Source organism: Athene cunicularia (genome assembly GCF_003259725.1).
Source record: "Athene cunicularia isolate RWA chromosome 1 unlocalized genomic scaffold, athCun1 chr1_part1, whole genome shotgun sequence".
Lineage (NCBI taxonomy): Eukaryota > Metazoa > Chordata > Aves > Strigiformes > Strigidae > Athene > Athene cunicularia.
The window spans coordinates 32574796-32646884 of NW_020799091.1; the positions used below are offsets into that span (position 1 = coordinate 32574796).

At 41.0% G+C, this 72089-nt stretch overlaps 1 protein-coding gene across 1 annotated transcript; it reads left to right on the forward strand.

Annotated features, from left to right (window-relative positions):
• The first annotated feature begins 14067 nt into the window (after positions 1–14067).
• OLFM4 (olfactomedin 4) lies at positions 14068–36388 on the forward strand. The gene is made up of 6 exons (XM_026852150.1): positions 14068–14148; positions 16351–16428; positions 20223–20375; positions 26372–26584; positions 27516–27669; positions 35404–36388. Exons 1-6 carry the CDS (start codon positions 14068–14070, stop codon positions 36195–36197), a joined length of 1473 nt encoding a protein of 490 aa, XP_026707951.1. The 3' UTR covers positions 36198–36388.
• Positions 36389–72089: the final 35701 nt, after the last annotated feature.

The window sequence follows — 72089 nt, forward strand, 5'->3', positions numbered from 1 at the left end:
GAAAGGATTTAGTAGCTGCATCATTTATAGTTACCAGAGCCTGAGCCTCAGCTTTGCCATCTGTGTTGACCAGACTAAAAAGATGTACTGCCCAACATTGAAACACTCCACAAAGATTCAAGTGTCACTGTTGAAGAGGGACTCAGAGGTGGTTTGCTGCCATTCTCATGTCAGAGAGTGGTAGCACAGATGGAATTTAATCTGAGAACATTTTTTCTTAAATGTAATCCAGGCATGCACATTTAAAGTGCTTTCCAGATTCTGGCCTCGTTGCTGTCTTCAAGGGAAATTTTTACACTACAATTGTTTTCTCCCTAGACACAAAAGGAATGGGTTCTCTGTAACATATGATGACACATTTTGCTAGAGGGACAAAAAATGAGTGTTTTACTGAAAAAAGACCCTGTTAAACAACATCCATTTCCTCTTTGCAAAATGGTCAGTTATTAAGTTGTTTCCATGAATGTGCCTGCTATAACATATTTTCTTTTGCATTTAAACTTGATCAGTAGCTCTTCATTAGTGCTGTTAAATCCTCAGGAAGAGCAATCCTTTGTACTAACTGGCCAGGATGCCAGATACAGAAGCTGGCAAAGAATGAAACTCAGATGGTCACTTATCTGCTTACTACACAGCCTGCCAGGAGTCAGATTTACCAGGAATATGAGAGTTGTTTTACACATCTTTAAAAAGGAGCACTTCTTTTCTCAGTATTCATACCTGTTCCCCTCTATTCAAATGAACACTTGCTTTTCACTTTGTCAAGAGTGTGACTCTGCTTCATTTGCAAAATTTTGTTGGCCCTTTAAAAGTATCTGCTAAAATACCTTATTCTTAGTCACGAGAGGTTGCATATTTTTATACAAAGCCATGGAATTTTTGTGTGCTGTATATTCCTAGATTTCAGCATCTATCAATGTTGGAATTTTTGAGTGCCTCAATCCAAAAGAAATATGGAAGCACAACCTTGATGTAGGCACCAGGAAAAGGATTTATTTCACCTCCAAAAGTCAGATGTCCAGTTGAAACTAGTTGCCTTTTTTCCTCTCTAATTAATAGAAAGAGTCATATCACAAATCTTCTAAGACACTTACCATATGTCATGTAAATCACTCTTCGGAATTACCTTTCTCTTTACTGATTTTAGAGATGAATCCCACCCTTGCTCCCCATTGTTTTCCCCTTGATGTCAGTGGAAAGTTGGATGTTGGCATAGAAATTATGCATTTAAATTGATTTATTGATCTAGGTCTAAACTGGAAAATTTTGTTTTATGATGTTTCTATCTGTTTCTGAGTTCACAAGTATCATTGTACTTTTTATTTTCACAGAGCAGAGGAAAAAAATCTCTGAATAAATCCTTTCTTCAGAAAAATACTACAATCAACCGAACACCAGTAATAGTGTTCTAAATCTTTATAGCCTCAGTTCTAGTCTTTAAAGTATATTTAGAGTAGCATATTTAGCTGTATTTCTTCTCTTGCCTTTAGAATGCCAGGCACACCAATAGAACTATATGAATAATAAATTATAATACTGTTTATCATCTAAATTGTTATCGTTTAGAATTTTTCTCTCAAGTGTTTCTTCTAGAAATCTATTCAACCCTCCCTGATGACACATTTGGATGAACATTTTTCAACTGTGAATGCCTAAAGTTAGTCATCTAGATCTATATTTAGACACAAAAATGAATGACCTGATTTTCAGAGTTGCTGATTACTTATTTTGACGCATTAATGTGAATTTAATAGCTTAGCTGTAGGTGCCAAAGTCTTAAGAATGTTATTTTTTTTTTTCCTGTGCACAACTTGTCTATCAAGCATACAGAATTAAATTACTAATGACTGATGAAAATATGCCATATAAAAACAATGTTACATTGATTCTTTTATTTGTTTACATGGTTGGGCAGGCTAATTTTATGCACAAAGACCACGATGAAAGTTGATTTATAGTGATTTGAACAGAAAACCATATACTTCTCCCATTTCATATCAAGACAATGGTGAATTCTCTGTGAAGAAAGCACATCCTCTGGATGTTCTTTGTCGTATGCCAAAGAGAAATATAATCTGAAGACATTTTGCTCATTCTATTAGTAAAGCAAGCTTAGTTTTTTCCTGATGACTTTCATTATGTTAAAAATTGAGAAAAACTGGATACTGCACAATAAATTGACGCATATTGTAAAACAAAAGCCTTTTAGAAAACATTGAGCCATATGTTCAGTTTAGAGATATGTGGTGCCACTTTGAAATATGGCTTCCTTGTTGTTTAAAGACCCAATTCATCAGAGCATTTGGCTATTTACATTAACGGGTCATAAGTTTTTTCTTAAGGGCACTGCTGAATTGGGGCCTGATTTGCTAAACCTTGTCTAGCTGAGTTTGAGAAGGTCCCTAAACTACTTTGAGGATGCCCGGGATTACTTAGAAAATAAGGACTGCTGAACTGTAGTGTGAATCTAGACTTTAAAGACAATGGTAATAAGTACCGTTTGTTTAGCATGTTGTCCTATTCTCTTTTTTTTACATTGAATTATTCTTTTGGGGCTTTTTTCAAAGAAATGAGGGTCAGCTGCTAAGTTTCCTCATCTTTAAGAGTTGGTCTCTGGGCCCTGATCCAACAGTGGGGAGATTCCTATGAGCCACAAGGGGCAGTGGGTGCAGGATCCCACCTACTGCATTTAATTTGCTTGCAAAAATCTTAAGGAGAATGTCTTGAATAGAAGTAGCTGAGTGACAACTGCACAGCTCCACCTGACATTATATTGACAGCAGGTGGTAAATGTGTATGGCAGTGCCTGACTATTGCTGAATAAAGCACAGTCCCTTCAGCATCTGCAGCTGTGTGATCGCTTGGTTACATGAGGTTTTTTCACATCTGTCATTTTAACTAAATTGGTGGTCTAAATGAATAGTGTCATGCGCAGGAACATTACATGGATTTATGACAGCTGCAATGTATAGCACCTAGAGGATTTGGGGTCCGTGAAGCAATGAATGGATTTCAGAAAGGCATGATTTTCATCTGTGGTAGATATAAGCTTGATCCATTATTCATCATGGTATGCAAAAGAGAATTGCACATTGGGTTCACAGGGCAGTCTTCTGGCATTTCAGAAAGAAGAAAAAGGAACTTAAGAGAAAGATTTATATGTTTGTTGCCTCTGTTTATGATGTGAGCAAAAGAAGTCCAGTTTCCTCCTAATTAGATTATAACAGGTGCAAGCAAATCCAACAGAAGGGAAGCTGTTTTTATAATATCTATACAGCATTTGGTGTGAGTGTAACAGGAAAATGGGAAGCATCTCTCAGCCGTGCTTTTTCCCTCTTATGGTCTGACACCTGCCACGTTCTCTGGCATCCGATATCAGTGTTACTGGGCTTGGTGAGGTGGTTTTGTCCTGGCTGAACCAACTGGGGAAGTGAGTCCCCTTTTGAGACTCATTTCAGGCTGCACCTTGTTCTGAGAGCTGTGTGGCCTCAGGTGCCCCCATTCCCTCTTGCACACCCTGTTTCATACAGGCTTGGGTCCATTGCTGTCACCCATGTGGGGGGCATTGCAGTCCTTGTCATTTCTTCACTGCTGGTCCTGCCGTGTGTTCTCCTTTGCCCCACACCAACCAAAAAGAGGCAGCAAGCAAAGGGTAGCACATCCTGCATGCAGAGCCACCTCCTCCGGCCATTTAAGCTGAGATGCTGAGATGTGAGCAGAGAAAGCTTGGGGATTGTCACACATCCTGCTGTGTTACCACCTGGTACAAACATCAGAGTGATGCGATGGACAGTTGGAGGCAGAAGCCTCTGAAAGTGTCACGGCAAGAACTGCCAGAACTTGCCTATCAGATATTTCAGGTTATCTTGGTATGTATGGATGGTGAGGGTTATTCTCCTTTCTCTTCAGATTTGCACTGGTGAAGCTTTATTCACATCCCTCTGATACACTTCTGATAAGGAAAACAGAGCCCACACAGGCAGATACTGAACAAGGGATGTAAGATGGATGCCCTGTTTTTAAGCAATCCAGGGAGCAATGTTACTTCAATGACAACAAAACTAATGAGTTGATGAACCTGAATTGCATTTTAAAGGAGGGGCAGACTTTCTACTTTCATTTTGAGTTTATAACCTAATATGTAAGGAAGGTGAAGAGCTACTTTTTAATTAAACAGCTGAAGAGATCAGAACAGAAATCCTGTTTGATTAGGATGTTAATGCTGTTCTTTAAAAACTGCTACTGAAACAGAAAAACTAAAGGATTCATTTATGATTATTATAGAGAATCACTCATGATGGTGGCCCTAATAATTTTCTTGTGGACAAAACAAACTATTCTGATATTATATAGTGTATTTGTAAGGAAACAAGGTCTATTTCTGTGTAAATTCATTTTACCATTGCTTCAGACTCCTAGGGAGATCATAATGATAAAGCAGCACAAATACTGTCACAAACTGGCAGAAACCAGCCTGGCAGGAAATTTCAAACCCAATGGCAAAATTTCACAGGCTATTGGAAATTAGCTGCTGTTCTGCTGAAACAGTGATTGGGAGTATGTCTTATGGAAAGAGGACTGAGCTTTTAATATGTAGACGTGCAGATGGGTCCTTGTCAAGTTTATGGCATGACACTCATTTACCTTCCGGGAGAAGCTGAAATCCAAACTCTAAAGAAAAAATGGGTTCCACAGGCAGGATCTGTGAAAAAACATTTGGGTTTTTTTTTGCAGATACTACTCTTGACTATTCGGAAAGTCATGTGAAGAAGAGCATTTACAGCAAGTAATAGCTAGATAAGCAAGCATTTTAAACCTAGGGTTTTTTACAACCTGGATTTTGTTTCTGCTCCTCTTTCCTTTTTACCACCATTTCCTTTGGTGCTACATTCTCACCTGTTTTTGATATGTTATGCTCCAGACTTGTCTACATAGAGAGCTATTAATAGCTATTCATTCTCTAGGCAGGTGCTCTAATTCCATCGATAGGGTGTCTTTTTTTGAAATAGTTTAGCTTAAGTCAGAGTGGGCTTAAACTAATTCAGACTAGGTCACTCCTATTTTGAAATAAAAGAGCCTATCAAAAAATTGATTGAAGAAAGGCTTATTTTTCTTTGAAGTTGACACTATCTCAGCCTAAATACACTTTGTCATGTAAACAAGCCCTCAGGAGCATGCCATGTGCTCTGAATTACATTTGCAAGCTTTTGTGAGTACTCCAACTCATGTTCCCGTGCAATTCAACCTACAGCAATTCAAGATGTTATCACTTCCCCACTTTCTCTGCTATTTATCACAGCCGTTCTGTCAGAAGTTCCTGCCAAGGTGGCAGATAGCAGACTGGAGCACCGGCTCATTCAGGTTTTACAGCTCCAGTTCAAAGGGACACCGGTTTGTCTTAGCACAAACCCAGTTTAACTCGTGAGTTGCACTGGATTGTGAACTGGAACTGTGAACTGGAATGTGGTTGAGGATGCACACTTCTGTTCCTTTGACCCTGTTTTGGGGTGCTAAACTCTTGTAAGGGGGCATCTTCCACTGCTGTAGTAAGATCAACCAGGCACAGAGATTTGTCAGAAGATGCCTGAGAGGTAATGTGGCTCAGTAGCTCACCCTGGGGTCTGGGCACTACAGACTTGTGTTCTTTTCCCCATCATTCTATGAGTGACCTTGCGTAGTTTCTTTGGTATGTTTGTATAAAAGGTGAATTTATATCTTGGTCAAACTGGATTGAATTTTTCTTGAGATCAAGGGAGCTCTTTCAGCCCCTGCACTAGGTTCATTTGAATGTCAGGTTCCTCTGAAAGCCAGTGAGGCTGTTCAGAATTCTGTCAAAAAATAACATTCAGGAGAATGGTCTGTTTTCCTTTAACCTTGTTCTCGAAGCAACAGCAACAAAAAATTGTTCTGGTTCTCCTGAGTCTTAAAAAAAACATTAAGGGAAGCACTGAGCTCAGACACTTCAAATCTGACTGTATTACAAAGGACTGAAAATGAGGCATTTGCCCTGGTAAATGCCTTAATAGAGGGGTCATTACCTCTTTCTCTCTCTAGGACAGAATTAAGCCCACTGCAGCTGAGGATGGATTGGACTAATAAACTCCGGAGCCTGTAGAAAGCCTGCAGTAGTCAAAGCAGTGGGGAAAGCAATCAACATGCATGTTATAGTGTGAGGATTATTGTAGGAAAGCTTTCCTTGCTCATGGGTCCCCAGGGCAGGGAGAGGGTGGGCTGCTTGGGTGACTCTGTTTTCTTCAGACTCTCTTGCTTCAGCTGTCTCAAAAGTTCAAAGTGGGTATGTTAATTTGTTTTGAGAAGCAGGCTGATTTGCATTATAGCAACTGCAGGTGATGCAGAGCCTGTCCGATCCTGAGATTTGCAGAAATCTGGTTTGCCACTATAGTTACGGTTCAGGTCAGTCAGCTGCAGAGAACATCTCTGAGCATGACGGTCTTTCAAGTTGCACGTTCTCCTGTGGTCCATCTATTTATTTCTAGGAGAGCAGGGCTACTTTGGCATTGCTTGCAGTTACCATTATGCAAAGTGTATATCTGGTCAGAATGGATTATTGTGTCCATTGCAAAGCCCATAGCACACGTGTCCATGTCTACAGGTACAGCAAAATAGAACATTTGAATAGTTTATAAAACCAAATGATGACTTTTTTTTCTAGGGTCAAGTGTTATATGTGTGTGAGCATTCTTTTTGCTGAACCCTGAGTGATGGATGTAGCCGAAGAGAAGGGACTACTCATGTGAATAACTGCTCATCTAGTCTGCTTGACTGTAGTCATCGCTATCCTTTCTCATGAACGCAGCATATCTACACCACACAATGTTGGGCTGTTTGAATATACAATGGCCACACCTTGATCCTAGATATATTAATGCTCTGATGCGGTGCTCCAAGGAAGCTGAGTAAGTGTCGGGTGGGTTTAACTGTGTACATGCCACAGGAAAGGCATGAGAATATTCTCCTTGCCTGGGGGTAATGAAGCCTTTGAAATACATGTTATGGGTCTTGTTAGGGATATCTAATATTAATGTGAAAATATTCACAATAATAATGACTAAATAAAACTGCAGCTGTATCCAGCTGATAGTCTATACATTTCCTCATCTTTTATTCCATCTCAGACATTTTCCATATCCTCTTCATTGTGATATCTGTCTGAACATGCAGTCCTGAAGGAGGACCTTTCTGATATTGTGCTAAGTCCAAAAGATTCTGTTTTTTGAAGAGCAAGTGGTCATTAATGTTTTTGGTGAGACTGAGGTTTAGATTGGATATTAGGAAAAAATTATTCACTGAAAGAGTTGTCAAGCATTGGAACAGGCTGCCCAGGGAAGTGGTTGAGTCACCATCTGTGGAGGTATTTAAAAGACTTGTAGATGTGGCACTTAGGGATATGGTTTAGTGTGGACTTGACAGTGCTAAGTTAACAGTTGGCCTGAACCATCTTAAAGGTCTTTTCCAAACTAAATGATTCTATGAACATATTACGCTTTACATTGCTTGGCTCATACAGGGGGAAGAGATCCTCTTTGTATCTGTGAGAAGGAAAGAATTAGTAGAACTGCCATGAAAACCCATTTCCCTCATCACCTCCTTAGGGTGGTCAAGGCAACCGTGGGCTGAGATGCAAAATAGGTAGAAAGAATAAGAAGCAGAGGACCACATCACTCAGATGTGGGTTTATTGTGGAGCAGAGGATTTTTTCTTTCTGTCCCTTAAATCCGCACAGCACACTTAGCCAAGTGGTCAGTAAAAGCTTGGTGTCCCCTGCCTGGGCTAGCCACATTTCTTGCTCATGGAGCAGCTGGGGTCATCGGTGCATGAAGCTGGTACTGCTCTGTGAGTTGACAGAGGCAGCAGTTTGCCTGGAACGTGCAGAGCCATAAAAGCAGCTGGGAGCTTTTTCCCTCTGGCCAAGTGGCTGTATTTATATCCACCAACCAGAAACATGTGCAGGGATTAGAGAAATGGTGCTTTTTTTTTTTTTTTTAATAAAGGTCTTATTGTTGTTGGGACCTGTGATATGGTGGTATGTGGTGCAGATGTTTTAAGGACCCTTCTGTATTGTCTTTATTATACAGGTGCCTGTACGTGTTGGGATTGGTATTAATGACTCTGACCATGTCCAGACCATGTTCCTCTGTTCCCTGGGACTGAAGACATCTATATGGACAAGTCTTTCTGAAGAAGTAGGTATTCTCATCATTGTATATGCTTTTAGGGGAAGGGACAGGAACTAAATGCAAGAGTCTGAGAGTTTCAGCTGCAGTGTACTGAAGTGCAGCTGCTCAGATGGGAAGACAACCCTTGTTAGGCTGGGGTCTTTCCTAATTGTGTGTCAACTTTTACTTTTGAAAATCAATCTATCTGCAACATAATACCAAAGTAAATATATCCTTTCAATGTCATGCTGTCTCTGTCTCCGAGATGCCATTTGAAGGAGCAGTATCTGTTGTTGGCAATAACATGCCCCCTGCCTTGTCATTGCTCCAGGTTATTCTTGGGCAATTATTCTTTCTTATTTAAAAGCATTTGCATGCAGGTTTCTCCTGCTCTTATACATGTGGCTAGCCGTCCACGCAAATCTATCATAATCCCAACACAACAGTACACCTTTTTCCTAGCCCAACTGTCCTCTGACCCTCCTACTCTGGGATCTTTTATTCTGCCTTTATTTGCAATGCTGTATGAATATACCCTACTCTCTGGTTTTGTTCTTGTTTCTTTTAATGAAGTAGTTATTGCTTTTCCTTAAGTGTCCTTACAATGGGATTTCATTCTTACTCACCACCCCAGCATACATACACACTCACACCTCTTCTATATTTTGCTTTTCATGCATTTTGATGTTCTCTAACAAAATGCCAGTTTTCATCTATGCTCTCTCCTTTTTGCTGTCCTCTCTTACTTCTGCCTGTTGTCTTCCCCTTCTTGCAGACTAGGGCTATATTTTCTTGATTTCTTTTGGTTTTGAACTCATGGGCAGATTATAGCTACACGTAATTAATATATTCAAGAGTCTCTAGGTTGCTTTGTTTCAGGGTAACAAGCTCTTCTGCCAAGCCACAGAATCTGTGGCCAATCATTTCTCATCTTTCTGCCTGCCATGTACCTCACCTTCTGTCTTCCTCTTATGTCTTTATTAGTAAAAATCTTTCTTTTCTGACATTATGGATAGGTTTTTTTTTCTTTCAGTTTTGGCAGCTCAATCAGCTCAGTTTGTGTCAGTGGTATTTTTAAAAGTGTAAAGGAAATTTCGTCCTCTGTAAATAGTACTCAGTTTCTCATTCTGCTGCAGGATGATGCCCCTTTCCTAGTCTCAGAAAACTATGGCTCACCCTTACTAACACAGTTTTTTAAGCTAGGTGTTAATATTTCTCATACATGTTCTTGTTTTGGACATGGCTCAGAGGGATGGTTTTTAAAACACTTACGTGACATTCTACTGATAAAGGGATTAAATGAAGTATTTGCATAATGTCTTCCAAAAAGATGGGCTTTATGATAGATGAGACCAAAATATATTGCATAAGGATGTGAATCACTTGGAGAGGGAAAAGGGCAAGCAATTTGTAAAGAGATTAGCAGAGTAGAACAGGCTTATGTTGAATGTTGATATTGTGAAATATTAGGATTTCATTATGTCAGTTGTTACACGGCATTTTACCGAAGAGAGCTGTCCACCCTCACTTCCTTATTTTACTACAGGATGATGCTTTAACCAAGGCAGCACAGACTAGTTAGCTTCAGAAAGAACAATTTTGCAACCACCTTTTGAAAAAAAGGAACGTTAACTGTTAAGTTCTTGTACCACAGGATGAATTTGAATTAATATTTTCTCCATCTTTTTGGCTTTACTTCAGAAATAACAGAGTTTGGTGGGAGGGGGGATTTAACAAGCTTTAGGCGAGCTTTGCTAAATCCACAGTATATGGGGTACTGGACGACATGCACTGGAATGCTGATTCCATGAGCCTTGGAGTCTTCTTATCACGTCTGCAGGCAAAGAGTAGAAACGCTTTTATATTAGACTTGCAAAATGTAATGTGCAGTGCAGTACTTTCTGTCAGAACCATTCTGTCAAGTTAGCACGATTAGATACTACACCCCATTTTGAATCCTCTTTTTATGGTTTGTTTTTGTTTTAAGATAGCGTAAGTCATAATCCTGTCCTTGGAATATCCTGAACAGTTCAGAGATAATTTGAATTTGTTAAATCAGCTAGAATAAATATATTAGCTGATGATTATTTCATAGATAGAACCAAGATACATTACCTACATTCAATTCTTCATCCTGTCATTAGCCAACCAAGCTAAGACAAGTTATATCCTTTCTTTTGCTGTTATTTTTGCATGTTTAATGTGTTCCCTATTCCTGTACTAATTGAGTGTTTATTCTTCTTAATGCCTCTAATCTCAAGATATGACTCTTGACACAGGGAAATACTGTATTTTCCAAATGTAGATGGGAAACTGAGTTGTAGAAGGTTATGTTCATACCACCAAACATGGTCAAGTAATATTTGAGGCCAATGATTTTGGACTGAGCATGTAGCTTTAGAGAGCAGATGATCTGAATCACATGTCTCTCTGTTGAATAATAATTACAATAATCTCTGCTGTAATAAACACAATGCCTGTTAGGTTGTGTTTGAGAAGGCCTCCACTGAACAGGCCCTCTGAGAGACAAAGGGCTTTTTTTGCAAAGACATTTTGATGTATAACTTCCACTGAAATCAAAGAGAAGGTCTGGGCCCCAGGGACTTTGCCTTGGATTTCCCACTAGGTCCGTTGCACAACAAGGAAGTACTGGTGGGTGCAGCTCTACAAAGAGAAAATCCTTGTATTTTGCTGTTTTTCTAAGTGGAAATTCCTAAATAAGTGTAACCTTCCTGTATGACATGTTAAGTTTCACTCCTCTAAAATGCAGACAATGAGTCTGACTTATTTTTCAGATGAAGGGCTCTACATAGATCCAAAAAAGATATTTTTATTTAGTAATAATTATGCTTTGACTAGGAATAAAATTGTAGGTCCCCATCATCTCTGTGAGGTCATGTGCAAACAGAAATGTGGGAGAAATTGCCAAAGCAACTGATTAACTATCATTACTTAGCTAATATTTGCTTCCTGTCTTGGAACTGGCTTTTAAGCATAAAAGGAAAACTGGTGAGAAACTATTGTGCTTTGTGGGTGATTTGCAGTACCAGCCTCTGGAAGGAACAGAGACTCACTGTTATGCTCAGAAAACAGGTTTTTCTCCTGATTAGAGATCCAGGTGCCAGACTCACAGGTTGCCTATGCTGACTGCACAAAGCTGCCTTCAAAACTGCACTTGCTTGCTATGCACTGCAGCTGGTGAGTGTGGCCATGTGTGCTGCAAGGTTGCCCTCTCCGTAGCCAGCAATACTCCAGGTGTCCTAGCAAGGCCAGTGGGCTTGTACATGCCATAGCAAGCTGCCTTCAGGCAGTTTGCAGTCTGTCAAGGCATTGCTGCATGGATGGGGCATGCTTATCTGGGGTTGACATACATACAGATGCACCTGTACTGTCAGTTGGTTTCCCTTTTTCTCTGTGTTAGGCTTTCCTTTGAGGCTAATGCATCCACACCTGGAATGATGCCTGGTCCACAGGAAAAGTGGCTCGTCTGCACCCTGCTCAGAGCTGGTTCCTTTACAGCAGCCTGGTGGTTTCCCTTGTATACACATGGTGAAGCATTTGTCCTTTTGGGTCTCTTCTGGGCTCTTTGGCTCTAAGATGGGATCATTGCTTTTCTGGTGGTTTTGTTTTTGTTTGGTTTCTTTGTTTTGGTTGAAGCATCAGAATTAATCTAAGGTATGGGTTGCAGCCCATCAGAGTGGTATTTCCATAACAAGGGAGGGCTGTTAGGAGGGCTAATGGCAGGAATTTGTCAGTAGAAGACCTGGTGGGATATTGTTGGAAGGTTGGTTAGGACCATCCAGAGTTGATAAGGAACAAATCCTCATCAATGCCACTTTTTGGGAATCATATGTTTCCAGGACTTCCCTCAGTTTTGTATGGAGAGGATCAGATAGTTCACTCCAAAAAAGAGTCAGGGAAGGAAGTAGCAATTAGGCAGTATCAGGATGCCACAACCTGAGAGAAAACTGGGAGTTAACTTGGTGGGCAGCATAGGCTTACTGGTTATCTGCAATACATATATGCTGGTTGGCATCTGAACTCTGCTCTGGAGTGGGCCAGTCTGCTCTTCCTGGACTGGAGCTCAGGGCTTGAGCCCTTACAAAGACACTCTAATTACATCTTCAGTCTCTCCACTCCCTTGAAAATACTGTGATTTTCCCCAGGAAAGCAGACTATTATAACCTGGGAAGAAGAGACCTAGACTGGTTTTCTCGCTCTACCACCATTGCTCTGGTTCTTTTTGTTTAGACATTATCACATGCCTTCCAGATCTTGTCTGTTTTACAATGAGTTATTAGCCATGAAATCCTCCAGTGGAGATTTAGCTTCTGCTGTGAAAAAGTGTTTTTGCAAGAACATATTATATCCATTCCTTACAAAATGAGCTACTCCTCAAAAAAGATGCTGCTGCCAGCCTTGTGAATCTGTCAGGAGGCTTATGCTGATGTGAAGCTGTAGTGAAAATATGTCACCCCAATGGACTTGACTTCTCTGAGGAGTGTTCTAGTATGAATCTGTGCTAAGCCTCAGCTTTTCCATTTGCCACCTGAGGCTGATAGTGCTATGGTAACACAAGAAAGTCTTCTGAGTTCCTCACCTGGGAGATGAGTTTCATATGAGGCAATACTGCTGCTCAGAAGTGCTGCTTCTCCTGCCCTTACCTCTGACCTCCAATGTTGGATAGGAATAAGGGTCTCCTAACCACTTTCTCTACTCACACACAAATGCAGCCTTTTGTTGCTGACCCAGTAGAACAACTAAGTCTGACAAAATGAAGAAGGAAAGAGCAAATGCTGCATTGATGATACAGGCACAGGAAATGACAAGAGATGACATGTTTTGGTTTAGGGACTTCTTTTACAAGTGCACAGACATGGCCATCCCCTTAGCCTCAACTGGAACCTTCCTCCCGAACATCAAGATCATTTTCCCAGTGATTCACAGAACTCTGAAGAGACATTTTAATTTCTCTTGTGCCAGGTGGAGGCTTGCAACTGACTCCACCAAGGTGGTAGCTTGTTAAAGTGGGGAGTTCCCACAGTGGGCTGGATGCCTTGGGAACTGCAGATAGCTCACTGCCTGTCTTATGGTAGTGTGGTACAGCTGGGAAGTGTGGGGGCCACACTAGACATTGCCTGTGGCCTTTTTTGATCTCTGCATCAGTACTCTAGAGACAGGACAGTGAATCATTGCAGTCAGGTGGTATGCAACTCTACGAAAAGAGAGCAAGTGAGTAAGCATTGACGGATACACAATATTAAAGCACAAGCAAGGATTAATGGGTACATAGTGTTAATGTAGGAGACATAAAACTACTGGGGAGAAAATGAGAGGACACTTTGTGTCCCACCTGTGCTATGTGAGAATTGAGGGGACTGAAAAGCTTTAGAGACCCCTTCACATTTCACTTATTGCCAAAAGTCCGTTGGCCTTTGAAAAAAGGGGGGGATGTTTCATGTGTGCATGTCTAACACAACCTGCTCTTCTCTGTACCTATAAGAAGCAATAAATACCACCCAGACCTGTATTGTCTGCATAACTTAAAAGAACTTTTGCAATTGAGTCACAGTAAGAGGAAATGTCTATTTACCGTCCTAGTAAATAAGCACGTGATGTTCTGCATAACCAAGATTAAGATTAGATACTGCACCATATGGGAAAGCTTTCCTGTTAGGAAATTGGATGTAGTTAATTTCTGATGGTAACTCATATGTTCTTTGCACGTTAGTAATTTGGCACCTATTATTATATGACTTCATGACATCACTTATCTGAAAATTTCAAAAAATATCATGCAAGTTCCTTCAGGTTTGGTTGGGGAAATCCCCAGTCTCTACTATAAGAGACCTCTTTTGTCCCTTTGCCATCACATCTTCTGGCTGAGAAGATGAAGCACACACAGGTGGCTGTGCTGCTCCTCATGAAAGGCATGATTACTCTGGCTGGAACAATGGCAGCAACAGAAGTGGTAAGATGGGGGTCTCATAACCTGAGCTTTGGTGCCTTCTTGCTTCTCACATAATTTAGATTGCTGAAAATTCTTTTAAGATTACTGGAAAATTATTAAGCAGATGTTGAGATCTCTGCATGGGAAGAGTTTAAAGTATTCCTCCATCCTCCTCCCAACTAATGTATAGGGACTGGGTAATAAATGTAAAAGTGAGGCACAGGTTTAAAATCAGAGTCAAATTCTGCCTTTGGTTAGATGAGTGCAACTCCCAGTGAGGATCTGAGTGGATAATAAATGCTCTGTGTAGCTTCTAATTAATTAGCAAGGGCTTATAGAAGGAAAGGATCCACATCTTTGATGTGGAAGGAGTTGGGAGGTGGGGGATGATTGCTGTCATACTCTGTGACCAAGGAACATGGAAATCATTCTGATCCACCCAGAATGGTAGGGTGCTCTCCCTCTTGCCTTAAAACTCTATATGGTTGGGCAAGAGAGAAGTTCAAATCAAAGCCATCAATCAGAAGAAAACCTCCCAAAACCGACAACAAATCCAAATTTTTTTAAAAAAAAAGTAAAAAATTACTTTAATGAAAGATCTGTTTTGATTTTGTACTGCCTCTTTTTTTAAAAAAAAAAAATATTTAAAACTGGGCTTAAATTATCAGTATCATTACTTTTTTTTTTTTTATTTTAAAAGTTTGCAAATAGCTTAAAAGCTCTTCCAAATGAGTGAAACATTTTGGTTTGACTCAAAGTGACTGCCTTTTGGTATTTTTTAGTTAAAATTTGGAAAAAAAAAATAATTTAGCTCCCAATGTCTCTTTCTGATTTGTCTGGTTTAGTCACCAGCCAGAAAAATTCTGTGTGCCTCTAGTTATATTTTTTGAGGTTTGGGAGTGCTGTGGATGGAGGCAGTGAAGTCAGCATCTCCTGGGAAGGTGCTTTTATCTGCTCAAGGAATGGAAAGTTGCAAAAGTCAAGATGGAGGTGTAAATGTATGTTGATAAGCTCAGGGTAGAAAGCTTAATATGGGAGACATTTCTCCTCAGTCTTCTTAGCTTTAAGCTAGTCCCCAGTTCATGTAATTTACACACTTTGTGATGCTCTCTGCCCTACCACTGTTAATTGCTACTAGCTGCTCCCCACCTCCATGTTCAGTGTAATATGAGCACACAAATGCTTGTTCAAATGGGTTTATTTGACAAACCGTCCCACAAAAGCTTGTTTACGCTCTGCCCTTTGCTGGCCATTTGGATTTCCCCACCATTCCCTGGCTCAGGAATGAGGGTCTAGCTGGAATTTGGGAAATGCAGAAAGACCCAGGGGTGAGTGTCCTGTTGTGGGGGAAGCCCATTTTATGCTCTGTCTGTCACACCATTTGACATTGAGGGTGTTTTGCTGGAGTTCCCAGTTTGCCACAGATTTTGGTGAGACCTCGCTATGGGTGACAGTGTGCAGACCATGGTGATGCACTGTGCTCTTCACACTGTGTGGGCATGCAATAGACCTTTAGGGACACACAATTCCGTGCCAGGTTGGCAGCCACTCTCCTTGCTGTGGCAGGAAAGCAGGTGCAGCCACAGATCAAAGTTAAAGGGGGTGTATATAGCCTTACTACATAAAAGACTCCCAAGGTAGACCTGGCTATATCCATGGTAGTGTGGTGCCTTCCTGCAGTGCTTCGTCCCCAAGGTGGGATGCTGTCCCCTCTGTTGTGATAGTAGCACAGTGGGACACATGCTGCAGCCATCACAGCTCATAGTATGACAGCTTGGCATGAAAGGGGCAGTGAGTCCTGTGCTGAGAGGCTGAGCATGAGCTGGGCATCAAGGAGTGGACATTCCTGCTGGGAGGACAGTAGTCTCCAGATTTAGGACAGGGGGGCATGGTACTGTCATTTTAGACAGCCATGCAATCTGCCAGGGCTGCCTGTCAGAGCCTCAGATCACATCTCCCAGGCAGGCTGTGTCCCCTGCCTTGCATGGGTCACACAGAGCCTTTCTTCAGGAAGAGGTGTCTATGAAGTGACACTGTGTCCAGGGAAACCTTAGTCATCTCAGCAGCAGATCAGAAAAGCCAATTAATTCCACTGTTGCTGAGCACGGCTCCCATAATAAAATCAAAGTGCTTTAGAGCTGCGGGATGGGGGCTAGCTGGTGGGGAAGGGACAATGCTATATGCAGGAATTCACACTGAAAAAGGCTTTCTTTTGCTTTTTAGATCCCTCATCTCAATACAACGCTTCCATATCTGACTCAGCCTAGCAAGATGACTGGCAACCTGCACACTCCCCCAAAGGTATAATCATTACTGTTCTTCAGTGAAGTCCAGAAAAGAGCAAAATTAGGAACTTGTGTCCCATTTTTTAAATGCTACATAGTCACTCAGAGACTTAAACCTGATACAGGTATGTCAGTTAGGCTGCCCAGGAAAACCGCTGAGGTGTTGTGTATCCAGTATTTTAGACTAATAAATTCCCCCAAATCATCAGCGCTGGTGCCATGTCATTGGCCTTAAGTCACATCCAAAGCTCCAGCATTACCCTTGTGACTGGACGCCAGACATGAAACAGCTGGGGCCATGGGGGTTTGGTGGTAATGTACCAAACAGTTTCATGGTTATAACCTCCCTGGAGGAAGGGAAAGACTTCTTTTTACCTCTGTTTTTTCATGTAAACCAGAACAGAGCTTTGAAACTATCTTCTTTGTGAGAAGTGTCCACTTGTGGTTGCTGGGGGTGAGAAAATCTCGATTATCCCTGTTCCACTTAGTTCAAATTTTATTCAACTATTTGATGATAGAGGGACTTGAATCTGATTTCCATGCCTTCTGGCGCAGTGCTTAAGTACATGGTGTGTGGATTTCAGGGTTTGAATTCCTTCCCTCTCTTTGTCAGTGACTTCTTAATAACATGTTTGCTTTGGAGCAGATTCAATGGGACACACTTGCACTGAATGGTTCTGCAGCCTAGTATCGAGCAAAGCACAGCTCCAGATCAGGTCAGAGATGGTAGACAGCTTGGTAGCAGGTCCCTGTTGTCCAGGCTATCCCAGTGTGACATCTAGGATGTGTAATGGACCTCTTCTGAGAGAGATTTAAGTCTCTTGGCTCCAGTAGAGGGTTTAGAAAGTTAAATGGTGTCAGGGGTCTCTCAGTCTCAGTAGCAGGACCCAAACTTCATCCATCTCTTTGTCCAGCTGAGGTGGCCTCTGTTCCTGCTGTGGCCTCTGTCCCTGCCATGTGGTTTCTGTGGATCCCATTCTTTGTTTTAGGTTGAGTAGCTAGTACAGAGCTGTGAATGCCACTTGGTTGCAGTGTAGCTGGAAATTAAGCACTGAAATGGCTAGGCTGTTTTGAAGATGTAATCCTAAATCCACATTTAGGCAGCTGAATAAATTTCCTGGTTTTCAGAAAATTGGGTAGCTGCTGGCTCCTACTCTCTTTCATAAATTGAAGGGATGTGGAAAAGGAACACTTCTCATAGCTTCAAATATGTATATGTAACAGCTTAATTTTACAGAGTGAAATGTTGCTGTCAAGTCCTTGCTGTGGGCTAGGACAGTTTGCTCTCTTTTAAGTATTCAGTGTAAATTATTAAACTTTAAAAAACATACAACTCCATCAGAAGTAACAGCCTATCTTGTGCACTTTTATACAAGACGAAGGAAGACTTTTTTGTTGTATGGTTGTTATTTGGCTGGTATTATATTTTGAATGAAGCACTTACCCAAGGGGCTTTTAACTACAATACTTCAATACAAACAATACTTCTCAGTCTCATCAACATCATGGTCCCAATGTTTGTAATGTCAATGGAAGAATGGAAGCAGTTCTCTTGGCTTACGCTGTCTGCTCCTTTGGGAAAACTGTCTCTTGGCTTAGATATAAACTTCACTTACTGCAGTGAAGCTCTGCCTTCAACTCAAGGCTCTCCTCTAACACAAATGTTAAAATATAATGATTGTTTTTCACAGGGAGTTTAAACGCACAAGTTGGTGTTTTTTTGGAGATCATCTGAATGTTTATAAATGGTTTATTTAGCATATGGAGTTAGAATGGTACTTCTTAGATAAACTGATAGCTATATATAGTCAGGACTGTAGTTTATAGCAGAGTATACAATGTATAGTTTTCACTATACTAAATATGGAAACATACACATATAGTACATACTATGTATACTATGTATAGTATACTCTCTTTTAGTATACATATACACATAATATTTGTGTTATACACAGAAGGGATAGAATGCAATACCTTCTACGCAAAAATTATCATGCCAGTGTGCAACTGTCTTATAGAAAGTCCCATGTACTCACCAAGCCACATTTATTTATTTTGGTTTTTTTTTCCCCGCTTCCCCCATATGTTTCTTTTGTTACTGTTGTGGAAATTTGTAGCCCAGTCATGCCCATACACAGAGGACTCAGAGGTGCAGAATCATCTAAGTGACTTAGGAACCTATTTTTCATAGTAGTTTAGGGGCTGATAGCTGTATCTTCGAAAGTACTTGGAGACTTAGAAGTAGTTTGCAGTATGTTCTCTGTAGAATATTTAGAAGTGCTTTGATAACCTATCTGGCAGGGAAATCAATGGAAGTTATGTTCTGGAACATTCTGGAATGCAGTGAGATACTTCTCTACTTCCTTTCATATTAAGTGTCTTCAGCAGTCTGGCTATGAGTGAAATTTTAAGGCCCATCACACTTGAATGACACAGATAAAATGTCTTCTCGTGCCTTTTTTTTTTTTTTTCTTTTTCAAAATGAGGTGCATGATGTTTGTTATGGCTGGGGTAAAGAGGTTGCCAGAAGTATGAAGAGGAATCTTTGTTGCTCTCTGCTGTTTTGTTTTTGGGTTCACAGATAAAGACAGCTTTTCCACTGACCATCAATGCATGTTCTGGACTGGCTTGGTGGTGAGGAAGTTAGTTGAAATCACTGTGAAAAAGTGAGGGAAGAAGTGCTGAAATGTCAGCTTTCAGTAGATAGTTTTGTTGTTTGCTTGTTTATTTTTAAGAGGGAGCAAGAGACAAAGAGAAAACACATGAATAACACTGAGATTTCTGCAGTGCAGGAGGAGAGATTATGGAAAGAAGTGTATTTAAAGAGCAAGCCTGTAGCTTTAAAATATGCAGCTGAATTGAAGTGTGTGCCAGAATATTTTAAAGTAACATCAAATATCTTTATTAATAAATTTGTGATAGGTTTATGAACTGGGAAACATTTTTGTGTACAAACAAAAAAGAACTGCTCCAAGCACATTCTGCATTCAGCCCAATGTTTAGAGGAAATTTATGTCCTTTGGCCGTAAATTATGGCAAGATCATGAATTGCCAGCCCTGACCTTTCCATACACCATACACATTGCTCCAGTGGTGATGGTTTGAGCATGCAGGCAGCCAGGACAAGCTGATTGATTCTAATGGCATGGGCAATAGCTTTGCAAACTATCCACAAAAGTGAATGAGCGGGCTGTGATATGTGGGCGTTATGTGCAATATTTTGTAGCAAAACAAGTATCTCTACCTTAGGCTGAGCCTGCATATTTAATTTGTCACCTTTCAGTGTTGTATAATCAAATGCATATGTCTGTATGCTGAGGCTGCCTGAGAAACTTCAAATGAAGCATTTTTCTTTTCAAAACTTTCCCTGTTACTAGTTCTATTTAGGTGTTTTAATCTCTATGGATGGAAATGACGGGATGATTGGATCAATTCGGATTCATGGAACAACAACTATAAGACTGAATTTGCTAAGTTATTATTTTCCTGCTGTTGTGTGTTTTTCTATCTGCTGGAAAAGTTATTTCATTATCTTATGAACATTGTCCACAAGTTTGGGAAAGTAAGAACTATTCTATGTCTCTGTTTTTCCAATGGTAAAATATTTACAGCAATATTTAACCATTTTCAGAAAGATTTATAGGGCTGTCATAAATATTTGAATTCCTGGGAAGAAAAAGGTGAAAGATGTCTAGTAATTGAGTTGTTGATCTCATGATTGTCACAGCTGATATTATTGTCAGACATTACCTACTGCTTCCAGAGATGAATATTAACCCTTTTTTCCTTACTGATTTGTTTTTGCAGCTTTTTGCTAATGTGTCCGGCTCTGTGGATGACGAGGGAATTTGTCAGTGCTCTGTGTACTTGCCTGATACCACCTTTCCAGTGCAGAAGGTTGAGCAATTGGAAATTATAGCCGCAACGCTCTCAGAGAAATTTGAGATAGAGCTTTCTCAAGTAAGGTGTCCTTTTCTCATAAATATAACATTTGTATCTTCATGGAAAAATGGTTGCCTGTGAAAAAGTACAGCAGTCAGCACTTTCCTGTGACATGTCTTTCAAACAGCGGGAAAGAGGGCTCTGTAAGAACAAGGAGAAGGGTGATTAAATCTCAAATCTTTGGCACTGTAACATGTCATACATTTGAATATCCTTAGGTCTCTTTTCTAGGCCTTTGCAGCTAGAGGCATATGGTATTTTTGGAAGAATGGTTATGTTTTTCCTCTTTTGGCTCAGTTTTATTGGTTTGTGATTGCTACGGAGAGCTATAGGAAGAGAAGCCTCCTGCTCTTTCATGTGTTATTATTTGTTATCAAGCCAGCCAGATTGTAAGAGGGAAATGAAGGGAAAGAGGAGAAAGGTCACTGCAGCCCAGAGTGAAGAAGTATGTGAATATTTGCCCCTTCACTTCTTCTGCTCTCACAGATTAAAAAAAAAATTTAAAAATCAAATATCTTTCTTGTCAACATCTGAAGCTGTGGCAGTGAGACTACTGAATTATGCATTGCTGTTGAAGACAAACACACCTTACACTACTTTGGCTGCTTGTTGCATGAATTCAGATCCATTTTTTGAGGAACTTTGGCAAATCTACACATGCTGCAGCGGACTGGGTGAAGCTGCATGTGAAGACAGAAATCTGTCTTTGACTTTTGATAGTGGATAAATATTCAGGATTCAGATTGGTGTCCAGCAGAAAGTGTTTTCTTCAGGAACCAAGCATTATAAGAAATGAAGTGTCCTTGAATTAATCAGCAGAAAAGGCACAGCATTAAATTATAAATTCTAACCATAAATATTCATAACCCTCCTCTGGTATAATCAAGAAGAGATAAGAAGTTGTGCATAAAAAGCACAACAACAGGCAGAGAATCCCGTGGTAAGATCTTTCAGTTCAAATCATTTGTTTTGAAAGAACTGGAGCTAACAATGAAACACATTCAGTTGTCAGCAGGGATATGAAGGGCAGGCTGACAGAAGTCCCACTGTCTCTAAGCACAGGAGTTACCCGATCCATTGCAGCATGGTGGCGTAGCTCAGAGTTAATGATCCATGAAAATCACCGAGATTTCAGGTCCCCATACTATTCTCACTGTAGTCAGTGCCAGCATTTTAAGCTAATTGCACTGGGACAGAATCAGGGGCATGATTCCCAGCCAGAAAGTTGGTGTGACTCTTCAAGGTTTGTGTACCACCTTTCCTAGTCACTTGCCCTGGTGTAACCAGTCTCTTACCAGCACTATCCTCAGAATGGTGCGTGTTTCCTTTAGGACCTGTGACTAATCTGCTAGTGCCATGCAGATCTGCAGGGCATTTCAAGTGCTTCTTGACCTCTCTGTTTGGACAACCTCACATCTCCATTGAGTTCAGACATCTTGCTCATATAAAGACACAGATTACTATAGATACCTAAAATTAGATGTCCAGATTGGTGTCTGAAACTCACCTTTAAATTCAGGGCAAGCTGAATCCCTACCACAGACTTTAATGTCTATGTTGCCAGCTGGTGTCAACTGGTGTAACTCTGTTGTCATTCTTAGGTGCCCAGCAGTGTACCGCAGTGTAGACAATGACCTTGACTTTCAATTCTCACTGCAGACAGTGAAATTTCTTGACCTAACTCGGGCTTCACTGAATTTCATCCTGTCGAAACCAATCAGCAAAGCAGTGTTACAATGCATCTAGTTAGATAAAGTGTGACATATACCTTGGTGTTATATAGGCAGGGAGACACTTTGGGTCAGAAATGAAACTGAACAGATTGCATTTTGGTGTAACTCTGTGTGTGTAATATTTCTCAGTTATGATGTTATTTTTCTGTAGAAAGAGGAAAGCTGTTGAGCATTGCCCTGTTGATATCTGAACATAAGTAATCTGAGATCTTGTAATGCGTGAGTCTCCATGCTTAAAAATTCTTTAACTTTCCAGTTGTGGAAAAAAATCCTCCTTATACAATCCTGTATATTACTTTAGTCATGATAATACTCATAGAAGGAAGGAAATAATGAAATGGAGGAAAGCCGAGCTCTCATTATTGATCATTATTAGAAACGATCCTGAGAAAATTCCTAGTCAAACATAACCTAGTCTCACCACAGGGGTGGGAATTTCTACCGAGTGCTTCCTTTTTTGACTCTGAGAATCCATGCTTTAGTTGTTCTTCTAAAACACCCTTTGAAGCTCATGGGAGCTTTTCCTAGGTGAGAGCTGCAAGATTGGACCCTCTTAAGGATGCTTTCCATGTGCTAGAAGTCCCAGATAAACAGCCTGATTGAATCGTTAACCTTTTGCCTGATTGTAGGCTAATTCAAAAAGCAAGGGGGTCCTTTTATAGAATCAGCAGGCAAGGAAGCTCACAGATAAAGAGATGCTCTCATGTGCCAAATGAGTACAAACCGTAGGCTGAAAATACCAGACTAATTTTTCCTCTGTCACATCAACCTTTGCCAGCATAATTATGATTACAGAAGAAAATTAACCTTTCAAAGCAGAGCGGGAATTGGCTGCTCCTCTCAATAGGAAAGGGGAGAGGACACCTCCGTAACAGAAATGGATCAGCACGTGGTCCCAAGGAGAGAAAGTGCCTTTCAGAACTTGGCTCACATCGGCCACAGCATCCTCATGTAACAAAAGCAGGAGAAAAAAAGCATGCCTGCCCTCTGCCAGGAACAGCTGTTTTCAAAATAGGTTAACCTACAGTGGAATTCTTCTCGGTGTTAGCTTGCAGGCTGCTTGCCAACCTTGCTCCTTATGGATCTGCAGAGGTCAGTCCTGCCTGAAGACAGTGTCCTGGGCTGAATGACTTTATAGAGCTGTGGTTTTGTCACTTCTTTCTTATCTTCCCTCAGTCCTCCCACTTTTTTTCTTTTACATCTTCATCTTAGACGTTTGTTCCCCCCTTCTGTACTCTCCAAATACGTGCTGGAGAAGTGTCTGTTTGCATGCTGCAAAACCGGTTTTGATAAATACCAATTGCAAGTAAACGACAGAGTAAATGAGCATTGCAGATTTTTCCTGCCCTTTTCATTCCATGAGGGTGACAATGCTTGGAAAGGAGGAAAAACTGAAACTGAGGAATTTGTCTCCTACATGTGCCTCACATGGTTCCATTCTCTTCCTATAAAGGGCTAATACAGGTGCTATGCACTTATCATACCGTACTTTAGGTTTTCCAACAAATGTGACAGCAATCAATATTAGTTATTGGTTTGTATCCCTAAATATGGGATGTGCACAGAATTTCTGTGCCAGCCTGTCGAGAGACAAAAGCCAGTCCCTAGCAGGTAGATGGAGTAGAAGAGCAGGGATTACAGGATGCTTAAATCTATCTGCCAAGCAACAGAGCAACATCATGTTTCTTTTTCAGCTGATATTTCTAAACTACAGAAATGCCTAAGCTAGATCTGAGCAGGCGAGAATGTCCACACAGGGCATTGTAATGCTTGACATATGTGCTGGATTTGTCTGCAGAAGCAGTATAGACTTGTTAGAGCAGCACTGCTGAAAAAAAATTATATTTGTCCAGTGGCTGTACAGAGAGCACTGCAGAGTGCTGGGACTAGTTCAGGCTCAGCTTGTATAGATATTTCTCAGTTGTACTCCACTGGATGGTGTTGACATGTCCTTAAATGACCTAGATTGTTGACTGGGTGAAAACCCTCTGATGTGGGAGAAGAACTTCAGGCCTATGTCCTGCAGCACTCTTCAATCAGGGCTGAAATAACTGTGTATGCCTTGTTCCAGCCCTTAGCATTTTGTCCAGTCTCTCAGGACCTTTGGAGAAAACTCCACATTCACAGGTTTCTCACTAATGAATAGCCATTAGTAATTCCAGCAGTCTGTTTATTTCAGTGGGTTGTAGAAGATTTGGTCTGTTTCTACTTCTATTATTATTATTATTACTATCAGTATTACTATAAGAAAGGTTATTAATACCTAGATAGATTTCCAAATACCTCTATAATATATATAGCTTCACACAGCAACACAATTTTGTTCAGACATGGGTTTGCTTTACATGTCTCAGGCTGTAATCTTTTTTTTTTTTTTTCCTTTTTTTTTTTTTGTGCAAACTCTAGACATACAGTTTAAACATTAAACTTTGAAGATTTTTTTCAGAAGAATTTTTCTGAGGACATCTTTCCAACTCCAAACTGATTTTGGTGATCAGTGAAAGTGTGAGGTCCAACTACATCTGCCTTTTCCAAGAACTTTGTCCAGTTCTTCCTACTATTCCCTCCTGAACAGATGATGGTAACAGCTAGGACAAGGGATACCAGCTGTCTCTGTTGCCAGCCAGTTACTAGGAACTAGGTCTAAGTCTTTATATGCTATTATTTTTTGATTCTTAATCGTAATGAATAGCTTAGCTTGATGTTACCCTAGCTTGACCTGGGAGGTCTAGGCATCCAGTGTTATGAGTCAGGGTGCTTCTGCCGTAGCTTATGGAAACTTGCCAGTTTATATCAGAGCAGTTCAAATTCCGGCTGCACACATTTATAACAGAAGATCTGTTTCAAACTCTGATTTAAATGCATGGGATTGAGCAGCCTGGTTGTGGTGTACATTATGCAGGTGTATGCAGAGGTCTGGTAGTGGGTTCTTTCAGATTTATAGTGTAGTTGTGCCACTGTGGACATTATTCTTCTGAAAAGAGGGTCTTTCTTATGGTTCTCCTTAAGTCATATCACTGAGTATGTTATGGTCTTAAAGGATCCTTTCTCTCTTTATGAATTTCCATGCCATGAGCTCCCATACCTCCTCTTTGGTACAGAAGGGATTCAATCAAAATTGAAAGGAATTGTTTGATAAGTGTGATTTTTGGGGTCCCTGTCTCAGGGGCTGCTGCCAGAACAGGAAAACAGGGGTTCTCTGGTCTTCACACAGAGACAATAGGGAAGAATACCGAGTTTCATTTCACATTAAGATAATGCAAGAATGGTTGAGAGTATGTGGGCTAAAAATCAGTCAAAGAAGTAATAGTTATGCAAATCATAGTACTGGAGATAGAGGGGCTTGTAATACAAATACCATCTGAGAGTATAAATATGGAGTTACTGGTACAACAAACTAATTATATTTATTCCTACTTATCTTTTGTGATATAATTATATTGATTTAAGGGAAAAGAGATATGGCTTTTATGAAGCATATGGGAGAGGAATTATCTATCTTTCCCAAAGTGTTAAATTTGAAAGAACTAACATTTTCCAAGAAATGTCCCAAATCTATATAATATTCTTAACAGTCTGCATCACAATGCTTGCGCTGTGACCTTTACCTCAGCAGATACATGTGTGAAAATATATTTATCTGGACAACTGTTTAATGGTTCAAAGGCTGAAAAGGCTGCTATGTAAATTACTTTAGCTGAAGCCTGCAGTATATTTTACACTTTCATTTAAACCAGATTTGATTTTTAACACTGTGTTCAAGCATTTTCCCCCTGCCCAAAGACAAACCCCAAACCAGTTCTGCCTACTTTTGACACAATTCAAATGTATGCACAGGGTAAAATACTATTTGGATTCAGAGTTAATAGGAAATGAAGTTGAAAAACTTGGGAATCCTTTATTGCATTTTTCAGCCTCCTTGGGTTGCTTTTGTGAGATAATACACTGCACATTTCCAGTAAAATTTTCGCCAATGTGAGTTCTTGGCATACCGAGGATAAAATTAGCTCACAGAGACAATACTGGCAAAAAATTAAAAAAAAATGGAAGACTGTGAGTAAAATTCTGCCGTCAGTTATCCCCAGGCATTCCTGAGGGGAGTTTGTGGAACTGCCAACAATAAATGAGTGTTGAATTTTGCATTTTTTATGTATGTGAATATATATATCACGTATTTGGAACTTATGCATGGGGTACTCAGAAATGTAATAAAGATGTCACATGGTCTTCTCTTATTTGCTAACCTGGACTTGAATATGTACTTTTTTTCCTTTCTTTAAGGTTAGAGAGTACTCAAAAATGATTGAACTGTATCAGCAGCAAATCCTTAATCTAACCGTCAGAGTGGAGCATATGGAGAAGAGCAGTGTATCTTACACAGAACTGGACTTCCAGTTACTGAAAGTGGAAATCAGTGACCTAGAGAGACTGGTCACACAGCTGAAATCCAGCCTTGTTGGAAGCAATGTCATCGTTGAACAAATATATTCAGAGGTATTGCCAGAGTCTTAATTAGCCACAGAGAGTTCAAATATACAGATAGACTATTATCTCTTTAGTGTTTAGGCTGAGGAAATGTAGCCTGTCTCTACTGCAGCCAGTGGAATTATTTTTGCATTTCATCAGCATACATTAAAGGAAAGCTTGACCTTAAATGTATTAACATCTTTTTCCTTGGTATAGAGTACAAAAAAGCAAAGAAACCCCAAAACAAATGGAGACCACTTTATTATTTTTGCCAAACATCTGCGTGAAAGTTAGCAGTCTTGCATAGTGTTAAGCACATTAAATTTGATTAAATTATTACAATAAATATTAATTTATAGACCCCCATACTTGAAAGCCTCTGTGCTTTAACTTAGATAATTAAAAAATTAGCTTCTGTTTGCTAGGGCAGTGGCCCAATCAATATGAAATCAAGAAGTGGGAAAGACTAGCACCTTCCCAGCAGACTATAAATCACATTTTCAAAATTGTAGTTAATCACTCAGAGAGAATAATTACTTCAGATGGAAAGTGAAAGATCATTTTCTCCATTGTCCCCTACATCATCAAGTAGGTGATTGAGAACATTATTTATTTTTGCAAATAAAATTTCCAGATACTTTTGTAAGGCTGGAATAAGTACCTTTTATGTATAATAGCTAGTACTTGCCCAAGATTTACTGGATAGTTTTATACTACATATAAAATAATACTATATTTTTGTATTACGCTATACAACTGAGCGTTAAAGCATTTCCTTGTGGTCACATACCTCTGCTGGAAGTGTTAAATTCAAGCTAGCAGGATAAGGCCTATTCTCAGGGATATTTCTTAAAGCCTGTTCTGTATCACCTTCTGTGGTACAATAAACACTGCCTGCAAATATCTGTAAAATAAAGTCGACAGAAATTTAAACTTGCTCTATTTTTTTTTTCTTTAGATCACAAATCTGACTATACTGGTAAATGAACTAGAATCACTGGACAAAACCAATATCCTTGCAATTCGCCGACAAATTGTGTCTCTGCAGAATAGATTGAAAGAATGTGAAGAGGACAGAAACAAAACTACAGTACCCCCTTTTTTCCCACCAGGTAAGCATTTCTGTTGTATATCAGATAAGAAACAGCCTAATACGTGGGTAGAATAGTAGATTAAGAGATTTCCCTTTGTTAATATTCAATACAATTGTAATAACACTACTTAGCTCTTAAAAAATTGAGCAGTCAGCTCCTAATGTTTCATCAATGGGTTCAAAAGGAAAATGAGGGCAGGAAACAATCTCTTCTAGACACAGTAGCTGTTTTCAACTGGAGAAAGTTGTAATCTTCCTCTCACCTGCCGTATGAAAAGTGAGTCTCTGCCCCTCTTCTCTTTTTCAAAACAATTACCTTTTATTGTGGGAAACTATGCTTTTTTTCTGACCAGCTTGATTTTTAATAGTTCCTGGGAAAGTGGCCTGTGTCATGGCAATTTTGCTCTAACATTGCTTGGGAAATGCATGAGCAACAGTTGATATACTAAAGCTGTTGGTATGCAAGCTCCAGAAGGTAGCTTTGCATGAAGATTACTTTTGCTTCACAGGCAAAAGGTTCTTCTAAATCAGAAGGTCAAGAACCTTGGGGGAAAATTCCCATCTCAGCAAAATAAGTGGGAGCTTTATTACTGATTTCAGTGGAACTAGGATTTTTATAATTTTCTCAACTAGGAAGGGTTGCCTTTTGGGGCTTAGATCAGTGGTTCCTAGAGTGCAGTTCAGATAAAACTATCAACAGCCACGGGGCATGTAGTAAATAGTTTACAAATGGAATAATTGTTGTCTTGATATTGTGTTCAGTTTGAAAAATCACATTGTGAGTGAATCATAGTCTGAGGAATTTTGAGAGTCAGATATGCTGCACTGGAGCAAGCTGTTTAGGAAACACTATTTTAGGTAAGTCAGGTCAAGCATTCCACTTGCGAACAGACAGGAGGATTTATTAAACTGTGTTGATCCCCTGAGTGTTTCATACACAGGGGGTTCCTTTTGACAGAGTACTGTAAGAGAGAAAGTGCTCTGTTGTATGCAACACCCAGGGGAAGGATCCTACTTTTTCACATAAGCTGGTTAGCAATTGGTTAGAGGAGCCAATAAAAAAGAAGTGGTGTCCTGCATGCAAGAAGCACAGATTTGCACCTACCAGCATTTTTCTCTTATCACCTTGGTGTCATCTAGTTCAAATGTCTCCTTGGAAAGGTGAGAGGCAGAAATACAAGCTTCCCTTAGGGTCAGCAGCCTTTTCTGTTGTGATCCCTTAGGGCTTCATGGTGGTGTGGGCAGCTGCTGTGCTTCTCTGACAGGATGTGCGAGTAACACCTTGTCTGGGGATCAAGCAGGAGGGAAAGCTGAAACGAAAACCTGCATTACAAAATCTCAAGGTGCTTCTCTGCTCCTTAAGGAAGGGCTTAAAATGTTTCAATGAAAAAAAAAAAAAAAGCAGCAATATTTTAGAAGTATTTGAAGGGCATCTCATTGATTTATTGAGGGTGATGGTGTGTGGAAAGAAACAGCCTCTTTCTCTTCAAGCCTACAGCAAGCCTTTGTTTCAGTAAGAAAGTACTGAGCTCTGGAACAAGAATACTGTGTCCTTCCATGAGTGATGGAGGAAGGGGCTGCTTTTATGCCTGGGTGGTTGGTGTGAGCGTCTGTGGGGTGTAGGAGCTTTCACAGAGTGGGAAAGGGAGGTCTATGCTTCACAGTGCAGCTCCATGCAGGGACAGGCAAGTCATGCCTAGAGCAGGGTGATAGCTCTGGGACAGGTAAACAAAACTGCATAGTACTGTGACCATAATAAATTATTTAATATTGCTTTCTTAGGACACAATGAGGTAGTGGATATAGTTTATCTGGGACTAAAATGGTATTGCTTTAGTGTGGCCTTATGCCAGCTAGCTCAAGGCACCTTTGCATGTCACTGCATTGTGTGGGAATCACAGAGCAGAAAATAACCTAGAAGAAGGCCAAAACCTCAGGTGGTATGAACAACAATAGCTCTATTGTTCTCCAGAGAATTACCACCCCAGACATCATCTGAGGACATCCTCTGGTGTTACCTGTGAGTTTATCTCCTGCCCACAGCAATAGGAATGCAGGGGGCTGGAGGATGGTGTGTGGGTGTAGTGTCATGGCCACCTTTAGGGTGAGGGTGGTCCCTGAGGCTGGCACAGAGGAATGGCAGAGCAACTGCGGAGGGCTGGCCAGTTTCCTGCCTGTTGGGAGATGCCAGCTATGCAGATAACACAGGTGTTATGTAGGCTCAGATCCCTGCTAATCCACACAGGACTGGTGTAGTGGCATATCCTGACTTTGTGTGCCTGGTGGGGAGCAAATATTCTCTGGGCAGAGAACTTTGTAGAGCAATTACATGTCCTGCAGATTATATCTGAAAACAAGTAGTAGGAGGAAGATGTTACTGCTTGAGGAGATGCAGCATGTGAGAGAGCTGCATTTTCTAGCTGGTCATTTTGGAGGCTTTGCATGGATGCTTACACCTAGGCTTCTGAAGCTCTCTAGCACTCATTTATGCATTTGAACACCATTTCCATATGTTTTCTCAGCAAGCTTGAATGCCTTGAATTCCTGCCAAACCATTTGGCCTTGGCCTGCTTTTAGTTCATATTATATTTATAATGTTTATATTAAACTGACTCTTTGTCCTGTTTTCAGACTGCATTTTCTTTTCCCCCTTCATCCTCTCTCCTGCATATTTTGGGTAGCCAACATGAACTAGGGAGAGTTTGGCTAATCCCCAAGCTGTCTAAGACCATGAGTCTAAAGGCAAGTTTAATTAAAGCTTCTTGCTTCTCAGTGCTGTAGTACTCAGCCCCTCTGACTGGCCCCCAAGGCTCTTGCTGCTGTATTTCTCAGCAGGCCTGTTCTCAAACAACATAGCAGAAAGAAATGGCTGGTCTCCATATTCGTTACCTTCCAACTGGAGACATGGGTGTCCAAGTGTCTGAGATGGGGCTCAGTAAATATATAGTTAACCATCCTCATCAGCATCACTGGCTTTCCAGTCTGCAGCAGTTCCTGACATCTCTTCCGTCAGCCACTCTAGTGGGAAGAAATATTTATCCATTTGTTTTTCTCTTGCACTTTTCTCATCTGGCTGCATCAGGGCAGGTATAGAGAGAAAAGACCCTAGGATGGTTCTCTGAGGACTCTGCAGCAGATTCTTTGTCACATCTCACTGAAATGATCTGAGAGAGGCAGTAGGAAGTGAGTCGCATGAAAGTCTCAAAGGCAAAAAAAGAAAGAAAGGAAAAGAAAACCAAAGCTGTTTTTTTCTGGATTTTATACATTTAGAAATTAAGGATTTCAAGTTACTGGTGAATAGGTCTCAGCAGGAGGAAGACCTGGTGTAACCTAATGCTGAAAGTCAGGAAATTCTATGGGACTCATAGTGATTTCACTTTTACCTTATATCTCCTATGTACCTGGGATGTGTTTTTTCTGTATTTTGGCTTGTGTTTTGAAATGAATACATCCATAGACAAAGAGAGAGACATGCCTACAGGCACCTGAGAAGAGCTGGCCCTGAACTGCCACTGGAGACATGTGCATTTCTCCACTGGCAATGGAGGGAGCTTAGCTGAGGCACGTGAATTTTTAGTTGCCTGAAGGTAGGTCAGATGAACTCCAGACCTCCACCTCACCCTCTGTTAGATGCTGACAACATAACTACTCTTTGTTGGAGCTGTGTACCTGTGTCTGCACCCTGTGATGCTGGTGAAGACTGAGGTGTCTGTGTGGGTCTTCCTGTCAGTGAGACAGTAGGAGCCAAGATGAGCCTTTCCCTGAGCAGCCTTGTCTCCTGTGTCTCAAGCCATCGTAAGGCTGGTATCAGCTCACACATCTGGATGCAGTGGTTCATCTGATGGGAGAGGAGGGTGCACATCTGGTGGTTGGGAGCATGTGTGAGAGTGTAGCACCAGCCTGCTCCTGGTGTCTGTGCCCCTCATGAGAGTTCCTTTAAATGTGGGTCCCACCTTGTCTCATGATCTTTGGCTGTGTGGGTGAAATGTGATCCCTTCTCTTCTGTGGTTAGATGCAGCTGCTTTGTGGTGGATGGCTGCTGGAGTTTTTTTGGCACCTGTATTGTTGGACTGAGAGGCTGATGTGCTCTGCAAGTGCTTCAGACTGAAGTGGGTGAAGCGACACCCCACGGGATGCGACTCATGCTTAGTTCTGCAACCCGTTAGCCAAGCAAGTCAGGCTCCCTCCAGTCCTGACAACTAAGTGCCAGCTCCTTTTCTGATGAACCAGGATTAGTAAACAACTGAGCTGAGATATTGTTTCGTTATGTAGGGGAAGGAGTATATGTACCTATGTGTGTATGTACCTATGTGTGTATGTACCTATGTTAGTCCTCCTCTTGCCTATTTGCTACATAAGCGTGAAACAAGGGAAGGCAAAAATACCAGGACGTCACTTATCAGTGGCACAAAACAATGGAGAAAGAAGTTAAAAACTTGAAAGTTTGAATAATGCATATAGATTTATTTCAAGTACCTTCTAATATTTACAAAATTACATGACACTTTGTTTCCTCTGTGCATTTTTTTTCCCACAAGATGCAGACAGGGAGGCAAGTTTAGATTAAATAAACAACAATGAATTCTTCTGAACCTGTGCAGAAGACAGATCACCCCCTGACTACCAGAGTTTTTTGGTTAAAAAAAAAAAAAATAATTCTGGGAGAGTTTTCAAGGAAATCAAAATCAAGCACATACTCCATAGAAACCTCAGACAATTTTTGGTGTCATTAAAACGGAACACGCTTCTAACTTTATTTTAATAATTCATTGTTTCATAAATAAAAACCAAACAAGTGTTCAGCAGAGAGATCTCTTTAAGGGAAGAAATAATAATTTATTATTTCTTTTGTAAAAAAAGGTCTCTCTGCTGAACACACGTTTGTTTTTTATTTATGAAACAATGTATGAATTATTAAAATAAATCTGGAATTGTGTTCTGCTTAATGACATGAAAAATTATTTGAGGTCGCATATAGATGAGCTTAGCAGTGCTTCACTACCTGCAAGCTTTGGTACTGTATTTTTCTAAACAAATCAAGAGTTTTAGAGCATTTAATAACCATTTAATTCTGAGATAAGTTTATTGTGATTTAAGCACAGTAATATATTCAGTATGTCACCAGCTTGAAAGAAGCCCTCATACTGGAGGTAACAATACATAATAGAGATATAAGAAAAAAACAGCTCAAATTGATTTATGGAGTTGGCAAGCGGCAAGCCGGTTTGCACTGTCTGCCTTAGCTTTCTTCCTTTGCATGAGCTGAGGTATAAACACCTCCAAACGCTGGTATCTGTGCCAAGTGCTGAGGCCATGTTACTAGCCATGCTACGTGCCATTTCCTGAGATACAGCCTGGCTAGCCATATAGCAGTGCTTTCCTTGTGTGCTATATTTGGAAATGAGGTTTCTGCTCCAGGGCCTCGTTCTTTGTAAAGCACTTAAGTGCATGCTTAAATGCTCATCTGCTCCGAGCTAAGAACGCTGATTCGCATAGATTCTTGGTGGCACGGAGGGAAGCAGCGTTCAGCCAGGGTCATCCCACGTTTCAGTGGCAAGAATCCCAGGAAGCAAAAGGGACTAGGGGAGGAGACAGGGTTGTTCACAACTCGTTTCACCATCTCTGCCACAACCTGGGCAGTCAGGGATGCAGAGCTGCTCAACAAAGTTGCCAGTGTGGCCCAGGGGACACAGAGATTTAACTCAATATAGTGATTTGTTTTTAACATAAAGTTTCTCCTCACCTTCATCATAAATGCTTAGACGAGGCTGCAGGTGAATCACATGTCCCCCAAGTCTCTAGTGCAAGACAGCACAAAACTGTGAGGGATGAGGGTGTTATGTAATGGTAGGAGAGCAATACTACATTTTAGAAAGGAGGAGACATGGAAAGCTTCACTGCCAAAATAGACTTTACACACTGGTGCAAATGGTATCCTCTTGCTTGGACTTTTCTAACATTCAGGTCACAGGTTTCCTTGTCTCAGAGGCAGAGCATGTTCCCCCTGGGCAAAACAGATCAGAAAAAAAACATTTCTTTGCATTTGTGATAGTCAATTTTTCACCATATATCCTTTTTCCAAGTAGACTACTTCAGACTGGTCTATCTCCACATTTCCCTCTATCTGTGGGATAGACTAGGATGTCTTTGAGAACAAGATACCTCCTATACTCTTTCTGTCAGTGGCTTTAGGATTTTTCAGTTCAGCTCTGTAAGTATTGTCTGGCCTTGCTTAGGGATGGCCAGCTTTGAGAGCAAAAAGTAAATTCTCTCTCTGTTATTTCTATTTCTTCTTTGTGCTAAGATATAGGTTATTTATATCCTAGACATCCCTTCATATGACTGAGTTTATGAACTATTCTTTTCATATGGGCTGTAAGCAATTGTGACATGGTACCCATGCAAAGTATTAAAACCTCAAAAATAAGTTTGACGTTAATCATTGACACCATAGCGGTTGGTGCACAGAGTTCCTGTGCTGAGGGAGGTATCATTAACATCAAACAGTTGTGGCCATCACTTTATCCATTAATTGACATGTGAGATTTGAGTCTATTCATATTAAACTCTGTCTTTAATAAGGAGGGCTGTCTAGTGGCTAGAGCACCTCACTGAATTGGAAAACACTGGAGTACCCCTAAACTTGTGAGCTGCTGCTGGTCACTTGAAATCCCTTTCTCTGTTACCTCAGGTGAACATGTCTTTACAATCTGGGGCACTTTTGTGTCAGTAACACAAAAAGCTAATGCTAACACTCAGGAAAAAGCATGCTGGTTTTTGCCAGCAGCAGCTTTGGACTCATCAGAGGACCATGGACATTTCTGAGTGGAGGATTTTTGCCACTTGTGACTTACAATATTGAGAATTTATCAGGAAACAGGAATGTCACTGCCATTCACTATGAGTAAAAGGAAAGTATTTCTTATATCTAAATCCATTTTTCCATGATCCTGAAAATGGCTTCATAGTTGATATGTGGAAAACAGAGCTGTTCTGTTTCAGTTTGAAGTCATATTCTCTTCGGAGTTGCCTCACATGAAAACTCGGAGTAATATCTGTCTACGTTTTGTAGGCTGTGATTGTTATTGTCTGCAGATTTCTTTGAGGGCCTGAGGTGGAAGGCACCATGCGGCTGTGACGCACTGTTGTAAAGCTATGTTTCTGACAGCAGAATGCTAATCTGAAATGTGACTCTGGAATTACTGCTGCTGCTGCTGCTGCTTCTTCCTTCCCCTCCACAGTGAAATACACAGAAATCAGATGTTCCTCTTTCTTTTTTCCCCATCTTCCATGCTCTCAGTTCCACTGATGTAGAAAATAACCTAAAATGCTTCTGAAATTGTATTTTCCAAGGGATTTCCTAGTGCATCAGGCTGGCGTGCATCAAATAGGTAGAAACAGAAATGTCTCCCTTGTCTGGAACAGCACAGTAAGCACTTATTTTCTGCTAATTAATACTGACTGAGGATGGATTTCCTTTTCTTTTCTCATCACCCCCTACCCCCAATACTTGTAATAACATGCACTCTACTTTTTTTTTTTTATTAACTTTCTGAGTCAACTTGGAACACAGTGCCATCCAGTTGCTGACCTTGGCCCAAAATGAGCCTTTTACACATGAAGCTATGCATTTATGTCTGTGCTTTGCCACAAGGCTAATCCCTAGTAATCACACTCTAGAGGCTACAGGATTCAAAACCTCTCTCCTAATGATGACAATTGGAAAACCTGTTTTTTTTCTTTTTAATTGCAGGTAGCTGCATTCACCGTGGACTGCAGAATGTTAGCCAGCCTTACATTGTAAAGCTGAACTGGAAAGGATTTTCCTACAAATATGGTTCTTGGGGTAGAGATTACTCTCCTTCTAACCCAGAGCAGGAAGTCTATTGGGTTGCACCATTGAACACAGATGGGAGATACTTGGAATACTACAGAATTTATAGATCCTTTGATGATTTGCTGCTGTTTAAACCCATGTATGAAAGTAGAATAACATATGGGGAAGGAAGTGGTGCTGCCCTTTATAATAATTATTTGTACTATCATGCTTATAGTTCAAGAAATATGGTGAAGCATGATTTAAAAACAAACAAAGCGGTTTTGAGGAAGGAACTTGCAGATGCTGTTACTGGTAACCGTTTCTCTTATGCAGGTGTATCATGGCAAGCCATAGATTTTGCTGTGGATGAAAGTGGGTTATGGGTAATATATTCAACAGAAAATAGCATGGGCAACATTGTGATTAGCAGACTCAATGACACCACACTTGATGTGCTAAATACTTGGCAGACAAGACAGTACAAGCCATCTGTTTCCAATGCTTTCATGGTATGTGGTGTTCTGTATGCCACAAGGCCAATGAGCACTAGGCAAGAGGAAATCTTCTACATGTATGACACAAGTACTGGCCAAGAAGGTCGTATTAGTGTCATTATGGATAAAAAGTTAGATACAATCCAGAGTATTGATTATAGCCCCACAGATCAGAGACTGTATGTTTACAATGATGGTTACCTTCTAACATATGATGTGACCTTTCAGCCTTAATGTCTCAGTGACATAACCATCCAATAAAACTGGTAGCAACTAAAATGAGAGATCTGATTCACCTTTAAATAATGTTATTGCCAGTTTAAAGTTCATCTAGTCTAGTGTACTATAGCTGTGATTGTTATATACATTACTTATAGTCTTTAAAATAATTGACCCCTCTGGTTAGTAGTATTGCTGGTAGAAGTGTTTGGCAGTACTGGGTTCTTTAGTTTTGATTGGTATTTACTGGTGCTTTACAATTGTCCTGCCTCTACGGGTAGATTTGCTGCATAGATTTAGTGCATTTTGTTCACAGAAATTTATGGGCACAGCCTATCTACCAAGAAGCTAATTACCCACTGATGTATATTTGTCAGTGTAACACAGGCAAGGCACCCAAAAACTGAGAATGAATTTCCACTGATCCTCATCAGAGTGAATTGAGGCCTCAGAGAAATTAATTGAAGGATTATAATAGTATAGGAAGTAGACTTGGTCAGAAGGCAGCAACCCATTTGTTAGGTGGAAGCAGTAATATCTGGCTCAAGGCTTCAGGGGAGAGGGTAGTAATGCACTTTGCTGTTTGAAGTCCTAACACAGGGAGGGAAGAGAAGGCACTGGGGCAGGGACAGAGGTCACTGCCCTTGTCATCACTGTTGCAGTGGGACAGCCACCCCTGGGACCCCACCTGTAGCTGGGTCCTTGCAGCTCAGCCCTCTCCCAAGCTGCCAGAGCATAAGGCTGGCTTCTTGGAGTGTCTGTGGGGGGCAAAACTGGCAGCAAAACTTTTCACCAGCTTTCCCTCTGTTCCATTCTGCTGCCTCTTGCAATTCCATGTGCCTAAACCGGGCCTTACAAATGGTCTTACTTCAATCTAGCCATGTTTCGTCATCACCATGGCTCCATTTTCCTGGCAGTACAGTGCAATAGACACTGTTTTTCTTTCCTTTATGCTCTTGTTAAGCTGATGCAAATCCTCTCATTGACTTTATTGGCCACGACTGGCTCTTAGGTGTATATCATGCATTGCTGTAGAATGACAGCTGTGTTACTTAATGTGCCTCTATTCAACATTTTTGCCATTCTGTAATTAGATTCCTAAGAGCCTTGTTAGTGTAGAGTCCAATTTGTTCCCTGGGTAATTCTGTCTTACAGCAAGGTAAGAGGTCTTGTGGAAGGCAGAAGTCTGATCAAACTAGTTGGATATATGATGTGGGTTTTTTAATGGGTATTATGTAATAGTTTCGGAGTGTGTGCACTGTAACAATGTCTTACCTTCATCATGTCAGAAAGAAGATAAAATACTGAAATTCAGAGCTTTACAGTGATGAAGTAAGCAGTTCATGTGGTTAGTTTTTCTTGTTACCTATGCAACCATGTCTGTGTCCTCTGATGATCAAAATCAATACAAATGCAAACGATTGCTTTTGTTTTAATAAAAATAAATACTTCAAAGAGTCTTAGCTGTTCTATAGAGACACGTAAGGCTGCTTGTGACAAGCAGGTAACTTCTGGGATGCAATGAGGAGCCAGGGCACCAAATGTTTGAAACAGATCATGGCACTCACTTGGGCTCTGTATGCTTAAACAACTCTGGGAACAATGCAAAGGTGTGAATCAGTATGTCAACAAGTACGTAAGAGGAGCTTTATTTCCCCACACAGAAACCTGTTAGCTGGTTAGGGTAACATTTCTCTGCCAAGCTGTGATGTTACTCGAGACATCAGAAGCTGATGAACTGATGACATGTTTTGAAGCCAGGTGCTCCACTTATCAGGTATCAGCATCTGTTTCTTGAAAACCTGTGAAATGAATTTGAAAGCCATGGAGGCATTGGTGCAGTAATCTGATCAGTCAGCAGAGGCAGGGCTGCTGTGTGAATAATCTGTAACAGCACAAGTAAGGATTTGGCTGAGAAAGGAAGAAGCAAATACTGCAAAAAATATTTTTTTCCCTCTACATCTGAATGTGTGTCACAGGTGAGCAGCTCTCCACTTATTATCAAGAAATGCTGCCATCGTGGGCCTTGAGCTCCGCTGCATAACACTGTTTAGGGAGGGAGTTGATTTTAGCATGTATGTGACCAATTCTTGTCAACTGACTGTGATTCTCAAGTCCTTCTTGGGGACAGGTCTTCTTGATCTAGCCTCCTCCCCTTTGGAAACAGCAGTCGCCCTGAACGGGAGGCTCCCATAGAGGCGGTGGAGGTGGGGATGCTGTGGTTGCCCACCACGCTTGGTAGTGGTGTGGTCCAGACTCTGTATGACCTGGCCCTGGGCTCCAGCTGGACCTCACTGAGGTGGGCTAGAGCTGGGAAGATAGCAGCAGTGGCCATCTTTTCAGGAGACCACACAATATCACTGCAGAGAAGATAAAACACAGTCAGGTTAGACCTTGGTGGCTCAGTACCAGAAGGAAAGAAGAAACACTCTTCCACTTATAAAACCTTAAAATATCTTGTGTGGCAGTGCTGGGTCAAGATGTTTCAGTCCTAGCAAGGCTGAGCTTGTCCTTTGATTTTTGTTTTGTACTAATATTTCTCAGGGAGCTGGTTCCAGGGTGCAGCAAGGGCTCCCTGTGGTCTATCAGGGCAGGGCCTGGCAGCCAGGGCATGTGCCAGTGCCCCAGCCAGGAGCAGGGCAGCTGGGGGACACCAGGGCAGGCCCAGCCCTGGACATAGGGCACCTCCCTGGGGATGGGGACAGGCTGAGGCTGTGCTGGGACGTGGGCTGATGGGTGGGCCCATGGCCAGGCAGGGCAGGGCTGTGGGGAGCTGGAGACTGGCCCTGCTGCGACATCACTGGCACAGTGGCTGCTGGCCCTGGGGGGCTGACATGGGGTCCTGGGCAGGGGAGGGGGGAGCCCCAGGGGGGTGGGCACAGTGGCTAGGGAGGCACATAATTGCCCCTGCAGCCCTGGCAGATGGCAGTACTTCTGTTAATGTTTAAGTGGCTTTGTAGAGTTGTAGAAAGACCATTGTCCTTTTAAAAACAGAAAAATAAAGGCACAAAATGACTATGCTTCAGCTCTTGGCCTATTGATTTGGCATCCCCCCCTGGAGGTTTTGGGGTATATCAACAATATTGAACATAAATAGTATCTGCCACAGAGCCTGGAGGAGAGGACATCTGTCTGTGTGGTGACACAGGGAACTGCAGTGCAGGGACTTTGATGCAATTTCGTTGATGAGTGGTTTTCACACTGCCTAACTCGAGGCACCTGAGGTGGGAGACTTGGCTCTCATCCATGCAACAATTGCACGTGGGGAGAGAGGGATCTTCTGCAAAGAATCACTTCAAGAGGGAGTACTACATCTTTTCACTTCTTCACTGAGCCTCCCTGCTTTGCTGCCTAAGCAATGCCAAACTCCTTCATTCTCCTGTTCCCCTGTCACACACCCTTCCCTTTGTCCCACACTGACACTTTTCTCTAGGATGCCCTCTCCAAACAGATCTATAACCTTCCCTGGGCTCCTCCAAATTTCTCATTAATTTCTCTGTGAAGCTCCTGATAAATTGCCATCTGACTACAGCTAACTTGTTGCCTTCAGTAGGAGATGGGTATTTATTTGCATCATGTATTCAATTAGCTGGCACATGAGAGCATAAAGCTGGCACATATAAACTCTCTTATTATTCATTCCCGTATGTCACTCCCTCACTCTCTGTTACATTCACTTGTTATATCTTGTCTTAAATGGCGACTGTATGTTCCTCAAGGGAAACACCTGTCTTTTAGTTTGGGGTAGTACAGCACCTACCACAACGGGCTGCTGCCTTCCTCCTCTCTCCTAGGTACTTCTGAGCAACAAACAATAAAAAGCAGCAAGAGCTGGCCAGGGATTGTTGCATGCATCTGTGTTTTTGTCTGAATTTTCATGCATGCTGCTATGTGTGTTGCATATAAATTGGCTTTGGAAAGTAGGCAAACAATATGCTTCCAGACAACTGTGTAAACATTCTGTTGGAAACTGTTTCAGTAGCTATGTGCACATAATGTAGCTACAATGCATCCCTAAATTTGTACCATGTGGGGTAGGATCACTTTTCTTCCTGTAAATATTTGGTTTCTTTCCTTTCTTTGAGTTTTTGTGACTGCACAACAGTTGCTCCCTGAAAGCCAGAGACCAATGGCACAAGAGCATGCACAGAGCCTACAGACATGATCTTTTTCATACTGCCAAATAACCTGTGATTTTGAAGGACTAGGAGTTCTTCTAATAGGACAAAAAGCTCGTTTGTAGCTGAGCTGGGTTTGGAGAGATGAGAATTAAGGAATCGCAACATTATGGTTTGTAAAAGTGAGCACGTGTGAGGGTGAATGTGTGTGTCTAGCAGGAATCCTGTCTTCCCCTCTGCTTCCTGGGTTTCTGCCAGTTTGCAAGCTGTTAGCCACGTACGGGGAAGCAAATGAAGTGAGGGAAGCTGCACAAGCAACTGTTCTTGCAAGTCTTCGGGGAATGGCTCCTGCCACTGGCCTACACTCTCCAGGCCAGTTGGACTGTACTTGGCCTTGGGCCATGGGTGAGGGCTGATCTGGCTTTAAACCATCCTTAGCAATGAGACTGGAAAGTGGTGGCTCAGTCCCCAGCTCAGCATCTCCCAAACTTCTTTATCTTCTACCTGCTATGTGTGGTTTCTAGCGAGTAGTGGGACACTGTCATATCCCACATACATCTCTCTGCCTTTGGTATCTGTATTATGCTGGAGAGGGAAAGCGATGGACAACACTTCTATACAGCCACTGGATCCACTGATGGCAGAAGGTATCACTGAAAGAAGACATCTGAGTGTGCTGCTTTTGGCTATAGCTGTGCAGAAGAGGGGCAGATTCCTAGACAGACATCCCAGAAGGTCTTCTTGTGTCTCCTTGTCCAACTCTCTGCTTGAAGGCAGAATCACATATATCTGAGCTGCCCTTGGCAGCTGTTTGTGTAATCTGTTCTTTAAAACCACTAATGATGGAGATTTTGCAGTCTCCCTAGGTGGCCTCTTTGGGCACTTAACTACCCTCACAACTAGGAATTTTTTCACAAACTTTCCCTGCTGCAAATAAGCAGATTTAAGAAGATAAGCATGACTATGTTGCTGAGACCAAAGGCTCAGCTGCCCCAGTGTCGTCTACATAACACTGGCCAATAGTAGAGGCTTCAGAGAAGTGTACAGGAGCAGGACAAGGATGCAGTGATAATCCTGACACTGGACTTCCTTAACCTCAAGTCTGGGAATGTGTTCTTGGTCTGTCTGCAATAGATTCGGAGCAAAGTTAACTCTCATCTGTGTAAGTGGAAAATGCTTTTCTTCTCTTCTAGATAAAGCCCAGACTCCCACCCCTTCCTCTTAGGTCATGTTTTCTAAACCTTATAAAATTTGTGTTGATCTCTCCTTTCAGTTGACCTACAACTCTTTTCATCATCATTGAGGAGAATGGACTGGTTACCTGTAACGCTCATGTATTACACTTTGAAATGACATAATCTTTGCTACTGCTGGGCCCCACCTGGTCTGAAAGGAAAGCATTAAGGAGCCAGGAAGAGACGAAATGAGAAGAGGGCTAACACCCCAGCCCAAGCAACTTCCTTGAATGTGGAGAGTCCCATGGCTTGCCTCCTGTGTCAAATGTTCATGAATTGTGCTCGTGAGATACACAGAAGCTGTCTAAGTTATTGGAGCCATCCCTGGGACTTCATCAGAGAGTCACAGAAGAACTGGACTGTCAATATACATAAGGCTTCAGGGATATTGAATTTCTGCCTGCATGGAGATACAGTTTTCAGAGGAGGGATGGGGAATTTGCACCCAAATCTCACAGCCCAGCTCCTGTGTATTCCCTGCTGATGCTGTAATGAGAGTTGAAGGATATATGGATTTGTACAGGGTTTGGCTCTGACTCCTAATGTTGCAATGGCAACTAACGAGGAGATTTCAGTCTTTGGCATTTCCTTCTGGCTGGCTCAGTGTGTCAGTCATTCTGCATCCTCCTCTTAGAAGCGCAGGTCTCTCACTGTATTGCATGGGGAACTGAGGATATGTCTGTGCCCTGTGGTGCAACTTCTTACAGTGACACTTGAGTCACTAAGCCGACATGATGTAAAGCTGCCAGTGCCTCTTGGACCAAGGACAGAAATCTCTTTGCCATCTTTCTTCTGGCAGTATAGACAACTTCTTTAAGCTGAAAACCAGGATAGCTGTTTTAGCACGATGCTAACATGAGCACTTGGCTAGCAGGCTATGCTAATGTGACTAACTTGATTCCAGAGTGCAAGCACTGTGCCACAGAAATGACACAGCTTCTTTAGAAATACCTGACAAACTCCTCTGTGCAGTGTGGTGTGGGTACATTGACAGGCAATTTCCTCACTGCTGGGCACTCTGCAACTGGATGTGGGCATGCCTTTTGTGCATTTGCCTAGTGAGCCATACTTCTGTTAACCTACTGGGTTCTTGGCTAATTTTATGTGCATCTGTGTGATGCAATTATCTCCTGATCTGTTATCAGGGAGGGTCAAAGAAGACTCGGAAAGACTGAGGTGATGGAGGTTTGCTGCCGTTGCCTGTGTTTGGAAGATTGGCATAAAAGAACTCAGGTTCTTGATGTCTATGTGGGAAGCACATACATAAACTGCACAAATCATTGAATCATAGAATGGTTTGGGTTGGAAGGGACCTTAAAGACTGTCTAGTTCCAACCACTCTGCCATGGGCAGGGACACCTTCCACTAGATCAGGTTGTTACCATTGTTACCACTTGTATTATGAATAAACCCCAGAGCATTAACCTGTTCTATTAGTTGCCTATGATAGAAATACTGTTTATGTTAGCAAAGCTGAGGTACAAATCCTTCTTATGCATAATGCAGGACATTTTATACACTTGACAGGAAAGTAATTTGAAACATTTTGAATGGAAACGTTCTCTGCTGAATCATTTTATTGCGATGAAAAATATCCCCAAGAAACAGTGACGTTAAAGATGCTGCATCTTTGGAACTCAGGAAAGTTTGGAGTGATCAAATGCACCTTGATTTAACATTTTCTGCATCTCCCTTTTTGGTGTGTTTTAAAGGGTGAAGAGATTTGTCTGGCTTTTTAAATGGGAATAATAATGGTTAATTCTTCATATAGTGTCTTTTATCTGCGGGCTACGGAGTCTTTCACTAACAGTAATTTAGCATGGAAACCTCAATGTGAAGAAGGGGAAGATACAATAATACTCTTAATATTCATGCTAAATTCCATGCTTTTATAAATCGGGAAGGAGAAAATGTCAGCTGGAAGTGGTGAAAGATCTCTTTATCTGAAAAGCATTCTTTTTACAGCTTCCCTCCCCTTGAGGAATCTGCAGCTTTGCAGAATGGGGGACAGTCAGGATTCTGTAGATCAGATGAAATGTTTACATCTGGGCTTTTGTCTCTGTGTTGACTACTGGGGTCTTCTCCCTTCAAGTAACCTGACTCCCTTCAAAACTCTGGGGTGCAGTCTGTGCAGCTTCACACTGCACCTTGTCATGCAGGACAGGAACCGGGATGGGGATTGGTACTGCTTCTGGCATTGCCAGCTCCTGCAGGGATTTCTTAGTGCAAATCTTTGGGAATCGGATTATGTTCTGGAAGTGATTCTTTGATGTCTTCTGATTGAGAGCCTGGGGGCTTTAACTGTGTGTCTGTGCGAGATGGGAAGTGTATTCTCTTTTCCCTAGCTCATACTAATTTCTGATTTTCCCTTTGTATTGGCAGTAAGAGAAGTGGCCCAGAGAGATTCAGAGGTGCATCTACAGGCACAGAATCAGGCTCAAGGAGGATGGCAATTATTTTTCTTATTTTGATCTTTTGGAGTGATGTCCAGGATCTGGGATGATGGTCACATCATAATAATCTTAAGATACAAGAATGATCTTCTGTTGATTTTTTGCTTATCCAAGTATTAACTCTTCATGTTTCCATATGGAGAAATATGAGCAAGGAACTCCTTTCTCTTGCAAATTAGCTTTCCTAAAAGCATTTTATTATAGTTAGATTCATAAATCAATGGCTTTTTAAGTGCACATATTCATGTCCTGGGAAGGGAATTGTGGATTCATAAAAATCCATTTTTGCAACACTCAGAAAAATAACTGGCACTGTCTATATTTCAAGGGAACTAAAGTCCAAGTGGTACAGACTAACACTAGTCCATACTGGAGAGAGCTGCCATTTCTTTCATAGCTAACCATGTGGGTAATCAGCAGTCCAACATGGTTCCTCATCCTCCATTACTTAGTAGTATAGATCTCTTAGTGCATAGCTTCAGCTTCCAGCACGGGGATTTCTCTGGCTCACAGGCAGGTCATGGATACACTTTTTCTCAGCTTGAGAAACTGAGTTCGGTATGAAATATATCTGGAAAACAAGAGCTGGGAGTTTTTTCACTGCCAGCCTATGGTGGGATTTTGGACAGGGTGTCCTAAGTGGTGTATCCAAGGTACTCTGAAGATGATATTAACAGGATAAAAGTGAAAGCTGTAAATACCGAGATGTTACCAAAAGAGAAAGAAGGGGTTTGAATGGCTTTGCTTTGAAAGGATTTGGGGATGAACAGATAAAAAGGACAGACCACAGAGTTTCTGGTCTTCTAGTTGTCAATAGAAATAGTTTGATCAAAATTTCCTGGCACTTAAATACTGTATTAAGTAAGCTTTTAGTATATTTTTCCTTTAAATAAATAGTGCATGTTTACAGCTTGTAAAATATGTCCACAATATATTTTTAGCCAATAGTTATTTTGTACCTATAAATCACACAAGTTTATTTCATAAAATGAAAAATGCTGTTAATCGAACAATGCACAGAACAGGGTTTAGCAGTAGCACCTGTGGAGCGTTCCCAGTAGTTATTCCTTCATGTACCTTGGAGAGGAATTATTAGTAATCTCCAACAGGGTAAAAACAATCCTGCATTAGCCCATATTGTAAAAAAAGTCTATTTTGGGAAAAAAATGCAATATAGGTGTTACCATAGGTACTAGTGGCTGTATTGACAAGGTCTCAGTTTTACTGTTGAAACAGGGTGCTCCAAAGAGCATTGCTTAGTTTTAGAGACTGCAGACACGATCAGCGGAAAAGTGGTTAATGTGCTGAGAGCTGGAAAAGAGATGATGGTTAAATGGAGCAAAAATTGCCATTTTGTACCTGACTCTTCACAATCCTGCCTTCGTCTGCAGCTGCATTGTGTCATCAAACCATGGGCAATCCATGGGGTTTCAGCTGCATGACTCCCATTAACTTTAATCAGAGTCAGGAGAATAAACTGCTGAGCAAAGCACTCTGAAAATGTACCCCTCCATTCTTAACAATTATATTACTCTGCTTTGTGTGGTGGGGAATCTTTAGGAGGCAGAGCTGAATGCTCTATCATTTCAATACCTGCTTGTTGTGCATAATGAAAACAGCACTGTTTGCAGCCTGCTCCCTACTACGGTCGACAACTGATTTCCCTACACAAATGACCAAATGATTGACTTCAGCATTTCTCTACATGAAACAGGTACAAATCTTTCAGGGAGATATCAGCTGTGTTCTGTGCATGTGTGTGAGGTTTACAGGATGGAAAGGCTGTTAGGAAAATTCAGCACTGTCGCCCTTTAACAAAAATTGTTGCCAGGATACTGTGAAGTTATACAGGATAACTGCAACTGTGGCAGTTCTAGTGTTAAAGAGATGAACAAATAACAGCAGTCAGAAGCAGGGCCACGTATCTAAGGCTACAGCAGAGGTCCAGGTGCAAGGTGATAAATCCCCATTGCCATATTTCCATGAACTGTGGCAAGCATGCAAACCCCAGGATGGTCCATGCAAACAGCCCTGCAGCAGTCAGAGCCTGTGAGATGCTGAAAATCCTCATCCCTCGCTAGTGTCACTGACTGAGAGATACGGCTGCCCAGAAACCCGGGTAGGCAGCAAGCACGTAGAGTTGGCATCTAGCCCTCTCACTGTATATGTGCTTCCTGGCTTTTATGCTTGGGCTCAATTGTTCTGAGTAAATAATCGCTCTTGTTTACAAATCTGCATTCTGAATAATTTCTTCAGTGTTCAAACACGCCCCAACCTTTTACATGACCCTCAAAGTGCAGATAAAACCACTGAGATTTCCTGTGGGAACTTTAAAAAAACAATAACCACAAACTCCTCTGAAGGACAGATAAAAATGTGGTGAAAGTTTCATTAGCAACAAACTCCAGCCCTTTTAGTTGCACCAGCAGCCATATTTTTTGTTCAGCAGGACAGTTTTTGCACAGATGTCAAGTTTTGCTACTTGAAGAATGTGAAAATGAGAACAGAGTTTTCAATGCTTTTGGATCAGTAGGCATAATCAGGTCTCAAGACTACCCTTCCTTATCCAGATAAACAGTAATTCTTTACAATGATTTCTGAAGTGTACCATGTTCCCATTTACTTAGACACGCAGTGCTTATAGTGGGAACCATTGAAAAGCGTTGTCCTGCATTATCTGAGGGATTTTGAAGGAAATGAAGCAAATCTGCTTTACAATACATTGTTCCTGCAAGGAAGGATCTCACAGAATCTAATCTTTTTTTCATTCATTTTTCAGTGTAGCCTGCACAACAGAGGCAGCTCTTCAGCATCATTTGTATGATAATAGCATTATTTTGTCCCAAATATGGTGCACATCTCAAGGACCTCCATAGTCACATCAGGGGGATTGTTCAGTCCAGACAAGGGGGAGGCAATTGTGGGTGGAACAAGTCCAAACACAGTGAAGAGAATTTCAAATATTACCGTTAAATCGTTACATTACCTTTCTTGGCTGCCACCAAAAAGCCTTTTCAGCAAGAGGGACGTTTGGCTTCCCATGGAATTTCTGCCAGACCAGAATAAACTTGAGCTTTTCCAAGAGACTTAGTCTCCTGAATGTCACCTGTCTGACTAATCCTGGATTGAAATAGAGCTTTAGGCAGTCAGTAAATGCTTAGCGTCAAAACAGAGGTCCTTTTCAGTTTGCATGGGTAATTAAAGATAAACTGGGGATTTTGAGGTGAAGTAGGAAGTCACTTAGACCTTAATGCAGTGTAGGTCTAGAACTGTCTAAGGTGCTACGCCTAGCCCCGACAGCCATTCCAGAGGCGTCTATGCTTCCTATCTGATAGTCATGATACTCCAGGATATCTTACATGGTTTTAAATACCCTTGTAAGAACAACAAAAATCTAATTTATTAATGATTTTAAGCATCTATAGGGCTGGGAGGGGTCTAAAGACTGCAGAATGCACTGCTGTTTGAGATTTAGGTAGCGTTTAGGGAGATCGGTTCCTTTTGTTCTTTCTCTGTAGATTACACAGGGAGCCCAGGGAAATTGGCCTCCTAGTTTAGGCATCTCATTGGGATGCCTAAAGCTGGCAATGTGAATCCCCCAAGTGCCAGTTAGAACACTGCCTGGGCTTCCACAAGTGAAATTAAGTGCTGTCTATGACACTATAAAGAGAAGTTTTATTTTAACAGAGTAAATTATTTGGCATGGATGCTTTAATTATAGAACTGAACTCACTTTTACTTTTTGCAAACTGTTAGCAAATAGCTCATGAAATTTTGTGACTGGCTGTGTTTCATGCATGGTCCTCTCAGTGTGATGAGTGTGTTGTGAATATTTGAAGTTCACACTCGCTATTATACTGCAAAGCCACATGAATCAGATGGAACGGAATTTATTTTATGCATCTTTATCAATCTGTAAGATGTATTTACTCTAAGCTAGTTGTATAGGCACTATCCATAGAAAGAGTTAGGCACTGACCAACTCTGACTCACCTGCTCCTTAAGGAAAAACATGAAATAGTAAAATTAGGTAGGCTAGATAACATCTGGAGTATTGTTGCATGTTAAGTGGATTAAATTAAATATGTGGGGTTTAATTCTGTGGCCCACCCTGCTACTTTTAGGGCCATTTGAAGTGACTTAGGGTATACTGCCTTGCATATATCTGGTCTAGTGAGGAACATTTCCTGTAGCCCCTGTGTCATGGGCACCTCTTCTAGGGCTTCTCAAATGGCCCTAGGAGCTTATAGTTGTTGCAACTGAATCCCTGAATGTGTGCCCCTCAGTTGCCATGGTCTCTTTCTAAAGAGCAAATAACGAGTAGTAGAGTTTACAATTTGAGGGCTGAGACAAAAAAATTGTGATTAAAAAAACCTAGCTCAACTCACACCAAACTGGAGCATCTCTCTCTCTTTTTTTTTTGGGGGGTGTGTGTGTGAGGGGTGGGCAGGAGATACAGGGGTGGATAATAACATGATTTTCTCCCTACTGGCATAACTAAAATGTTTAGTCAACTAAAACCACATGTTCCATATATGGTTGAATCCCCTTATTTTTAAATGAGGTCAATTTTGATATGAAAAAGCCATTTCAAAATAAAAAATGCAAAAGATCCCTTTTGAAAATGTTGAAATGAAATGTGCCATTTTGAAAGTTTCATTCCTATTTTTTCAAACGAAATGTCAAATAAATGCAAATCAAATTTAGATAGTTTCTATCATGTGAAAACAACATAGTTTATAAAATCTATTATTCACCTGTATTTTCAGGATAGTTCTGTCTGGTGTGTGAGTACACAACTTATAAAACTAGCACAGTGTGAATTCAGTTGTAAGAAGATGATAAATCATTCTCTGTGACTCTCAACATGGTAAAAAAATGACTGAAAATTCAGCTCCCACAATATTTGTGTTAAAAAGGTTGGCTATATAATTATTTTTTACTGGAAAGACTATGAATGGAAACTAATTTTAATTTCTAAAGAAATAATTTTGAACTTTTTGCTTGAATTGAAAACAAAAAGAAACTGAACTTGGCTTACAAGGTCTAGTCCTCCTACTTTACATATTTAGTTTAAATTTCAAACTGCTTGTTAAATGATCTTTCTATAGTAATTTACTATGTTTTTATATGAGTGTCCTCTGTGTTGATATTTGGGAATGATGAATGTTTCTGAAAAAACTCTAAAAAGTTATGTAGTTCATCTATATTTGGTCACCCAAGTTGGATGCATCATGTCCCTATCAAAGGCTTTACTTTTCCATATTTGCTGTGTAGGGATTAAAACAGTTTAGGAGGAACGCCTCATCATAAACCTAATATTTGAAGCTTAAGTTAGGGGCCAAGATCAGAAGCTAGATTCTATTTAATAGCCTGATGACATTGTTTCCAGCCAGCTGGTGGGAGTCAGGTGTAGAAAGACTATAGACACATGCAGAAGGAAAAGAAACTGAAATGAAATGTTTCTATTGATGTGCACACCACTTCCTTAACTGTGGCCTAAAACTTCTGCAGGCGGGAACCTGTGCAGGAATTAAGTTCTTATTTTTAGCAGTGCTGTCTTAAATTATGACACCATATGGGTCAGGTTCTGGGCCTTTCCTTCAAAATCCACCCTGCAGCCAAATAGGTCAGACTTTCTGGGCAGTGGCTCTGCAAGTCTGGAATCTCAGATGGAGTGAATGCACACCTCCTGCTCAGGGAGCTGGTCTCACTGTATGTACAGAGAGTGTCTCTGCGGCACATACTAGAGTACCCATGGCCTTCAGCATCCTCAAGACACCACTGATTTCTGGAGTGAGTTTGCTATATGACTTTGGACAAGTCACGCTTTAGTTTCCTCATCTGTAGGCTGGGGATTATATTGGCTGGAATGAATGGAGGCTAGAATCACTGATGTTTGTAATTTGTGCTGATATTCTCTGAGGGGAGGCAGGCACAATAGAAGTGCAAATAAATTGTTGTGACTGTTTAGTATTTCAGTAAATGGAAAAGCTCTTCAAAATAGAGTTCAGAGCAAGTACAATAGAGTGGAAAATTACATGTGCAGAGCTAAGAAAGAGGACGGAAAGACGTGAGGAAGCAGTTTCATTGCAGTCATTCTAGTAATTAATGAGATGTGTACATTTATTTGCTAGTGTAGTTTATAATACTAGCAACGGATTTCTCAGGAAGAACAATATTGGATTTGGGCAAGCAAGGCAAATTTGAAACATCAGAAAAGAGCAAGTCCAAGCTTAGTCACAGAAGTCTGAACTGGTTTCCACTTCCCCCTTCATGCATGTTGTTTATAGTCAAAAAGTGGAGCTATGCGAGAGAGCTTTAAACTAGATTTGAAGGGGAAAGGGGACAAAACTGGAACTCCCAGACATAAGCCCCAGGGTAGATTACCAGAGTTTCTGGGCTGTTGTGCCAGCAATGACCCTCACCCTGCTATCCCAGGGAGGCAAGGTCTGGACACATGCAACACAACAAAGATGCAACAGATGTTGATGGATCAGTAACTGTGGTAACATCTGTGTAAGCTCAGGCTGGACTTAGGACCTCTAAATGTGAAAAGGTGATGGGGACATCAGCCCATGTGAAGTGCATGTATAGCAATGAACACAGCATGGGTAACAAGGACGAGCTTGAAGCCATGATGCAACAGGAAAATTATGATGTAGTGGCTATTACAGAAACATGGTGGGATGTCTGCCATGACTGGAGTGTGCCAATTGATGGGTACAAGCTCTTTAGGAGGGATAGACAATGAGAGGTGGTGGGGTGGAGCTGTATGTCAGGGACTGTGATGATTGCTTTGAGCACAGGTACAGTGAAGACAGGGTGGAGTGTCTTTGCATTCGAATCAGGGGGAAGGCCAACAGGGCAGGTGTTGTCATAGGAGTCTACTATAGGCCACCTACCCAGGACAGGGAGGTGGATGAAATATTCTATAGGCACATAGAAGAAATCTCATGATCACTTCCGTTGTTCTTGTGGGAGACTTTAACTTCCCAGACATCTGCTGGAAATACAACACAGCAGAGCGGGACCAGTCCCGGAGATTCCTGGAATGTGTGGGAGATAACTTCCTGACACAGCTGGTGAGAGAACTGACCAGAGAAGGTGCCCTGCTGGATCTCCTCTTTGTGAACAGAGAAGGACTGGTGGAAGATGTGACGACTGGAAGCTTAGTGCACTGCCATCATGAAATAATAGATTTCTTTATTCTTAGAGACGCCAGGAGACGGGGCAGCAGAACTGACATCCTGGACTTCCAAAGAGCCCACTTTGTCTTGTTTAGGCACCTGCTTGACAGAATCCCTTGGGAGATGGTCCTGAAGTGTATAAGGGGTCCAGGAAGGCTGGGCAATCTTTAAAAAGAAAGTCTTAAATGGCTCAGGAGCAGGCTGTCCCCAGGTGCTGTAAGAGAAGTCGATGCCAGAGAAGACCACCCTGGCTAAACAGGGAGCTTTGGCTGCAACTCAGGGAGAAAAGGAGAGTTTATGGCCTTTGGAAGAAGGGGCTAGTGACTCACAATGATTACAAAGATGCTGTGAGGCTATGCAGGGCAGAAATCAGGAGGTCTAAATCCCAGCTGGAAAATAATCTGGCTTCAGCAATCAAGGATAATAAGAAATGTTTCTATTATAGGCCTGTCAACTTGACTTTGGTGCCTGGGAAGCTGATGGAGCAGCTCATCCTGAGTACCATCACACAACACATGTGGGACAACCAGATGCTCAGGCCCAGGCAGCATGGGTTTATGAAAGGCAGGTCCTGCCTGACAAACCTGATCTCCTTCTACGACAGGGCGACCTGCTTATTGCATGAGGGAAAGGCTGTGGACGTTGTTTACCTTGACTTTAGCAAGGCCTTTGACACCATTTCCCACAGGATTCTCTTGGCAAAAATGGCTGCTTATGGCCTGGATGGGCACACGCTTTGCTGGGTAAAAACTGTCTGGATGGCCGGGCCCAGAGAGTTGTGGTGAACGGAGTTAAATCCAGTTGGCGGCCGGTCACGAGTGGTGTCTCCCAGGGCTCGGTGTTGGGGCCACTCCTGTTTAACATCTTTACTGATGATCTAGATGAGGGGATGGAGTGCACCCTCAGTCAGTTTGCAGGTGACCCCAAGTTGGGTGGGAGTGTTGATCTGCTCGAGGGTGGGGAGGCTCTGCAGAGAGACCTGGACAGGCTGGAGCCATGGGCTGAGCCCAACTGGAGGAGTTTCCATAAGGCCAAATGCTGGGGGCTGCCCTTGGGCCACAACAACCCCCAGCAGCGCTACAGGCTTGGGGAGGAGTGGCTGGAGAGCTGCCAGTCAGAGAGGGACCTGGGGGTGCTGATTGACAGCCAGCTGAACAGGAGCCAGCAGTGTGCCCAGGGGGCCAAGAAGGCCAATGGCATCCTGGCTTGTGTCAGCAATAGCGTGGCCAGCAGGGACAGGGAAGGGATCTTACCCCTGTCCTCGGCACTGGTGAGGCCGCCCCTCGATTCCTGTGTTCAGTTTTGGGCCCCTCACTACAAAAAGGACATTGAATGACTCGAGCGTGTCCAGAGAAGGGCAACGGAGCTGGTGCAGGGTCTGGAGCACAGGTCGTACGGGGAGCGGCTGAGGGAACTGGGGGTGTTTTGTCTGGAGAAGAGGAGGCTGAGGGGAGACCTCATCGCCCTCCACAGCTCCCTGAAAGGAGGGTGCAGAGAGCTGGGGATGAGTCTCTTTAACCAAGTAACAAGCAATAGGACAAGAGGGAATAGCCTCAAGTTGCACCAGGGAAGGTTTAGACTGGATATTAGGAAGCATTTCTTTACAGAATGGGTTGTTGGGCGTTGGAATGGGCTGCCCAGGGAGGTGGTGGAGTCCCCATCCCTGGAGGTGTTTAAGAGTTGGGTTGACATAGCGCTGAGGGGTATGGTGTAGTTGGGAACTGTCAGTGTTAGATTAATGGTTGGACTGGATGATCTTCAAGGTCTTTTCCAACCTTGATGATTCTGTGTTTGTCTGGGGAGCGACGGTTTTATGATGGACCCACGCTTTTCTCATGAGTCTGCCTACAGTGGAACCAGACATATGACAGCTCAGAACAACAGGGGATGGTTGGAGTTTGGTGCTGGCTAAGCAGAGGCTGGACGTGCTGAGCTGAGACCACTTCTATGAGTGTGGGTGAAGGGCACATGGACCATGGAGCTTGTCATGGCTGTCTCAGGTCTGCCCACCTCAGAGCGGGGCTTTGTAGACACTGGAGGGGTCTGCTGCATATCTCTGCTGAGTGGGAAGGAGGAGGGGGAGGCAGGTCTTTCTTGGGCTGTGATGTTGGAAGTCATTGCCACTTGGTGAGGAGCGACTGCTCTGTTGACAGTGCAGGAGGCAGATACTGAGAGTGAATTATGAGCAAATTCCTTGTGGGCAGGTTGTTCGCATTTGTTGTCATTGTTATTCCTCTCCTTAAAACAGGAAAAGTATATATAATTTCCTAACAGGGATAAGCAGGGTGTTTGTAAGTGTGTTTTGATTATGAAGCCCTCCATGTACATGCCATGGGCTATGACTGTGGAAATGGCCATTTGTCAGATTATGGGAAATGAATTCTTTAAGTCTGGCTATTAGAGGAACGGTTATTCCCACATCAGCGTTGTCACCATAATGCTCTGCGCTGTTGGTCACATTAGCAAATGTGTCAGGGCAGAATGAAATTGTATCATTCCTATGGGCATGTTCCCTCAAACTCAGCACTGACACATACCATAAACCGAAGTCCTTGTCATGTTCCTGCTTATGTTATGTAATTTCTGTCCCTGAGCAAGTCTCCTAAATTCCCAGATTGCCATTCTCACACTTCTAATAAGCAGTTAATCCCCTTACAGAGAGAGATGGCCTCTGAGCCTGAGACATACACTATCCTCCATTCTGGGAGGTGGATAAAAGTGTAAGCAAACATGAATCTAGGACTTGCAGCTGAGTCTATATAACCAGCAAGCTTCCCTTGCTTAATTCAAATGCTTATGAATTTTGATCTACTAGAAGCATTTGCTGATAGCTTAAGTCTCTCCTATATAAAATGCATCCATATAGGACAATACTCTGAACTGGGGTAGGTTACATCAGTTCTAGTGCAGTGGGAGGATGATGGTACATGGCAGGTCATGATATGCAGTAATTTTTAATACCTATGTATCACACAAATGATAAGAGACAGAGAAACCCTGGGAGGAGAAAAAATGTGAAGAGGTAAAGAATGGAAAGGATAAAGTGAATCCTAAAACCCTAAAAGGCTCATACCTGAAAACTATATGAAATGGTAGAGGAGGTTAGCTGTGCTGAAGAATGAGGGCAGAAATAATCTGAGCTGTGATAATGCTATATTATTTTATTTAAATAATCTGTTTAATTCTTTTTACTTTGTGGGATCTTTTTCTTGGAACCCAGGGTCCTTTTGACACTGAAGGAGTGTTAGCCCTCCTTAAAAAGCTGACCCTGCTACAAAAGGGACTGCTAAGAAAAATTGAAAACAGCCCCTTAACAATGGATGCTTCAGTTATACTGCGCAAGTGTTGGAAAAGCATGTCTTGGGACTTCCAGAGGGCTGCTGCATAGAGCTGAAAAGCGATTAAGGCTGGCAAATCACTGTATAGTTTTGCACTGCCAGTCTTGAGACTGCCTCCGTAATGGTGTGACTTACTCAATTCAATATAGCCTTGAAAAGGGACCTCTTGAGCTCAGAAATGCTGTTGTGTAGACCACTCATTTGCCTCGAGGGGATTGTCACAACATTTCCATGGCAATTGCTCTTGTAAGCTGAGAAACGTTCAGGAGGCTGCCATAATATAGACACTGGATAGTACGTACTGACTTGTGTGTGTATATGTGTGTGAGAAAGAGTGTCTCATAGAAGATCTATCTGACCTAGTAATGTAGCTGAACTAGCTGAGGTGTTTCTCTCAGTGTTGTAAAGATTGGTTTTAGACCAATTTCTGAGCTTCAAGGAGACACATTTACAGAAAACAGGATTGTTTTGTGAATTATTTGTCAGCAGAAAAAGAGGTCTAAATGCATGAGATAATGTATTCATAATGCATAATTTGACTATCTTAGAAGCAATTATGCTTTTGAAACCATCAGTGTAAGCTTAACGCAGACAAAATGGAGCTTTTAGTACCCCCCCTGAAGTCCTCTTTCTTTCCTCTGCCACTGGGCATTGTATAACCTTTTTTTTTTTTTTTTTTTTTTTTTTTTTTATCTCACATCAATTCTTTTTCCAAATCCCAATATACAGGTCAAGTTAAAATCTTTTTATTTCTTCCTACACAATATCAGTAATAGTGGTTCCTTCCCCCTATCCCCAGTTATTTCCGATCTATGCCTTTATTACCTCTCATTTCACAAGCCATCACTGTTTTTAGCCATCACAGGAAGATTTCTGAAAATTTAGTGTAAAATAGGTGCTGGGTTGGAATTTAGGTCCAAATTTTCAGCAAAACCTTAGCCACGGTTCGAGTCTGCAGCCGTGCAGGTCAAATAGCAGCATTGCTGGAATGTTGTAGGCCTTGGCTTCTGCCCTCTGAACCACCAACAGCTTGTGGCTGAGAGAAGTGAGGCAACATGGACATTGCTATGTCCTGAATATACCAACAAGGTCCTCGGCACAGGCTTTTTCAGCAGTACAAATGGACCCTGGACTAGTTTGTGGTTGTGGCTTAGCTAAAAAGTCAGGGAAAAGAATGAAATCTTAACTGGTGGTGCTGTTTCTACGGCGCATACAATACACTTGTCACCTTACTGATGCTATTGCTATGCGCAAAGGCTATTGTCACCTGGATATGGTTTGTGGCACATCATCTACCTTTTCTTTTGAGATGATGACCAGATAGATGTTTGGCAGGGAGTAAATAGCTGGGGTGTTTGGCTATCTTTGAGAAACTTCGCTATTTTCTTAGCTCTATGCTTGGTGCTTCTTTCTACCTCACCATGAACAACTGTTACTTACCATGGCCCGCTGCGGTAGAGACGGTCAAGCGACAATCAATAATCAAGTCAGAGGCAAAAGAAACACTTTATTGTTCTCTACATACTTTATATATCTTTTACAGCTACTGCAAGCTCTAACACAATTGGCTAAACCCATAGCAACGGTACATGATTGGATAGCTTTCTTAAAGTCTTGCTTCTGAACATAATTCACATAGTTTCTTGTCTGTGGTCAGCAGTGCCGTATCTCTTGCAGAAAATGTTCCCTGTCCTAGCTTACTCAGTTCTTTGTTCTTGTGTGGTATGCCTTCCTGCACGTAGGCCTCTCACGGGTACGGGATGATCTGGCCAAGGTCAAACTCCATCGGTTCTGTCTGGCGTTCAGCAGACCCGCTGCCTACCCCGACAATGGCCCACCTGGCCAACTTCAGCATGTCTTAACTATGAAAGTGGGTGAAACAACTCCAATTCTATGTTTTTTCCTTTCTGGGGATGGATGGTGCTGAGAAGAGAACACTGAGGGGGAAATTAATAGGCAAAGGACTGTCAGCTGGGAAACAAATGAGCTGTTTTACATGTCTGCAGAACATAGGACAGGCTTAAGGTACAGAAAGAGAAACGGTATGATCAAGACTTGGAAAGGTTTTCGAAGGGGAAGGACCGTCAAGCATGGAAGAGTCTGGGGATGTTAAAGAGTCTTGGAAAGGTTTTAAGGCCGGATGAATATCTATGGAGAATTAATACAAACTTGGTTGTTCCTCTGTGGTGATGGGACTAGTCTAAACAGCCTCTTGTGATGACAGAGGTCCTGTTCAGGTCTGGTAGCTCAGCAATATGTTCCTCCTATTCTGACTTAAAGCCATGACTTTGAATTCTGGAATTAGACCTGATACTGATCTCCAGGTTCACTCATGAATTTTGTGTGTGGCCACTTACTGTCTTGTTGTCTATGTGCATGAGGCATCTTACCTGTTTTTATCAGTTTATACCTCTTGAGGATCTAAACAGTATCAGCCTGACAAGTTAGCATGCTTTTTACAGTGACCTACATTTTTTTTTCTGTATTTCTAACCTTGAATCTGTCCCAGTTAGCTTTACATATGGTTACTCAAGGTTTTGGATAATATTTGAGAATTGACCCAAGCAATCAGATATATCATGTAGATCTCAGATTGTTAACAGCACATTGACAGATGAAAGGTATTTCATCTCTCCTTGATGACTGCAAAGAAAATTCTTTGTAAAGAATTTGTAAAACTCTTCAGGAAAGCAGTGTGTTCCTGTTATTTAACCAGTTGCTGGCAGATGACCTGTTATCCTGGATCAGAGAGCGGGATAGAATTTCTGCTTCCTCTGCTGACATTTGCAGAAGCTCATCAAAGGAAGTTCATTTTCACATCTGCTTTCTCTGCTGTGATCAGAAGAAAACCTTCTCATATCTAAACTCTTAGCCCAACCAGTCTGGATTTGCATGGTGTTTCAGAGTATATTGACTTTTTGCTGTGACATCAAAACCACCTTCTGAGTCAACAACTGATTTATTTTCTTTTAGTGGCTCAGACAGAGTCCTCCTGGTTGAACCCTGAACCTCACTGTAACATACAGAGTATTTTCTGTTAAAATGTCTTTTGATCTTTCTGATTGAAAGATGCAGTCTGACAATCCTGATGTTTCTCAACAGTTTTCCTGAGATCTGTAATCTTGTTCTTTTTATATTCTTTGTGGAGACTGCAGTCACTGTGACCACTGACAGAACAATTTCATACTCTTTCGTATTCCTCTACAGCTTTGAAAAGTCATACACAGATGTGTGTGTGTCTGTGTATGAATGCATCTGTTTATGTTTTTCTGACTGGAATCATGACAATATAAAAAATCAAAATCTTATATGACAAGCCTTCAATTGCCAGTAATGAACACAGAATACAAAATCAAATTAAAACCCCGTATGCTAGAAGACAGCATTAGGAACAATTTGACATTTATTGAACAACAGATGGTGATTAAAAGCATAAAACCTTGATTGTCTTGCTAAAAGCCAAACCTCATAGTTCTGTCTAAGGAATGTCTAACATTTCAAATAAAACACCCAAGGCATCAATGGAATCATAGGAAGATCAGTCTCAAAGGGGTTCTTATGTATGTTCTTATCAGAAGTTCAGTTAAAATCTCCCCTTTAAAAGTATCACATTTAGCTTTATAGTTTCCTGGAAATGAATCTTCTCCTCCAGAAGAAGGTCTCACATAGTAAAGAGTTAACAGAGAGAGCATGTGAGTTGTTAAACTGATTTTATTATATGAGGGGGGGACTGAATGCTCTCTTTCCCTTCTACCCTGTTCTTTAAATGTAGCCCAGCTTTCAGTGAGTAGTATAAAGATGCAGCATACAGTCCTGTCCTTCAGTGTGTGAACCCCATGGCAGTGAGGGGGTTATCCTTGCTGATCACACTGAAGCAAATGTGGGGGCAAAGAGAGAATACAAAATTAATTGGTAGTCTGTCCTGTCCTCTTTCTCTTGCATCATTCAATTAGATGTTGCTCTCCACAGGGTGCCTGTGAGCCGCCTAATAAAGGTCTTGTCTCCAATCAGTAGCTTTGTGTCACAGATCCCTTAAAGTCTGTATCCTGCCTGTAAAGGAATTTATGAAAGATGAGTAAGAGAAACATTCTATTGTCAGCAGATTTATAGTCACTTTCTTGTGGAAAGAGGGTGGATGCACATCATACCAGGCAGTGGTCTTGGGCAGGTGGTCCTGTTTTTACCTTCCACCAGTGCATCTTGCCTGGCTGAGTGCAAGTGAACGGACTTTCTGGCTGAGTTTGTTAGTGGACACAGGTTGAGATATGCTGAATTTATAATTACAGGATCAGTTATGAACAGGTTTGCTTCATCTCTTTCTTTTTGTGCTAAACAATGTATCTCATCTTTGTGTGTAATCACAGTGGTGCCCTTAGGAGTGACATACTGATAATTAGCAATAATTGAGAGACGTATTTAGCTTAATTGTTTCTTTGTTCTGGCTACCCATCTTTCTCTCCATGCGTAGCTGTCATGTCATCCATCGATGGATGAATTTTATTTTATTCCCTCAATCTAAAAGCCACTCTGCACACCTCAGACTTGTTTGCTGCCATATCCTTCTTTGATCAGATCATGCTTCTTCTCTGCATCAGCCATACTTCTTTTTCTCCTTCAGCATTTTCACCTTTCCTTTCCCTCCTGTCTTGGCCTTGCTTCCATCTTCTCTATGTCTCACTGACTGCGCATAATGAATTTTCTGTCTTCTTTCACACATATTTGCTCTGCCAAGCCTGTTTCACAGATTGCATTTGCTGTGTCTAGGTACAATAGCCAACAACATGGTGTTAGATACTTGATGATACAAGATATTTCCTGTCAGAAATACCCTCTAAAGCTCTTTGGAAGTGAATGGCTATAAAACTCAAAGCACAGAGACATACAGTAGGGTCTCAAAGAGTCTGGAGACAGGGAGGGATATGCATATGCAGCAGGTAGTTCGTGCTATCTTGGGATAGGCATCATGGTAAGATGGCTGAATCCCTCTCTGAGGCAATTAAACCTTTCTACTAACTGTCAAGGTTGACTAAATAACTGTCTTGAAGTAGACATTTAGGTAATGGGAAGTATGGCCATGAACTAGAGCATGGGACATCTGATTTTTAACTTCTGTGTGCCAGCATCGCTGTGTTTCATCAAAATATTTACTTTTTTGGATAATGTTATTCAGATTTTGACTTTTTAGCCAGAAGGTTGGGGTTTTTTATCATATCACTGCAGGCATTTTAAATCAAGATCTAATTGCAAATTAGAATGTAACTTTGAGAATAAGAAAGGTCAATATAAATATGTGGTAGTTTAATACCAGAAGAGAACTCTAATGAAAAGTCTGAATGAACCATTAGAAAGTTAAGTACAGGTATTTTGACCTTGATCTAAATGGTGTGAAAGATGTCAGAAAACTATTACTTCTAGTTAAAGAAACTGAAATTAGTATGAACTTATTAATGATACAGAAAGCAAGAGAAAAGCAGTAAAATTTGGAGGAGAAATATCAGAGAATTTGATGAGAGAAAGGTGAGTTGGAACTGTTGGTGAAAGGAACATCTGAAGGTCTGGACACTAAATTCTAGAGCTCTAGGTCTGCTTCAGAAGGAGTAGGGTGGCTAGTGAAAGCTATCAAAGGAAGACATGGAGAAAGACAGGGAAGATGATGTTTTTGCAATGCTCCATGAGTACTTGAGGACTCTGTCTTTGGAGGTGTCCAGATCTCAAGTAGATAAAGCCCTGAGCAACCCAAACGAAGACGACCCTGCTTTCAGCAGGGTGTCACATAAAATGATTTCAGAGGTGCCTTCCAATCTCAGCTGCTCTATCATTTAGTGCCTCTTTTCCAAACTTCAATCATAGGAACACAGTATTTTTCATTAGTTTGTACATGAATAAATGGCATAATTTCTTTTAATCATTACTAAATGCAAAAAGGCTTTCTGCTATTATCCTTTAAAATTTCATACTGAAAACATGGATTAAGGAAATCCTCTTCTTTACCATAGGGTTAACACTATTGCATCGGTAGAGAATAGTAAAAAAAAAGGAGAGAGTAAAAAAAGGAAAACATCCTATTTTGCTGGTGCTTGCAATAGGTAATGACAATATTAGCAGTAAGAACCTATTAAGCTACTTCAAATTAGTATCTGATCTGCTTTAAAAAGACACTCATTATCAGTTAATTCATTAAGGGTATTTGTTGAGGTTTAAGACATATGAAACAAAAATACCTCATTTGCAAGTAATTAATACATAATTACTTAAGCAATACAGTTTCACAAATGAAATACTTATATTTGAATTCCTTTTAATCCACTTAAAAGAGATACTTAGATCTTTAATCATAAGATAAATTAGATATATTTTGTTAATTACCTATCAATCAATATTTCAGTTCAGCATCTACATTGCTCAAAAGAAGGGCACACAGTTGAGACAGGAATTCTTTTCATAAAACATTCTTCCTTATTTATTTTCTTTGTGCAGCTGGCATTGAGAGTATTAACCAATTCAATTGTTCAATAATTCAAGGGAGAATTACTGTGTTTATTTATTTATTTTTTGCTGTGTTGTAAGTAAAACTCCCAGGAGATTTTGTCATGTATTCCTATGCAGTCAAAATCTACACTAAGTTAAATAGTTTGCTTTTTTTAGTGTCAAGACTTCAAGAGTAAGTGCAGTTTTATTTTCAAATATTATCACAAAGGCACAATTGCATTTAATATCTGATTTCAAGCCTGAATTGACTGGACTGTGCTGTCAGTTGTGTGACTGATTGATTTTGTAGAGTCAGCTCCCTGTCCCTGTCAGCTTCCCTGCCAGGGAAGGCACACTCTTGTGTTTGAGTGGTCCACTAGGTCCTCTGGTTGTGTAAGGTGGAAGCACTCAGGACCTGCGAAGGTCAGACTTTATTATTTATTAGTCTTCTGGCATATTTTGGAGGAGGATTGGGAAGAACACATTCTGCAAGAGGAAGAAATTGCCTGGGCTATGGTTTAAACTCCAGGACTCAGTTGAAATACTGCTAACTTTCTCTGTTTAGGAGCAAAATTAGATCTTCAGATAAAAAGTGGGCCAGACTATTTCTTAAAAAAATTATTCCAAATGATTCACACCTAAATTAAAAATATCTACCAGTCTAAAGAGAAGGATGAGAATTGTGTTAATGTCTGATTTGAAAAACACTGAAAACCAGGGTTACTAATGAAATGCTGACACAACTTTATCTATAGCCCTTCTAGCAGAGCGGTTATAATATGAAAAAGTAAGGTTCAATAAAATGCAAGGCAGAAATAGCAAATTATATTAGACGTGACATATTAGCCATAAGGCCTTTTCTAAACTACACTGAAAAAATTAGGACAAGGGTATGGTAGTGTATTTCTCCCCAAAGCGTGAGAAAGGCCTGGCCCCCAGAGCACTCCCTCTGAACTTGTATTCTATTTCTAGCATGTATTTTATTAACTTTTATTTTTGTTTTGCATGCTAGATACACAGCACCAACCTTAATGTCAAATTAGATAATGAAAAGCAATAGTCATCTTAAGAAAAATCATTCAAATAACTGTCATGTTGCATTATAGTTTTTGCTGCTAGCAAAAGCCTTAATTAAGTCTGCAGAATGATTTCGCTTCTCATCTTCTGATTTCAGATGCTCTGAACTTCCTAAGCAATTTTTCTGTTAGAGCTGCATCTTTATGTTCTTATAGAAATCAGCCTATGTATAGAATAGAGCAATATCTAAAAAAAAATAATGTAGGAGGGGAGAGTTTCACATAGAGTTGTGCCATTTATCAAGTTGTAGGAAAAAAGTGAAAGCTAGAACTTTGAGCACTGCCAGATTTCATCTGGGATGATGAACACAAGCCTAATGACTGCTGCTGATGCATAGTGATTAGCAAATCAGAACAACAACAACTGACATATTAATATGATAACCTGGAAATATGCTGTGGAACAGATCCTGTCCTCCACAGGCTGCAGTGATGTTACCCAGGCTGGGAGCAATTTCTGGCTGGTGCAGAACCAAGCTTAGCCCAAAATAAATTTTCCTAAAGGAAAGAGCATTGGTAGATCATTGCTACTTTGAGCAATCTCTGACTAAAGCAGTAATTCCCAACAGGGAATCTAATTATGCCAGGGGCTGAAATGATAAATACAGGCACCAGAAAGCGCAAGGAAAATTGAGCCGCACTTGGGTGCTGTATCAAGCAGAGCACAACCAGATCTGAAGGAATGGGCATAATGAATGCATACATAATAAATTGCAATTAATACCACTGAAGGAGTCATTGGTGTGATAGGCATTACCTACTATAAGTACATTATTAGAATTAGTATATTGGATCTATTTCTACCACTTAGGAATGTCCAACAGTTCTCAACCTTAAAAGGAGACTCTTCCCATTTTCTGAGGTTTGATTTGTATCCTGAAGTTGTCTCAGCATTCATGAACCAGAGTCTTTTATGTTGATACTAAACTGGAAGTGATGGCTGAGGAGATCACCTACTGCACTCAAGCTGCATGGGCATTCAGTCCATAGAACCGGACTAGAACTATTACGAAGTGGAATACTCAGAAATCTGTTTACTGGGATGTCAGAACCTCTGCACCAACTCCTGAGGTCTGTAGATCCACTTCTAGTGGTTCAAACTGCTTTCTAAAGTAATTGGAGAGATTCTCAGGCCCCAAATACAAACTCTGGCCATGAGGAAACCACTGTCTCCTCTGTCTGGCATTTACATAATGTCGGTGCAAAATGTTTCCAGATCAGAATATTTCACTGTCGCATGTTCATACAATGCCCCGTAGAAATGAAAGTGATTACATGAGGTAGCAAGTGGTGGTGAGCCAAACTCCTGTTTTTCCACTAAGTCTCCAGATTGAGTTTTCCCTAACTTTGTTAACTCCTGAATTCAGTCAGATCTATCGCTCATTGCACCAGTGAAACCAACAGAAGTATTGTTGTCTGTAAGGGCTTGACTGTGAAGCCAAGTACTGCACATCTCTAGGCTATTTCAAGAGTATGATTTTCTAAGATGGCCTTTAATACTGTCCTAAATTCCCCTTCTGCAAAATGGAAACAGTAAAACTACATTTCCCTCGTACTTTGCTCTCTCTACCTCAGTGGTAAGTGCTCTGTAACATAAGAACATAAAATTATCGGGCCAGTTCATCCTTTCAGGATCATGTACACCAGGGAAATAGAGTCCTCCTGGGAATACATCCAGAGTTTGACAGGATGCCTGATTACTTTAGTACATCAACAGGAAAAACAACTTGAAAGGAAATGCAGAAACTTTCCACAGAAAATGAAATTGTGGTGAAATGGAGAAGGAAAGATGAATAGTAAATCAAGCAAACAAAATGTTTTTAAGACATCTTCATGATATTTTTTAAACTCGAGTGTTAGCAAAATTTGCGTATTTTTTGACCAGCTCCACAAAGTCACAGCAGAGCTGGCAGGAGGAAGAGAGGGTCACGACATGCCAAGCTGTAACAGAAGTATACATCCCCTAAAGGTACTTATGCTTTCTGCATCCAGTAACTGGTTTGTTCATAAAGTATTGCAGCTAATGTTGTCTAGTACTTCTTCAGATTTATGACTGGTTTGCATGGCAAGAGTAAGCCAGATTTAAACCCTTGAGACACATAGACATGTTTGCAAATTCCTCCCTTCTTTCCTTCCTTCCCCTACTAAATCAAAATCGAAATGATTCCCTTTACATGGATATGTTATAGCTTTCTCTGCCAACCTAAACAGCAATAAAAGACTTGGTCACTTATCACTACAGACATGTAACAAGTGACTAGGCCACTTCCATATTTTACAGTGCTGTTTAAAAACATTTGTTTCTAGAATGCAGGCACTGATCTCTAACCTGGAAATGAGAAAGTAAGGAAAAGTGTATGAGGAAGATTTATACAGTGAATTGAAGGAAAAACTTTGTTAAGCAGGGTTTTGGGTTTTTTTTGTTTTGTTTTGATTTTTAGTTTAGTTTGTTTATAGGTCCTGGAAAATCCATCAGATTAAAATACATCAGAAAATCCCCAGGAACCAGGCTGAAAGTGAACAAGAATTTAATCTTTCTTCATCACTGTCAGCTGAAATTCTTTCCTCCTGATAAATATAAGTAGATGCTGTTCCTGCTTCTTTATTGATGCTGGTGATCTCAATCCAATCTTGCTGAAGAAAGTGGAAGATTAAGATGTATAGTAAAGCAGGATTGCAAGATTATTGCAATAAAATGGAAAAACTGTCAGTCACATATTGCCTTAAGATGGAATTTTACAATGCTTTTGTGGTTTGGAAAGGTTAAAACTCTTCCAAGAATATCTTTCTTTCTGATAGACTTTCCCCAGAGAAGACCTTGTAGTCATTTAAGTCCTTAGTGACTTGACTATAAATCTGATAATATCAAAAGCACAAAAATAAACTGACTTGCTTAAGGATCTTCAACTTTTGAAATTATGCTTGCTGTGAGTTGCATAAAAGAAAAATAGCATCTAGCTAAAAATCAGAGTCCATCGTGTTTTCTGGGCTAAAACCAGCATTTCAGTAACAGTCAGTTAACTAGATGGTGAGAGTTACAGAAGAACAGGAACCATGCGTTAACCAAGGAAGCCAGCTGTGGGTGAGATCAACAGTAACTTAAGCCAGTTTGATACCCAAGGAGAAGCCACTTAAATGTGACCAAAGTTATCCGGACTAATCATAACTGCTACTGAGATTTTAGCAAGGCCCCAAAAGTGCCTGGAATCTGCTCCTTGGAAATTTCAGTTTTAAAATAGTAAAGATAAAAGCAACATACAAGGAGCCCGGGGTCATGTTAGCACTCTGTCACCCGAAGAGAGAGTGGGGTGTGATCACTGTAGCAGATGATTCTGTGGTGGGGAAATTTGTGTTATCTGGTGAAGTCATGAAGTTGCCATTACAGAGGAAGGGGGTCTGGAAATGTGCTGCATGCAAAGGCAGATCTTATCACCATAGAAGAATTTAAGTAGAGCCCTTTCCCAGCACAGGATGCTAACACTGAAACCTTACAATAACATCAGGCATGTCCATGATTTTTCACATACCCTCTGCTTGGATGATGTGTATTGTGAAAAGGACTGGGCAGAGTATCACTCCCTTTCTAGCATCCTTTGAGTTGAAAATATTTAAGCCTGGAGGGAGACTGGTGAATGACCCTTTTGAATATGTTTTCATCAAAATCATTAGGCGCATGGATAGTGAAGGGAAGAAGTCCTGACAACGTTGCATGGCATATGTCTTAACATTTCTTAACTGCAGAGAAAGAAGTGACCAAAGAAAGTTGGTCTATGCGCCCAGTATGTCAAAGCATTTCCAAAATGCTTGTGCTCCCTATTTACACCCCTCTATTTGCATGTGAAAGGCCTGTATTTGCAGATGTCAAGGTTTCACTAAGGGTTAGGCTGAGCTGAAACCCTGAGATTCAAACATTTCAGAAGGCCTGAGAAGGCTTGTTTTCATGGCTCTGGTTTAGGTCATTGTTGGAGATAAGAAAGTGTGATGATTCAGTGCAGAAATAAATCTCTCCAGGGTTGGTGTGTGCTTTGGTTTTGGCCACTTTTGTCAGATGACATTGTCTGGTTGTCTTACTTGGTTGGTAAAGCTTCATACTTACACATTTTGCTCTCATTTGAGATGGAGCTTACTCTGCTCTTGGTCAAGATACTTCAGTTTGCTAGAGAGTTCTTCTACAGAACTGCTCTGGGGCACTTTTTGCATGATCAGCCATGTCCAGGAATGGGATAGCAGCTGAAAAATCATGCCAGGAAAGCAAGGGAAAGCATGAGAAGGACATTCTTGGTGTTACAGTGACTACTGCACTTCTGAACTTGGCTTATACTGTCTAACCCAAGGCAGGGCAAATTGCTCCTGTCAGCATAGTCCTTCCTGAGCAACTGGGGATGCCATGACTGGTGGACTTTCATGTCCCCATCGGTAGGTAGCCATGATCCCACTGCCTGCATGGCCGTCCCTACTATAAACACTCCACCATGCCAGTTCCTTTGCATTCTCAGCAACTGGCTGCACCAGGGTGGAGTGTCGGAACTACTGTGAAACTGCATTTCCTTACCCAGTAGTGAGACTGCAAGGATTGTGCTCATTCCTGGGACAGTAAAATTTCATTTTGTCTATGCTGTGGTGAATCCTTGATCTTCCCCTGAGGACTGTTCTTACAGAGCTCAGAATGAGACTATTATTACATTACCATTCAGAGCGGGCTTGTCAACATAATTATTTCCTATTAGAAGTGCCTGCATCATTGCAATTTCAGAGTATTGAATTTACATTACACAAAACTATAGGTCAAGATCTTAGCTGATGTAACACTCGTAATTTTGCTGAAAGCATTTGTAGTAGGTATGGATCTGGCTATATGTATGTACATGTCTGTATATGTAGATCCAACACAGAAATGTTATGAAATACATGATATTGGTAGGAAAAATCTCGTTTTATATTCAGTTTGATGCTTCTATAATAGAGATTACACATGGAGAACAAGTTTGATTTTTCAGATAAAGAATGGAAATTGGTCAGTTTTGCCTTTTAGTAGAATTGAACCTTGAATTATGTACCATAAGTCTTCAAACAAAACACTGCAATTACCTATCCGCTTTTTTATTGAGAGACTTTGTGTCAGGGAGTACATATTCAGAATGGGAAGGAAAATAATGATCAGATTTAAACAAAACTAAAAGGCATTTTCTCAGCTGGAGGTTAGAAAAAAGTGATTCCATAAATGCAGAATTTTGTGAGTAGTCCTTGATGATGTCTGAAATAGCATAACATACAGCATAACATAATAATGAAAAGAGAAAATGAAATGAACAACCTCTGCTTTAAACTTAGTTGATTCAGTGCATGTACATTTTTCATTTTGGTATTGTTTCTGTTCTGCACAGTGTATTTTAAAGATGACTTAGATGTTTAACTGCATTGAGATCATGCATGCTACTCTTTGTCCTTTACAAAAGAGAGCATACCTGCCAGGAGCCCATAATTTAATAAAGAAAATATCATTATAACTAGATTTTGGTGACACTATAATCAGGAAACACAGGCAAGGGGTCATTCAGCCAAATTGTTTCTACGGGGTATTTGAGAACCATGGGCTGCTGTTATTTTCAGCTACACCATAATTTTATTTTACTGTGGAGAATAAATCAAAGTTTTAAAGGGAGGCTATATATATATATATATATATATATATTTTTTTTTTTTGTAAAAGCTGCAGATGTTGACGTGAGAATTGCTTATTGCCAAAACTAGATGGAAGTATATTTATTCCAAGAGAAAACTATTAGGTTCATAGCTCAGAGGTTGAAAAAACACCCTTATGACAATTATGCTCTGTTTAGCATCAGTGCAGGTTCTTCTATGCTGTCCTGTCCTCTCTCCTTCACTCTCCTTTATATTTATTTTCTTGTTATTGTGTCCTTTAGGGAATGGACTTTACAGGCTGCTCAGTCTCTGAATGGGTTCAATCCTTCACTTCCGCGGAGACTGCTGAGAAGGGTGTCACTTGTGAAGGCAGTTTTGTGGGGAGACAACTCACTAATAAGACCCATACTCAGAAAGCCAGCCTGCTCCATGCAGGCCTCCAAGCAGCTATCAGAAGCTAATTGTAATGCTTATTAAAGACAGCTTAGCAGGGATGTGAAAATGGCAGGCAGAGCCTTGTTATTTTCTACACCAGCTCTCAGCCCTCTTACTCATCAGCTCTGCTCTCTGGGTCTATTCAGGGACAGAGATGCTGTTTTTTCTAGAAGTAAAAAAAAAATAAAAATCCAAACCAATATTACTTGTCAATTCTCCAAAACCATCCCATCCTGGGAAGGCTGATGGAGGGTCTTCAGACTGCATTTGCATCATGTGCCAGTTTCTTGACGGAAAGCTGTTTGCAGGCCCACTAAGCAGATTGTACTTTCTTCACAGTCAGCAGGTGAGCATGACATAGGTGTTTCTGAGGAAAACTGAGGTGCACAGATGTGTCTAAGATCCTTTATTAGCAGTGATAACAAAGAAAACAAGGACCCAGAATGGTACAACTTGTTTTAAATATCCCAGTTTAAGCTTTTTAGTGTCATCCCTTATAATTTGCAATGTCTCCTTCCCACCTCCTCCCACCTACTTCAGTTTTTCCCACGAAAACTAAGCAAGTATGGTATGGAAATCAGGGACACAACGCATGTCAAACTCAACATGCCATATCCTTAAACTCCCTGTCAGAGTAAAAATACAGATTGAGGCTTTGCATTCTGTTATTCCTCATGCAAACTGCCACTGCAGACAAGCACTTTGCCTGTGGTAAATGCTCTTGTTCAGAGCAGATGTTTCCCTCAATTAGCATTTATTCAACTATTTAGCAAGTACATTCTATTAAAATATTTTAATTTATGCAGAAATGATGTTATTAAATTTACAAATTCTTTTTATAAGACACATCCTACAGTTTTAAGCTAATAATTTTCTATCAGTAACAGTTATCACAGGCCAGAAAGTATTCCTCTAAAAAGAAATATTCGCATTTTTTTGCAACAGTGAGGCATTTGCTTCTTTCACCTATTCCTCATAGCATGCTGATTGCATTTTATATATCCACCACATAAAGATACTTAATGTTTAAGACACTTGACAGGTTTTTTGAAAACGTGTATACAGACTTTAGTTTTGAAAGTTCTACACATATGTAATAATTCTTTTGTTCTTATTCTATTAAATTTCTTTCTTCCAAAACCATGGATAGACAAGATAGTCTTTTTCTCCTTATCTTTCCATGTGGTCAGACTATTTTCACACACCCTGCCAGTGCAATTCTGCCTTACTTTTCCCCTGAATATTGACTTAAATGGACAGCATAAAGAAGTCCATATATAGGTCAGCATTGTTTCTGAAAACATTTTAATCTATCAATTAAAATTAGCTATAGCAAAGGCTAATACATTTTTCTCCTGGGAGGCTGAATAGCTCATGCAGTTGATAATGAAACTCAGGTTTTTTGCATCTAGGTTGTCGGCAAGAGCCAGCTCAGGTTACTAGTGACCGACAGTTGCTACCATCTACTGGCTGTTTGCAATCCTCTGTGAAATAACAGGGCACCTTGATTCCTTCACATCGGGGAAAGGTGGGTTCTGTATTTTTGGCAACCTGACCAAAACCTTGTTGGGGTTGGCAGCTAACAAGAAGGACAGCACTTTCACAAGTCCTTTTAGCAGGTCTTTGGCTCCAGTATAATTAATGTGGTGCTAGTTGTTTACTTCAGATCACTACTGTGTTTAGAAGTGTGCCAGCTAATTGTTGCTGAATTGTGATGTTAAGCAAAACAGTCCTTGTCTAGTTTGGATATTAACATTCAGTTATCCCATTAGTTAATCTGTCTTTATCTGTAGATTTGTAATGGCCTTTCTCATTGCTGGCAAACCCACAAATCTTTGTGGGTAAAAAAAATTAGCATATTTTATCAAGGTTAGGCCTGAAAGACAACAGGTTAGCTGTGAAGATCCTAAAGTACCTAGGCAGTAAGGCAGATAATCTCTTTTTTTAATAAACAATAAATATATTCATTTCATAATGAACATAGAGTAAAAAGGTCTACTACCACAACACTATCTGTTTCAGTTTTTTCAGAAGATTCAGTGCAATTTTTTTTTTCAAATTTCCTTTGTAGTAATATGCGCAGTTTAGCTACTCTCTCTCTCTCTCTCTATATAAAAAGGTCTAATCTGGATATATGCATGTTTATTTGTCATGCTTATGATTTTGGGGATAAATGTTGATTATTAATAATAACTAACTCCAGATTTTCCTTCTTTATTTCTTTCCTTGGTCTCCTAGTTCTCTTAACATGAGATTTTAACACAGTTTGGCTTTTCCTTTCACATCTCCTAGGTGTAGCCTTCCTGGTCCCCAAAGGGAAACAGCTTTGACTAGTTGCCCAGTCCTTGTCAGCTACTGTTGAAAGAAAGGTTTCTAAAGTAGGCTAGGAAGTGACAGTATGAGCAGTGTATTTGCAGAGTGTAATAGATTATAGATCTACCCACCACCTAAAGGTAAGGCACATAGGCAGCAATGACAGGATGACAGCAGAGTTTGCAGAAACAAAATTCCACATAGCAGTGAAACATTTAACATTCCCAGAAGCAGTGAACTCCAGCAAGAAGGAAAGTAACCTCAGACTTCTTGTAAATTCAAGTCATAAACAAGAACAACACAAAACTTAAAAATAACCAGATTATTATTGTTGATTTGATGTTATAAATGATGATATTTCCCTGTGTCTACCTGGCCATGGGCAGTTATGATAATAATGTAGGAACTCTAGTGTAGCTGTAGTGCTCTCCTATTCAAACCACTGATAATATTCACCGCCACAATGGAAGAAATAATTTCTTCTTGACAAAAAGCATTATGTGGAATTATCTGGCTTCTCCTCTGCAAGAGGTCAGAATAATTATTTGACATATTTTTATTTGACCTGAATCTCCATGGAATCTATGGAAAATAAGCAGACTTACTATCTTCTCTGACTAGTTTGTTCCATTTTTTCAAGTTTAAATCACAGAACCATAGAATCATAGAACACCAGTTTGGAAGGGACGTCGAGAATCATCTGATCCAAGCTTTCTTGGCAAAAGCATGATCTAGACATGATGACCCAGCACCCTGTCCAGCTGAATCTTAAAAGTGTCCAGTGTTGGGGAATCCACTACTTCCCTGGTGAGATTATTCGAATGGCTGATTGTTCTCATTCTGAAAAATCTTCCTTTTGTGTCCAGTCAGAATGTCCCCAGAAGTAACTTGTACCCATCACCCCTCATTTTTTCCATGTGACTCCTTGTAAAAAGGGAGTCTCCATCTTCTTTGTAGCCACTCTTTAGATACTGGAACACTGTGATAAGGTCTTCCATAAACCTTTTCTCAAGGCTGAACAAACCCAATTCTCTCAGCCTTTCCTCATATGGCAGGCTTACCAGTGCCTTGATCGTCTTTGTGGCCCTTCTCGGGACCCTCTCCAGCCTGTCCACATCTTTATTGTATAGTGGGAACCAAAACTGTACACAGTGTTCCGGGTGTGGCCTGACAAGCACTGAGTAGAGCAGGATAATGTCTTTATCTCTGCTGGTGATGCCCTTGCTGATGCAACCCAGCATCCTGTTGGCTTTCTTAACCACTGAAAGCACACTGTTTATTCATATTGAGCTTGTTGTCCACCAGGATGTCCAGATCCCTTTCCACAGAGTGGCTCCCCAGACAGGTAGGTACCAGCCTATACTGACCTCCCGGATTATGTTTTCCCAGGTGCAAGACCTTACACTTGTCCTTGTTGAACTCCATAAGGTTCTTGTTAGCTCACTCTTCCAGCCTAACCAGGTCTTCCTGCAGGGTAGCTCTCCCTTCTGAAGTGTCCAGTTTGCCACTGGCTTTGGTATCATCAGTAAAATCCATCAGGGTACACTTGATCCCATGATCCAGATCACTTATGAAGATATTAAGCAAAGTTGGACCTAAGAGCAATCACTGGGAAACCCCACTTGTGACAGGTTGTCA

What these genes read in the sequence shown, in the direction of transcription:
- OLFM4 (XM_026852150.1), top strand. Translation starts at nt 14,068, where the DNA reads ATGAAGCACACACAGGTGGCTGTGCTGCTCCTCATGAAAGGCATGATT. An exon ending in TTGAGATAGAGCTTTCTCAA is followed by an intron (nt 20,376 to 26,371) that starts GTAAGGTGTCCT and finishes CCTTTCTTTAAG; the next exon opens with GTTAGAGAGTACTCAAAAAT. An exon ending in TTGAACAAATATATTCAGAG is followed by an intron (nt 26,585 to 27,515) that starts GTATTGCCAGAG and finishes TTTTTTCTTTAG; the next exon opens with ATCACAAATCTGACTATACT.